This window comes from Sceloporus occidentalis, unplaced genomic scaffold (assembly GCF_023333645.1).
Source record: "Sceloporus occidentalis isolate IW3139 unplaced genomic scaffold, rSceOcc1.0.p SCAF_3, whole genome shotgun sequence".
NCBI lineage: Eukaryota > Metazoa > Chordata > Lepidosauria > Squamata > Phrynosomatidae > Sceloporus > Sceloporus occidentalis.
In genome coordinates this window covers 216,142,748-216,214,836 of record NW_028316983.1, presented here as the reverse complement: position 1 = coordinate 216,214,836, position 72,089 = coordinate 216,142,748, and the positions used below count along the sequence as shown (strand labels likewise).

The window sequence follows — 72,089 nt, the reverse complement described above, 5'->3', positions numbered from 1 at the left end:
CCCAAAGGCTTTAATAAATAGCCATGTTTTTACTTAGCACTTAAATCAGCACTTGCGCCAATTATGCCTCCAAGGGAAGAGCATGCCACACTTGGGGTGCCACAGCTGAAAAGGCCCTCTTTCACATCCTCACACAGTGTAGTGACATCTCACTGGTGGGACAAGTGGGACACAAAGGAGGCCTTTCTCATCCCAATAGACCTCAGTCTTCAGGTAGGCATGTATAGGATGCATAGTGAATCTTCATGTAGGATTCAACAAGCCACTGATATAGAAATCTCTTGCTTCGACAATGTGTGTGTGTGGTGTGTATTTAAGTAGAGAAATCTAATTTGACTACTTTTTCCTCCTACAGCTTGTCAGGTCATTAAGTTCCCATTTAGAAAAAAAATAAGAAAGAAAGAAGAGTGCACTTCCAAGATCTTCAGACTGTACAAATTATTTGAAACAAGAAGTAGGCAGCTAGCGTGTAATGATTTTGTGCTTCCAGCTGAAAAAATAAATCACTAGCATTGAACTGAACATGAAATTGGCTGTTTCATAACTAAAGTACCATCTATAGTTACCAGAGCTCTTTGAAAGACTCCCTTTCAGCTGAGCAAATTTAAACAATCTCCATCTCTAATGAGGCAACCAAATCATTTCTTAATGGGTAGTGGTTTGTATTCTTCTAAAATGATTGAAAAATGCACTGGATAATAGCCCCATCCAAAACACAGCCTGGGACACCATTAAGGACCATATCCCTTTTCTCGCCTTGGGCTGAATAGAAAAGCTGGCACTGAAAGATGGGAATAAAAGAGCATCCTGTTCATAGACTTAACTGCTTGATTGTATATTCTTGCACATACAAAATGGAAAGTGGAAGCTTGCAGCCATCACTTGATAGAGCATTCATGGGGGACTCTAAGTATAACCCACTCTTATCCTTAGCTATGGGGAATCCCATTGCACATGCATGGATATTACTTGAGCTTTGACTACTTACACTTCATGATACACAGGTCAAATGCATGAGTTCATTCCACTGAGGAATGAAGGCATATCAAACTTTAGCTTCCAATAGTTCTGTGCGTAGGCTACAGCTTTATTTTACAACCAACAGGCAAACATTCATGCCCTCCAACATTTCACAGATGAAATTTGAGACAAGTGTGGCCAAGCAACTTCAGAGTGTATCAACTTCGGCTGATACGCCAGTTGCATCCCTACCTGGACCGTAAGGACCTCGAATCTGTTGTACATGCTTTGGTAACCTCTCGATTGGATTTCTGCAATGCGCTCTACATGGGGCAACCCTTGTACCAAACCCGGAAGCTGCAATTGGTGCAGAACATGGCAGCCAGACTGGTCGCTGGTAGTTCCAGGTCGGACCATATAACACCTATTCTAAAAGACCTTCACTGGCTGCCTATTCACTTCCGAGCTCAATACAAGGTGTTGGTTTTGACCTATAAAGCCCTTAATGGCTTGGGCCCAGGGTACTTGGAGGACCACCTCTCCCCATATAATCCGCCCCGCACACTCAGAACATCCGGGACAAATCTGTTGGAGGTTCCTAGGTCAAACCTTGCACGGACCTCTCAGAGGGCTTTTGCCATCACTGCCCCTTCATTTTGGAACAAGCTCCCCGCAGAGCTTCACTCTGCCGCCTCACTAGCTATCTTCAAGAAAAATCTGAAGACGTATTTATTTCGGTTGGCCTTCCCACCTTAGTTAGATTGTTATTTTCCTGCCCCTTATTTTTCCCCTTTCCACTCCGGTTTGCTGTAAATTAATTCTTCCTTTTCTTTGCCCTTGACAAGTGTATTTTATTGACTTCCTGTTCCTGTTTTTTGTAGTAATGTTTTTAACTTTTATATTTGAATTTTCATTTTCTATTGTAATGTTTTTAAATTTTGTAAGCCGCCCTGATCATATCTATGGAAGGGCGGGGTAGAAATAAAACTTATTATTAAAACTTATTAGAGTGTGGTCAAGATGGCAAAAGTTATGAAGAACACACACGCTAGGAGATGCTGCTGCAGTTTGCTTTTGCCTGAGCCTACTGGGAAGGGCATCATTCTGCCCTCTCTTTTACCCCCCCCCTTGAGTTAATTGAACAAAAACTACTTTTGTACTTTGACCTCAGTTTATAGCAAATGAAGTAAGCTGATGACAAAAGGGGGAAAGTGAGAGGATGAGGCAGAAACCGGGATATTTTAAAAGCAGCTGAAAAACTGGGACAACAGAGAATTGACTGGGACTGTATCTGCCAAATCAAGACAGTCGGAGGATATGAATATACCTTTGAGAACAGGGTCTTGTTTATTAATTCAGGTTTTCTCTGCACTGCAGAAATAATCCAGTTTGACACCACCTTAACTGCCCTGGCTCAGTGTTATGGAATTCTGGGAATTGTAGTTTTGTGAGACATTTATCCTTCTCTGGGAGAGAGCTCTGGTGCCACAAGAAACTACAAATCCTAGAATTCCATAGCATTGAGCCAAGGCAGTTAAGGTGGTGTTAAACTGGATTATTTCTGCAGTGTGGATGCTGCCATAGAAATGGATGTCTCAGGGGCTCAGATCTTCAGACTGTTCAACTCACAGTCCATTCTTCAGTCTCAATTATTCCTGCTCCATGCTAAGTCTTCCCAGGCTGTAAACCAAAATTCACACCAACACAAAGTCTTGATAAGAGGCTATTTAAAGTGCTGTAAGACTTTGTGTTGGTGTGAATTTTGGTTTACAGCCTGGGAAGACTTAGCATGGAGCAGGAATTCTGGTCTGAAACCCAGGAAACTGTTGCATGGGTTTGTATTGGGGAAGCTGTCACTAAGGGGGGAGGGGTTTTTCCTCTGCAAAGATATGCACAGAATCAAGAAAGCTATGTGATTTACTGTGGGGTGATTTTGTGGTTTAGCGTGTAGTGGGCAGCAATGCTGGTGATGGTTTCTTCTTTCTAAAAGCCTATATGATTTGTGTCGGCTTTGGGAAGCAGTGGCAGAAAAAAAAATCCAAAGAAATGTGAACTTATTGGTTGGTGGCCTGGTCTGAACTGGCCTGAGTGTAGGCTTCACTTGGGTCAGCTCCTGGAGGTTTAAGGCTGCTCCCCAGGGTTCCAGCATCATTTGATTTTGGGGCTGCTCAAGGTTATTGTTGGTTGTGTGATTTTATGTCACACCTTTTGGGGGAGGGTTTAGCATGGTATGTGGATCCAGGAGGAAAGCAGATGAAGTCTGCATGTCCATCCAAAAGAGAAGTGCTCCCCTTGTGGGACTTTGGAAGCGTCAGCGAAAAAGACCACACCCAGCTTAGGGACAACTGTCTTTGCTACACTGTCAGGTGGCAGAGGAACTGCACAGTGGCATCTGCCCATGTGGAATCCCATATCTGTCATTCTGGCTGTATGCTCAACCAGCAGACTGTTCTGCCACAGATCCACAGTAGGTGGATTGGTCAATGCCTGGATCCAGATCCATGTGGAGACAGATGGAAATGAATCTCAAGTTACCCAGTCTCTTGACAGCTTCTCTGAGCTAAGCAAATTCCCCCAACAATTAAAAGAGAAGCTGACACAGCTGGTGCGGTCCAGGACTGAGGGTCCCCACCCAACTGTGTCAGCTTCTCTTTTAATGGGGATCCACAGTCCCTGCCCCAACCTTTTTAGGTAACATCAGGGATATCCGGAGTTCCTTTCAGTTATTTCTGTGGGTCATTGCCTTTCTTCTTGGACAAGCTGTATTTTACTGATTGGGAGTGATGGAAGGTCAGAGCAAAAGAAAACATAGAAGAATTCTGCAGTATATGATTACAGCAGTGAGACTCATGTAGGCTCAGAGATGGAAAGAAGTTGTTCTTCCAACACAAGAATGGTTGGTGAAGATATATGCACTCTCTGAAATGGACAGACTGATGGTGTTCATCAAAGAAAAGTCTTTGGTTAACTTTAAGACAGACTGATGTTTGTGTACAAGGGAATCTTGTAGCACATTTGAGAGTAACTATATGAAAGCATTTGTAGCATAAGCTTTTGTAGACCAGTTCAAAATACATTTCAGAAATAATCCAGTCTGAGATCACTTTTACTACCCTGGCTCAGTGCTAGGGAATCTGACAGAGAAGGCCAAATGTCTCACAAAACTACAGTTCCTAGAATTCTCTGGCATTGAGCCAGGACGGTTAAAGTGGTGTCAAACTGGATAGTTTCTGCAGTGGGTTTTGGACCTTCATCTACTTCTTCAGATGCATCTGAGGAAGTAGAGCAAGTCTACAAAAGCTTATGCTTAGCCTCAAAGGTGCTACATGATCCCTTTCCATACTGATATTCCAGACTAACACAGCTATGTCTCTGGGATATGTTTATTAATTTTTGAAACTATAATGTGTGAACATAGCAGTTTTGGGTTTTGTAAGATATTTGTGTGTTTAATAAAAATATTTCAAAAAAAGAAAAACTCATCCAAGTTGAGATATCACACTGAGATTTTTAAGAAGACTTCATGCAGACAGTTCTGCAGGTTTGGGAGTAAGTTCCACTAAAACCAGTAGAACTTACCTCTGAAGAATTGGTTTTGTTTGTTTGTTTTTTATTTTTCTTTCTTGGTTTCATGATGATGAGGTTTGCGCAAATTTAATCAATTCATCAACCCAATGATTAAAATGTAACCAAATGACCATGATGGCTCAGCTAAATGGAGTGACTAGTTAGTGACAGCTGAAGTCACGATCTGTTTTGCATTTTGGAGGATTTATAATTTTTCACTCTGCAGACAGCATGACTTTTCTACAATTTCTATTCTGTTCTTGCTCTCTATTTCCAGAAGCACTTGTGTAGAATACAATTGGTAAGATTTTAAAATTAGTAATATCAAGAAGCGATAATAAAATCTCTGTAACAAACATGCCCTCTTCTGGTTTGAAGAAAGAATTGTTGGAATTGTCCTAAAAGAACAAATTTAATCTGTGAATTTTCCCAATTTTTCTCACCATAATTTTCAAGAATCTTGTAGCACCTTAAGGATAGGAGAGCTTTATGACACAATAAATATGCAGAAGTTGCAAGGAATTTTTGAAACAGCAGAGGATTTTTCTAATAGACAAACATGGCTTGTTGCTTTTAGTGGTGGTGGTGGTTGTGTGCCTTCAAGCCGTTTCTGATTTATGGCAACTCTAAGGTAAACCTATCACAGGATTTTTATTTGGAAAGATTTCTTCAGAGGGTCTTGCCTTTGCTTTCCTCTGCAGCTGGAAGAGATTTGCTCAAGGTCACAGGGTTTCCATGGCTGAGCAGGGATTGAAACCCCAGTCTCGAGAGTTATAGGATGCATCTCCATTGTAGAAATAGTGCAGTTTGACACCACACTAAGTGCTCTAGCTCCTTAGAATCGTGGGATCTGTAGTTTTACAGGGCTTTTAGCCTTATCTGACAAAGATTGCTTGCAAAACTACACATCCCAAGATTCTGTAGGATGGTACCATGACAGTTAAAGTGGTGTCAAAGTGCATTATTTCTACAGTGTAGATGTACCCATTGTGCTCAAACCACTACACCTCACTTGCTTTCTGGAATCTGCATGACTAACCCTCTGGAATTTGTCGTAATTCTCATTTATGTTTATAGCTAGCGATTTTCACCCAGAGAAAATTAATTCAAAATACAGTTACACTGATAATCTAAAAGTAGCATTTAAAAATTAAATTATCTGACCTGTAATTCAGGAATTGATTCAATTTGGTCCACTAGTTGGGACTTACAACTGGATTTGGGCATAAGGCTGAAATCCTAATCATATTGCCCTGTGATTAAGCCCTGTTGGAAACTGTGGCACAGTGATTATAGTGGTTCTCTGGTATTATTGGCAAAATAATACCAAAAACATCCATAGGGCTGCATAATTACATCCTCTACCTTTAAAAAAATGCAGCATTGGAACTTGTTTTATACCAGCTCATACTCTTTATCCATCTAAAGCTAATTTTCTATAATCTGAGTCACGGCTGCTCCCCAGGATCTTGCACAGAGGTCTTTCACATCGCCTGCAACCTGTTCCTTGTAATGGGATATGTCAGGGATTGAACCTGAGACCTACTGCATGCAAAACATGTGCTTTCTGGAAGTACCATATATCTTCCCTCAAGTTTCATTGGTCCTCTTCCAAGATTTGTTTAATTTGCTTTTTCTCCTCATTTTAAAAGCATGCTTTATGTATGTAAATGAACATCCTCTGTTTCTCTCTTCCTGCTTTTAATCGCCTTGCTTAAAAACTTGACTCCTCTTGGAAGAAACTGTTTCCACCCACATCATTTGTAGAGAAATATACTAATCTGTTGTGTAATTTCACTAATACTTGTTCATCCTCTTCTCTAATTCCACACTACTTTAAAGACAACCAATTAATTCCTTCATTTCCTTGCTATGCTGCTGCTCAGAAGAGCTTTTTCTATTAATTGAACTGCAGTGTGGCATTTGGTTTTGCAACATACAGTTCTTTCTCACATCCCCCTTAGTTTGAATTAAGCTCCTTTTCCTAATCCACCCATTTCTCTGAGTTAAATGCTGGGAAAAAGAGCTCTTTCTGATCCTTAAAGGTAATCAAGACCACGGAAGTGACTCAGTCAAGCCCTAAGGATTCACATAGGCATTAAATCAAGGTGGGAAACTGTAGTTAGTGGGCCAGACAAGCCCTGCCCAGAACTTAGGGGACTGCACCCAAACCACACCTCAACCAGAAAACTAAAACAAAACCATTTTTGCTCCCAAACACTGCCTATGGGCAGTGGCATCATTAGTGTTGTCATCACCAGTGTGGTAACTCATGGTATTACCTACCAAATTGACTTCCTCTAGTACCACACTATACAAAATCCTTAGTAATGTTTTTTGTAGGAATGTTACTCACAAAGAATAATTCCCATATATCACTGAATGTAATGGTAATAGTTGTAACATAAACAACTAGCAAAATTAAAATTATACCTTTAAATTACAATATGATACACAAAGTTGAAATGTATTTACATATGCATAGTTTGTGTGCTTAAAGTGAAAATTTTGGTAAGGTGTTTTTTTAAAGAAATTTTTTGAAAAAATATTTTAATTAAAAATAATCTCCCAATGAGCCTCATTCCACTTGCACTATATCTTCAGCATTTCAAAGGAATGTTCTGCCCAAAGGTAGATGTTTGGGAAGCAGTGGTGTCAACCCCCCCCCCCTTTTAGGGTGCCACCTGCTGCGACCTGCATTTCTTGCACCCCCTAGTGATGCCCCTGTCTATGGGGTGTGAAGAGATGTCTTGCCATATTTTTGTCCCTCCTGGACCATTTTAGTCCTAGGAGAGGTCTGTTTTAGCAACAGAAAGTTTTAAGATAGTTAATATTGCTGTTTTGGGAAGCTCCCGGAAGATGTAATTCTCTTTTTTAAAAGGACAGAACAGGTGTGGCCTGAGGAGATTGGAGGGACTGAGGGCTGCAAAAACAGCCTTGGTGGTTGTATGCAATGTCAAGGTTGCATTTTGCCCACCCATTCAATAGGGAGCTACATATTCCTCCTGAATCCTCTGTCATTTCAGACATTGCTACATGAGCCCCATTCTCTCAGCAATTGTGTCAGTTAAAAAATATGGAAACATACCAGTTTCAGAGCAGCTAATATCACACATCTTTACAGCTGTGCAACTGAGACTCTTTCTGTCATCACACTCTCTTTCTGACTCCTCCTTAACCCTGCCTCCCTGCCCTATGCCCTAGCCAGCATGCCTTTTGATTTCCAATTTTTATTTTTATTTTAACTTCCCCATGCAATTCTGGAGCTCTGCTACTGTGAGATAATTTTTTAAAAAGATAAAAGAAATAAGAAACATAAATAAAGGGAATCAGATTGTTTTGGGAATACCTGGAGGAAGGGGGGCAAGGGGAGAGGAGGAGTCACTGGCACCACATGATTGTCAATATTGCAATTGCCCCAGCAGCATTTCATGCCTGGGGACTTGTGCAATTCGGAGGTTATTGACAGGTTTCCCCAGCCAATGAAAATGGACACCCTAACTGCTTGAGGGACACAGAGGTGGTGCCATGTGATAGGTACCACCAAAGCCACATTTTTCAGGCTCTAATCACAGTTCAAAAGTCACATATAATAATCTTCTTCACTTTTTCAGCTGTTTTAAAAATGTCCAATTCCCCCCCGCCCCCGGCCATCATTCTTGGCTTACTTTAGTTGCTGCAAACTGATTTCAGAGTGCATATCTAATTTGCATTCATCTCAGCAGAGGGAAAGGAAAGGAGGAGGTGAAATCTTGTCCTTCCTTCTAGACTTGAGCAAAAGTAAGGGTTGCAGTCTCTCCTACCTTGTGTGTTTTCCCCCATTAACCACTTTTGTGATATTGACCACTCTGATGTTGTTTGGCTACCATGTCCCAGTTTTTATCTTTAAAATGTTGGACAGAATGGTATTATACTATTCCCATGTTTTGACAGCAATGTCATGATCCTGCATGATTATCTGAAGCACAAAGGGAATAAGCATACAGTTGGATCTTCGTATCTGCAGGTGATCTGTTCTGCCCTCCCGATGCCTGTTGATAAGAAAAAATGCGGGACATTAAGTCCAGTGGTCACTAATGCTGGTGCAATGTGCAAGGCAAGTTGTTGCAAAATTAATCAATGGAAAATTTTATATATATATATATATATATATATATATATATATTTTAAAAAACCGCATTGTCTTCCCTTTCATCCTCCTCCTCCTCCGTCCCCCCGGTGCCTTCCTTCCTTCCCCGCTTGGCTTCCTCGTTTGCCTCCCCGGTGCCTTCCTTCTCTCCCGCTTGGCTTCCCCCAGCTTGGCTTTTCCATCACCGGCTTCCCGGCTTGAAGCAGTGCAAATGGGGACAAAAAAAAGAAAAAAAAGAAAACCAATTCAAGTGGCAAAAAAGATCCCTTTTTATAGTAAGAATGAGGGATCTTTTGAAATCGGTTCCAAGCATGCAGCAGATCCGAATCATAACCTGTGTTATTCTGCCGATGGGAATGAATCCTAACATGTATAAAGGTCTTAAAATTAATGTTGGAAATGTGGGATACATGAAAGTACTTTTTATCAAATGTGTTGTTGTTGTTGTAATAAAGCCAAACATTATTGGAGAAAAAAATGATGCAGTCCATTTTTAAATATAGAATTGATTTAAGACCAGTGTTGTTTTTATTGGGTATATCAAAAAGAAATGTAAAGGTATAAACTATAAAGGGATGCATTACATGGTTGTTGCAGCAAGATTATTGTACTGGAATTGGAAAACTGCGTCCCTACAGAAGAAGATTGGATTATTAATGTACTAGAGATGGCTGAGACAGACAAATTGGCAACACTGATTAAAGAAAAATCATTGGATACTTTTTCAAAAGATTGGAACCTATTTCCGAGTTATATGAAGAAGAAATTGGGGAAGATTTTTTGTTGTGGACTTTTGAGGCTTGAAGCTATTAAATGCTTTAGGTTAGAAGTGAAATAAAAATGAGTATTATTGAGAAATTTAAGCTACTGAGTGTTAATATTAGGCTTCGGAACCAAGAATTCAATTTTAATTTGTGTTAATTATGTTGATTTAAGCTTTTATGTTGATGTTGTGTTGATTACAATAGATATAGATTTATGGGGGGAGGGAGTTGGAGAGATTGGGGTGGGGTAGTTTAATTTTGTTTAATTTAGTTTAAGGTTTTTAAAATTTATTATTTTGTTAGTTTGGATAAGGATTTTGTCTGTATTTGCATTTGTATTTGCATTTTAGGAAAAAAGGGAAATGGCTTACATGACATTTCCAGCATTGGTTGTATCATTGTTAATTAACTTGCTACACCAACAAAGCAGTATATTCATAGTTATCAAGAAGCCCCACAGTGTTCACTGAGGTTGTAGCTTCTAGTGCAGTGGTTCTCAACCTTCCTAATCCCACAACACTTTAATACAGTTCGTCATGTTGTGGTGACCCCCAACCATAAAATTAGCGATGTCTTGGTTCCTAAAACCATTGGAAATATGTGTTTTCCAATAGTCTTAGGTGACCCCTGTGAAAGGGTCGTTTGACCCCCAAAGGGGTCGCAACCCACAGGTTGAGAACCGCTGCTCTAGTAAGTATTTTTAGGACTGTAGCCTGATCAAAATGGAATGAGGGCATATGCAATTTGTTGACAAATCCATTTTTGGCACATGGAGAACTAATCGGAATGTCCTATAAAAATAATTCAGTTTTGAATTGGCCAATATCAGAACAAGCTGCTCTGGAAGGATTCAGAGATGCCACATGCGATAGGAATTAATAAAAAGAAAAAGGACTCCCTAGAAGACTTTTTCTTTCTTCTTCTTAGTAGTCTTCCTATGACAATACTGAATGTGTTAAGCTAAAATATACACACAAAAACTCACAGAGCTAAAATGTCAAGATATTTTTACTGTATTGTATAAATATCAAAAAAGCTAGCTAACTTTATAAAAACGTTGTTACTGTCCTAGTTCCAGTTTTCTATTATTCTAGTAAATGCTAAAGCTCCAGTGGATAAATAAACCACTTACCACAAAACCCACTTAAGCTTCAGTTACCTCATTCCAAGAAAAATAAAGCTTGGCTAAGGAAAGATTTTGAAGCACCAATTGCTATAAGACCTTTACTATTTTTTGACATGCTATCCAGATTTTAATGGGACTTGTTCACTGGTTTCTGTTGTTGTTGTTGTTAAAATATTTGTGTCTTGCTTTTACAATGAGATTTATAGTTGATTGCAACAATGAGATTTATAGTTGATGCTAGTTTTCTAATAAGGATAAATGTGTGTGTGTTGTGTGCCTTCAAGTCATTTCTGACTTATGGCAAACCTATTATGGGGTTTTCTTGGCAAGATTTGTTCAGAGGAGGTTTGCCATTGTCTTCCCCTGAGGCTAAGAGAGAGTGACTTGCCTAAGGTCACCCCATGGGATTCATGGCCGGGTGGGAACTGAACCCTGGTTTCCAGAATTATAGTCCAATGCTCAAACCACTATGCCACACTAGGGAAGGTAAACATTAGAAAAGATAATGATCTGTGGGAATTCACCAACTGTTTAGCCTATGTTGCATTGTTGTTATGTCAGCTTTGACTTATGGTAACTCTATGAATGAAAGATCTCCAAGACCCTTGGTCATCAACTGCCCTGTTCTGGTCTTGTAGCCTCAGGGCCATGACTTCCTTGATCACATCAGTCCATCTGCAATGTGTCTTTCCTAATTTCCTAATACCTTCCACTCTGCCAAACATTTTCTCATTCTTTGGACACATCATGTGACAGCTTCAGTCAGTCATTTTGGCTTTTAGGGAAACTTCAGGCTTGATTTGCTCCAGTAGCTCTTCATTTTGCTTTTTGGATGCCCATAGTATCTGTAGAACTCTCCTCCATCACCACATTCAAATGAGTTAATTTTCTCCCTGACAGGTTTCTTCACTGTGCAGCTTTCTGATTTTGCATAGAAAATAGAAATACGATTGATATTTCACGATATATCTTCACACTTGACTTGAGGATCTTGTTTAGTTCCTTCATAGAGGCCTTTCCAAGTCCTACTCTTCTGATTTCTTGACTGCAGTCTTCATTTTAGTTAATGATGAGCCAAGGTAGAGAACATCTTTTCTATGCTTCCATCACTTACTTGAAATTTATTTAAATATTCTGCGCTGTTACTGCATTTTTGTTTTCTTATTATTCAGCTGTAGTCCTGCTTTTGTGCTTTCTTCCTTAATTTTCATTAGTAGACATGTCAAGTCATTTTTTTCTGCTAGCAGTATTGTGTATTATTGAAAGATTTCCATGAAGTCTTATTGCTATTGTTTGGTCAGACTTTGCTTTGTGTGCTCTGGCTACTGTTCCTACATCTTGCCTTGTTATCAGTGTCATCCCATTTCTTCTTTGTAATTTCCAGAGTAAAATTCTTTGTAATTATCTGACTAAAAATGTCCCATTCCTGTCCACTTTAGCTCACTCACACTAAGTAGGTCTGGGCTTTCCTTTCACCTCTGAGCATGCAAGCAGCTAAACATTCTTTTAGCTTGAGCCCAGTTGTGCCATTAGCACAGCAAAACTCTTACTTATCTTCTGTTCTTCTCTAATAGCTGGTTGAATACCTTCTGATCTGGGAGTCCAACCTATAGACTCATAAATTATAGTCTTATCTTCCAATGCTATGCTTCATCTTGCTTTATCACATCATCATAGGGCTTCTGAAGTACAAATGATTATCACTGTCTCTTTCTGCATGATACTAACAACAGTTAGCTAAAGTGCCCATACCCAATAGCTCTGAGAGATTCTCTGGCAGCATCACCCTCCACCACTGCTGCTGCCTAGTAGTAGTTTCACACATTTAGTCTGGCTTCTTAAATTGGGAGACCCTATCAGCCATAATGCTACTTTCAACATAAGTGATTACTCATGGGAGGATGCAATCCCAACACCATGGAAAAGCAGTGCCATCGTGGATATGTTGTGTACCCCTCTGAATATGTCCCTGTCCTGGGTCTTGAAAGCAACCCAATGGCAGCTGTTTTAGTTTCTCTTAGGGTTGTATAAGTTTGTGAAAGATTCAGGAATCCTTCTGGATAACAGAAGGTTTCTTGAATTTGGTTTTCTGGAATTTCAGCAAATTAATACATTTCCTGATAATGTTCTAAAGCAGGGGTAGGCAACCCTTTTGAGCCGGGGGCCGGGTTGCTGTCCCTCAGAGAACTGGGGGGCCGAAGCCAAAAAATAAATAATTAAATAATTTTTTTAAAATTAAATACATAAATAAACCGGGACAAATGTAGGACAAAATTTTCAAATGGAGGGCACTTTTTAAATAAAAAATGGAGGACACGCGAAAAAATTTGCTGATGTTTAAAAAAATGTTAAGATAAATGCATGTTTATGAGGCTTCTATAGACAATTGCCCCACCATGCCCCTCGCGCGAGACGCCAAAGGCCCCGGCGGCAATCGGCGGCAGGACCGGGCTGGGGCCGGTCCCAAGGCCTCGCTGGGCCGCATCCGGCCCGCGGGCCGCAGGTTGCCTACCCCTGTTCTAAAGCATCTGAATGTAAATCTGAATTTACAGAAACATTCAATCCTACAACCATTAGTGTACAGGATCCTGTTTTTTTCCCATAATCCTCTTTGATGGTTACTGGAGGAATGCTTTTCAATTAAGCTTCCTTTGGGAGACATGCTAGCTTCAAATTAATCTCAAATTAAGGTTAAGGTTAAGAGGTGATATGATAACCCTATTTAAATATTTGAAGGGATGTCATATTCAGGAGGGAGCAAGCTTGTTTTCTGCTGCTCCAGAGAACAGGACCTGGAACAATGGATGCAAGCTACAGCAAAAGAAATTCCACCTCAACATTAGGAAGAACTTCCTGACAGTAACGGCTGTTCGACAGTGGAACACACTCCCTCGGAGTGTAGTGGAGTCTTCTTCCCTGGAGGTCTTCAAACAGAGGCTGGATGGCCATCTGTCGGGGATGCTTTGATTTGGATTTCCTGCATGGCAGGGGGTTGGACTGGATGGCCCTTGTGGTCTCTTCCAACTCTACGATTCTACAATTCTATGATTCTATGAAATGAATTTCATCAACTCCATTAAACCTACCAGCTACAGTACCTCAGTACAAAGAATCTTAGGAAAGACTTTAGGAAATGCTTGATTTTTTTAATTTAGGAGCTCAGCCCAGAGGATAAAGTCCAAATGTGATCTAACACCAGCTGACATCAAATGGTGATTTTCCAGTAGGATATTTAAGCAGCTTCACAGCTTCTGGAATGGAACAGCCTCTTTCTTGGTCCCAGAGAAAAGACTGTTGCCCTGCTCCTCTGTTGACAGTAAAGTGATAGCAACAGCAACAGCTGCTAAGGAAAGGACACAGAATTAATAAGAGATCAGCTGGGCTAGAGATTATGACTGGAAATGATGGAAGTATACAAAGCAGGGACAACAGAATGATGTAAGCTTTCAATTCTCTGTGTAGATACACAACTGCCTGAAAATAAAAACAGGTTAGAAAAGAGAGGGAGATCTAAAGGACAAAATAACCTTTACTTTTTAAAGCTCAGAAATCAAATTTCATGTTACTCAGATGTACCATATGGTAGATGGCATTATCATCCTTCTCACCACACCATCATCATCTCCTCCCTTTTCTCTAATGCTGGGACTCAATGCAACTGACTAAAATTAAAACACATACAGCTAAAAACTGTCATCAGTAAAACATCAGATGGAAACTGATTTCATTGGGAGAGGGGCTCAAAGAAGTTATAATGTGATAAAATTAATATTACCTGTTTTAGGAAAAATTCTGTTGAAATAATGTTTGGGAATGGGAAATGCTGCGAAGTATGAGGTCTACTTTGAAGAGCTGACTCAAACTATCTGGCAGGAATTTTGAGATGTATACTTGGAAAGTCTGACATACAAATTTTTTATTACCTTTGCCCCTCTGGCAATACACTAAGTAAAATATGACTAGCATTTTTGTCATGGGGGTGGCCTTGTACTAATCACCTTTTCCTCTTGTCCATCTATAAAATACTGACTTCCACATCTTCTGTTGGAGTTATAATGAATGGAAAGCCACATGAAATCTTTTTCTTATCTATTTTACACATATCCTTTGCACTTTATCTCTTATATAATCTTTTCCCAACCTCTCTGTTATTTCTTTACAGTTTGTTGTATAGCCTTATATATAATTAAGGATATATTCAGAGAATTTTAGTTAATGAAAATGAAACTCTTCTTTCAGTTTGGTCCTATGTTGCTATAATCATGCTGTTTGGTTTTGAATTTGCTTTAAATCCCTCATTGATTCTATATGGTTAATTGGTTTGCACAGCTGCTTTTTACTGAATCATTTCCTGTACTGCTATGTATTTTATATGTATTATCCTACTAGAGAGGCAGGCTAGCTCCAACAGGCCTCCTTGGAAGAAGATTAACCATCCATTAAGAAGCCAGGCCCTCCCTCCAGTCCATCTCCCCTGATCCAGGCCTGGGAGGTAGAGAAGAACTGCTGGCCCTCATCCCCTTCCCCGCCACCACTCCCTTCTCCTTTTGTGTCATGTCTTTTTAGATTGTAAGCCTGAGGGCAGGGAACCGTCCAATTAAAAAGATTGTATGTACAGCGCTTGTAAATTTACAGCGCTTTATAAATAAAGGTTAATAATAATAATAATAATAATAATATATTTGCATTATTATACTATTTGGTTTTGAATGCTCTTTTTAAAAGCTACCCTAACATTGTTTCTAACAGATTCTTTACAAGAAAGATCTATTAGGCTATACTGGGACAGATGTACTATCAGACTGTACTGGGGCAGTCTAATAATTGGCAAAGTTTATTCTCATACATGGCAGAAATATGGTTTGAGTGGACCCACCTAAGTCCTGGACAATTCCAATAGGCACACAGTGATACAACATTTATTGTCTGGTGCTGGTAAGCATATTTACAGTACTTGCATATAGATTCTTAAAACTTCCCAGTGTTTTACAGACAAAAACAGGGACATGCTTATAAATGTTGCTAGCCTTGTCACTGTCTGAGTCCTCTCTTCTCTAACTGTTATACATTACTAAAGTCTTTATTCCACTGGTTGTAAATGAAAGTTGCTGGCTGGGGTCCTAGCATGTAGGCTGCAGTACCTTGTTGTTGTATGCATTCAAGTTGTTTCTGACTTGTAAGGAAACCTATCAGAGAGTTTTATTAGCATGATTTTGTTCAGAGAGCTTTGCCTTTGCCTTCCTCTGAGGCTAAGAGAGTGGTCAGTAGGTTTCCACTGCTAAGTAGGTATTCAAACGCTGTTCTCCACTGTCATAGTCCATTGCTTAAACCACTGCACAATGCTGGTCCTCTCTCCTGCAATATGAAACACTCAGTTTCTAGTACACCAAGCCCAAGTGATAGGCTTTCAGGATGCTTTTCTAGGGCCCAAAACAGATGATCAAAATGTGCCACCTTCAGGCTGATCTAGAGGTGTGGTGTGCAGATGACGCATGCCCCCGGATCAGCCAGAAGCCACGCCGAGGCCAGCTGATGCGGCCCAAAGCTGGCTGTAAAAGGAGTGGGGGAAAACCACTCCTTGCCGGTGGTCCATTCCAGACTGTGGCAGCAGTTGGCCTTGGGACCACAGTGTCTGGTCACTGAGGTCCTGCACCAATCAGAGGTCGATTGGTTGCTGGTCTGTTTGACCCCTAGGTTACTAGGCATAAGATAATTTGTGTTAGTAGCCTGGGCATTCAGAACTTTATCACATTACAAAAGTAAGATGAGAGGCAGTGACATAGAAGCAGCTTTGTTTACCTCTCTGCATGCCCTTAAAGCTCTTCTGTTCTATTCCTGAGGGAGATGGTCATAAAAGTGTGCCTTTTGTTGTGCTGGAAAAATCTGTTTGGCAAAAAGCACACTTATGTGGTCTCACCCTCTGGGAAGTTTGTAATGAGAAAGTCAACTGGGGTGCCAACCTCCAGGCCTTTTAAAGTAAACCACAGCAACCTGCCTCTGGCATAGAGATGCTGCTTAAACCCCTGCTGCCTTTTCTGATTGATGGTGCGGATATTAACCACCGTGCTTTCCAGTTCATTTCTTGCTGCCTTAGACTTGGTCTGCTTTTGATCATGAAATTGCCTCTAGCCCTATCCAATCACTTTGCTAACCAACCTCTTCCTGGTTCTGTTACATATTCTTTGTTTGCTTGACTGGAACTTGAATCTTGCTGGGTTTTGACCACACACTATTTCTGGCCTACTTAGAGTGACATCCAGCTGAGCTCCCACCAGATTCTGTTACCTGGTTACTCATAGCCTGATCCTAGCTGAAGCCTAAAAGTATGTTGCAATTAAGTCTTATCCTTATCACTGTATATTTAAAGGCTAAGATAGTGTATTTGCTTATTCGTTTAAACAAGTACGATAACAACTTTGCCCAACATGATGCTTCTCATATGATTTGGACTTTAGCTCCTATAACTCCATGTCATCAGCCGTCTTAGATGGGGCTGGCGGGGGGTGCAGAGCAGAACATCTGAAAGGCACCATGTTGGGGAGGGCTACACTAGGGAAAATGCAACTATCCTACAGTATGTCATCAGTCTTTCAAAACACACCTCAGCAGATACAATGTGCCAAAGTGCCTCTGCTACCCGGGCTTTGGAGTCCTTCATAGTATCATGGCCAAACATTTACAGTTTTCTAATGGCATGAGATAATTTGTATTAGTAGCCTTATTAGATACCTTCTGTACCAACTTTGCAATTTGAGGGTGCAAAAGGACATGATGGCTGGGAATGGACTAGGGAAGTGAATTTTCCTCTACTACTAACTTTGGTCCAGTTTGAAACCACTTTAACTGCCCTGGCTCAGTGCTTTGGAACCAATAAACTACAATTCCCAGGATTCCCTAGCACCGAGCCAGGGCAGTTAAAGTGGTCTCAAACTGGATTATTTCTGCCATATGTTTTGAACATTTCTCATAGCTGTTTGGGGGAGATCGACCAATCATGTGCTGTGTGGTTTTCTTTGCTTGTGTCTGCTCTGTATAATTCTTGGGAGCCCATCATCCATCAGCCTTGACTGGGTGGGTTCACCCCTACCCAGATGCTTCATATACTCAACGATGGGGAATTTGATTGCCTATCAGGTATAGTCTGGGTAGGAATTAGCTTGGGGGTCAACTCCTACCACTGGCTGTGAGGAGATGTTGGACCCCATCAGTGAAAGGACTGGAATGATTTTTTTTTTTGTACAGAGGTGTTGCAAGCGGGTGCAGGAAATGTGGACTGCACCAGGTGACACCTCAATGGGGGGGTGACATCCAGTTGGGCAGTCGCTCACTGACCACCCCAAGGCGCTCTCGGCTGCCCCCTCTGCTTGCCATCTGCCTACTAGTGGTAGCCTCCAGGCTAAACATAGCCAGATCCCTAAGACTCTCTTCATAGGGCCTGGAAGGGGCTACTGGTTGGCAGCAGCACCCCACTCCAGCAGCCTCAGTGATGTGTCAAGCAGCTTGGGCAGGACGGGTAGGGTGGCAAGTTGGTCAGGAGGGAGATGGTGGACAGTGAGCACTCCTTCCTTCCTGCCTGCTGCTCCCTCCCACTCCCTCTCCATGTTGTCTCCCTTTGGGTGGCTGCCTGCCTGGGAGTGACAACATGAGTTACCACACTGGGGTGACACCAATCCTAGTGATGCCACTGCATTACTGTGTAATATTTGCTTCATCATTTATCACCACTAAGCTTATCTTATAGCAACAATGTGTGTCAGTATTTAGCACTGAAAAGTGCTTGGAAATACATGTAATTCTGGAACAGCACTGCAGGCTATGCACTGAATAAAAACTGTGCAGCTGCAGGAAGCTCTCCTAAAATACATATGCAAAGAACTGCAGCCATAGAGTTCACCTGCACACATTTATTTGCTTGGGTACTAGAATTGTAATTAACCATCACTTTCCCCTCTCAGAGATTTAATTTATAGAGATTCTGATGAATAGCAACTCCAGAAATTCACATTAACAACATTTCAAGACGTTTCCAAAAGGCAAAAACACGGACAGTGATTTATCAGAGACACAGGTACCATAATATAAGGAATGTCTTCAATTAATCAGAGCATTTGGAGTTTGTGGCTCTGCTAAATTCAGAATGACTTACTTCCAAGTAACAATACCACTCTCCTCTTTATAAATCAGTTTTGAATTTTGATTCAGTGTTTCTGTGTGCAGTGTTGTGTGTGGATAGCATATTGTGCCATTTATTGTTACCAAGAGACATACTGTTGGCAGAATCTACTATATGCACTCTGATTTTCCCCATCCCCATATAAATTGAAGGGGGGATAGAACTGCCTACATCACAAAACACATTTCTCTGGTGGTGAAGTTTCCTCAAATAAAATATCTATCTATCTATCTATCTATCTATCTATCTATCTATCTTCCCACCTTTCTCTGGACGTGGGATCCCAAGTGGCTTTCAACAAGATAAAAACAAGAGGGGCCTAAAAAACTGATGATAAAAAAGTTAAAATCCAACAAGCTATTAGAAGATAGTCAGCCCTCAGTATCCACAGATTCTTTATCCACAGATGCAAGCTTTCATGGCTTTTAAATATATAAAAATTGCAAAAACTTTCATTTTTTCCATTTTATATAAGGGACACCATTTTACTACAGTATTGTATATGATGGGACTTGAGCATCCACAGAGGGTCCTGAACCAAACTCCAGCAGATACCAAGGGCCCACTGTGTAAGATAGGGCAGAGAATCAACTTGTTTAGTCATCTAGTTTAATTTCTTACCCTGAGACAGGCACAACACACCCAAATATTACAGTGATGCTAATCTAATATCAGCTTGCCTAGCAATGGCTATTAAGTTCCATCTCCAGACAATTTACTAATTCACCCTACAGTAAAAAGGAAATTACAGTGTACAGCAGACAGTATCATGGAATAGTGTGGGAGTGGAGGCAAATCCTTCTCCTCCATAAATGTACACTTCCTTTTTCCAAGGTCAGTAATAAACTGGAGTTTCAGTGAGAAGGACAGATTGTCATCCTGTCCTAGGACCAAACCATACAGGACAGGTGAGATCTGCCAAGATGTTCTTACTTTAAAAACAAACACAGTAAAAACAAAAATCAAAGAAAGCACAATTCCTCCAAAGCTGGTCACAACTGCACTACTGAGACCAGCTTTCTCCCCCCACCACGACCTTTCCTTTATACAACCAAACACAGAGGAATTTCAGGTGTAACGTGCACAACTGTTGCTGTATTTGTCTGTTACCCCACAAATACAACCTTAAATGATTAGGTAATATATTACAGCATGTAAGGTTTTGCAACATGACTGAAAATCCACTTCTTCAGATGCAGAAAGTGTTATCCTGTCTTGGCAGGCTTGCAAACCTGGAAGCACATGTGGGAGGAGCATGAGCAAAATAAGTAAACTGTGAGGTCAAATTCCACAAAGTAAAAAAGTACAATCAATGATAGTTCTATTGAAGTTTAAAATAGCAGCTTCTGAGATTGGACAGTCTGCAAAACACCAAAGAGGAAAAAGTTACATAGGTTATATCAAGGGTGAGGATCATGATGCTCTCCAGAGATTTTTAGATTACAAGTCTCCGTATACCTTACTATTACTATGCCAACTAGGGCTGCTGGGACTTGCAGTTGAATAACCTCCCTGGAGGGCTGCATGATTCCCACCTCTGGGTCACCTCCTTCTTCCATGTATCAATGTCCTGATGACCAAGGAGCCCATACAGTTGCTTTGGTCTTTAAGTAATCCCTAGAGAAGGCCACATCTAGTTTACTTTAGAGTGTCAGACTTAACTGAGGGTTGAGTGTCTTGCTTGTAAACCAGTCTTCAAATAAATGACTGTAATAGATCTCTCTGTTTAGTATCACAGCCTGATATTAAATTTCTATTATTACAATGTGTGAAGGAGCTCTTATATGCCTGTATTCAGTATATTCACAAATCACCCAAGAACATGAGAAGTGGCATATACACGCTGCAGGAGCTGTAATTGCCCCCAAATCCTCTTGGCACCTACAGACTGGTTGTGTATATATATAAACAATATCTGTGTATATAAACACTATCTGATACACACACAAACATATCCACACACATTTATACAGTTGGCACTCCACATTTGCGGATTTTACTTTTGTGGATTTGACTATTTGCGGTTTTGATTAATATGCTCTCTAGGAGTCTCTTGCCAGAGGTTGATCATAGAGTTGTTCTGGAGAACCTAAAGGCTCCTAGAGAAAACACTTCTCTAGGCGTTTGTAGGTCCTCCAGCATAATTCTTTGAAGACCACCAAAGAATGGGGAAAACCAGGTGATTAAAAAAGCATTTTCCTGGGAAAGTCGCAAGATCGCAGCAAAAAAAATTCAGATGACATCACGATCTAAGACAGGGGTAGGCAACCTTTTTGAGCCAGGGGCTGGGTTGCTGTCCCTCAGGCGACTGGGGGGCCGAAGCCAGGGGTCGGGAAAGGTCGCGCGAGACTTCGCCGCCATTTTGCTGCCCAAAATGGCGGCGCCCAGAGCGGCAAAAAGCTGTGACGGGCGGCTGTGGTGGCGGCGGCGGTGGCGGAAGCGGCAACAGCAGGCAGGGGCTGGTCGCCAGGCCTCCGCGGGCCGCATCCGGCCCGCGGGCCGGAGGTTGCCGACCCCTGATCTAAGAGGACTTATCCTGGGAAGAACCAGGAATGCTCCAGCAACAAGCCATTCATGGAATTTAATGGGATAAGTCCTCTCAGATCGAGATGTGTATGAAAATCTTCACCGTGATAATCACCTGTATTTCCCCCATGTGATAGTCTCCTATGATCAACTTCTGGCAGATGTTGGCCACAGAGTTGCACTGGAAGACCTGGAGATACCCATAATCTCCTTAATAGAGTCCATCCATCTAGTATGTGGCCTTCCTCTCTTTCTACTTCCCTCTACCTTTCCTAGCATTATTGTTTTTTCCAGTGAGTTGTGCCTCCTCATGATGTGGCCAAAGTATGGCAGGCTCAGGCTAGTCATCTTGGCTTCCAGAGAGATTTCTGGTTTGATTTGCTCTAGAATGCATTTGTTTGACTTCTTGGCTGTCCATGGTAACCTCAGCACTCTTCTCCAGCAACACATTTCAAATGAATTAATTCTCTTCCTATCTGCTTTAACTGTCCAGCTCTCACATCCATACATGGTAACAGAGAATACAATGGCTTGTATGATTCTAACTTTCATGCTCAGTTTATATGTCTTCACATTTTAGGATTATTCTAGTTCTCTCATAGCTGCCCTCCCCATTCTTAGGCGGGTTATAAACCGCCGCTTTGCGGCGATCTGCCGCCACCGCTGTTTGCTCCGTGAGGGAGCCGCTGCAGCCAAACCGCGCGGCTCCGTTACGGAACAAAAGAGAAGCTCCAAAATGGAGCTTCTTTCCGCGGTGCAGCTATGATGCCGCGAGGCACCGCTGGCGCACTCGCGACATCATAGGCGCCACAACATGTCTGGACGCTATGCGTCCAAGATGTAAACATGGCGGCGGCTGTCTAGAATGGCTGCCGCCAAAAAATACGTAGTGACTATGTATTAGGGTTAGGGGGGTGCGGAAGCACCGCACCTTCCTAACCCTAATACGTAGTCACTACGTATTTTTTGGCGGTCTGTAACCCGCCTAAGTCTTCTTATAATTTCTTGACTGCAGTCCCCATTCTGATCAATATTTGATCCCAGGTATGGAAATTCTTTTACTATTTCTATTTCCTCATTGTCTGGGTTGGATCTATGTAAATGTTCTGTGGTCATTATTTGTGTTTCCTTTATGTTCACCAATAAGCCTGCCTTTGCACTTTCCTCCTTGATCTCCCTTAGTAGTTGTTCCAAATCTGTGATGTTTTTGGCTAGTAGTATGGTGCTATTCGCGTATCTACCGTACCCTTTCCAAGGTGGAAAGGCACTTTTTGCACCTTGGAAAGGCCAGATTGGCTGTCAAAGCGGTGGCCTGTACAGCCCCTATAACACATATTTGCTATTTTTTCTATTTTATTAATTTTTCCCCTCCTCATAAACGTAGGCAAGCTTTTATCTGGTTTTTTTAAAATGTTATATATGTAGCAGAGAGGTGTTTTATTTATATTGTATGAATTTTTTAAGAGTGGTATCGTATTTTATTTGTGTATTGGATTTTATTGTTGTATTATTGTGTATTATTTATTGTACAGTGTTATGTATTATATAATTATAATTATTAGTACCTTTTATTAATTAATTATTAATGTCTTATTATTTATCAATAGTGTTATCTGTTGTGCTGTATATAATTTATTGTGCATCACTGCCTCGTTGTGTATTATTTGTGTACTGCGTTTTATTATTGTACTGCATTTACATGGCGACTCTATTGTATTTCCTGCCATCCGAGGGGAGAGGTGGGATATAAAGAGTAGTAATAATAATAATAATAATAATAATTTGTATTCCGCTTTTTCACAGAATAATACAGTAATTATTATTATTATTATTATTTTATTACAAACGTAATAACAATAACAACCACTTCTGGGGGAGTGGAAAGACCCGGCCGCCGTGAGGGCTGCGCGGGCGAGGAGGAGCGGGAAACCCCGTTTTCCTGTCAGAAGGATATAGACCTATTGAAAGAGAAGCAGCGACTGAGGAAGAGGAAAACCGTTAGCCTCCAGAGGGGCCGTCGCCCCGCCCCTTTCTAGCTCCTCCCCTTCGGCCTCTGCCAGGGGCGGCCCTGCTTAGCCAGCCTCCCACACACAAACCGGGGCCTTGGCGGGAGGGAGAGAGGGAGCTGAGCTGAGGAATGGGGCTGCTCTGCCGGGGCGGCGGTGTCTCCTTCTCCTTCTGCTGCTGCTGTTCTCCCGCCCTGAGGCCTGGGCCTGTCCTCCCACCGAGGTCTCCGCTCCTCAGCCTAATGTAGGAAGGCCACTAGCGCTGAGCCAGACAGGAGCCGCCGCCGCCGCCGCCATGGCCTCCTCCCACCGCCCTCCGCCTTAGAAGCAGCAGCCGCCGCCTCCTCCTCCTCCTGCTGCTGCTGCTGCTTCTGCTCGATGTGGAGCTCGGGGGCCGCCGCGGTGCAGCTGCTCTCCCGGGCCGCCAAGCACGCCGCCGCCGCCCTCGTGTCCCGGGGCTCCCGTCACAGCGGCGTGGGCGCCGAAGGGCCCGAAGCGGCGGGGTCCCCTGTGTGTCCCGGCGGCCGCCCCCAGGGCCCCGAGCGGGCGGTGGAGCTGCTCCTGTGGCAGCTGCCCGGCGCCGAAGGGCGGACGTGGCGGTGCTGCTGCTGCTGCTGGTGCAAGGGCTGCCTCTGCGCCTCCATGGCGGCCGCCCTCTGCTTCGGCTCCCTGGCCCTGGCGCGGCACTCCCTGCGGGGCTGGATGCTGTGGGCCGAGGGCCTGGACGGCGTGGCCGGCGCGGCGCTCTTCACGGTGGGCTTCATCGTGGTCTCCTTCCCCTGCGGCTGGGGCTACATCCTGCTCAACGTGGCCGCCGGCTACCTCTACGGCTTCGTCCTGGGCATGGGCCTGATGGTCCTCGGCGTCCTCGTCGGCACCTTCGTCTCGCACCTGGCCTGCAAGAGGCTGCTGGCCCGATGGGTCCTGGCCCGGTGGATCCAGGGCAGCCAGAAGCTGGGCGCCGTCATCCGGGTGGTGGAAGGGGGCGGCGGGCTCAAGGTGGTGGCCCTGGCCAGGCTCACCCCGATCCCCTTCGGCCTCCAGAACGCCCTCTTCTCCGTGAGTGGCGCCGGGGAAACAGGCAGGCAGGCGGGCGGGGAGGGTCCGGAGGGATGGATGGCCTTTGGGGAGCCTTTGGGCTTCAGTGCCCCTGCGTTCTGGTGCAGGAAGGAGGTAGGACGCTGCAAGATCAGGCTCAAAATACCCCCCCCCCCCCCCGAGACCGCTTTAACTGCCCTGGCTCAGTGCTGCTAGGAAATCTTGGGAATTGTAGTTCCTTGTGGCGCCAGAGCTCTCTCTGGCAGAGAAGGCTCAATCTCTCACAAAACTACAGTCCTCAGATTTCGCTAGCATTGAAACGGCAGTTAAAATAGTCTTGAACTGGGTTATTCCTGCAGTGTGTTTTGGACCCATCAGTTAAAACCAATAATGTAAACACAAATCCATGCTTCTTAGTTTCTTTGTCATTGGCCCACACACACATTCATGTGTCTCAGGACAGGGGCTTGTTGCAGCTTTACGGTGCCTCCTTAAGGTTTGTGCTAGAGGCTGTGTATTTTAGTGGCAGGCCTTTCTCAGAAGCCCCCCTCCTCTTCCCCTTCTGGGTGCCTCAGTTCTCCTCACAGTTTCCCTCAGTTGTACCAACTGAGCATTATGTTTCCTCTGCTCTCAACAGGGCCTTGGTGTTGAGAGGTAATGTTCCCCCAGCCTTTTGTGTGTCTGTGCCTTCAAGTCACCTGTTGACATATGGTGACCCCATGAATTTCATAGGGTTTTCTTAGGCTAGGAATACTTAGAGGTGGTTCTGCCGGTTCCTTCCTCTGAAATAGAGCCTACACCACCTGGTATTTATCATGGCCCCTTATCCAAGTACTAACAGCAGACCTTGCTTAGTTTCCAAGATCAGAAGGGAACTGGTGCCTTTAGGGTATCTAGGTCTTTTGAGAATTGTTCATTGGTAAGTGGCTTCCCCAGGGCTACTATGAGGCTGCCTAAGGAGTGCCAGCTCAAAATGGAGGGTGCTGTGAAATTCCTCCTAGACAGAAGGTTGTAATGTAGGACCGGTCCTGGAAAAGGAGGCTGCATGGTCACCCTGCACTCAAACCACTATGCCATACTGCCTCTCACTTTCAGGAATGCCACCAACCCACTGATACACCTTTCTCTTCCTCATGTGAAACATAGCCTTCTTCATATGCTATTAACTGCTTTTGTTGTTGTTGTTTTGTCCCTTCAAGCTGTTTCTGACTTATAGTGACTCTATCATGGTGTTTTCTTTCCAAGATTTCTTAAGAGGGCATTTGCCATTGCCATCCTGAGGCTGAGAGAGTGTGGCTTGCTCAAGGTCACCCAGTGGGTTTCCGTGGCCGAGTCGGAATTCGAAACCTGGTCTCCCAGTCCAGCCACACTGGCTCTCAATTATAGACCCAGGCAATGTGAATGATTGGAAATTGTGGCATGAAGAGCCAGAGCAGGGCGATCGGATGTCCTAACCACCAAAATGTAGGATATTCAAGAAAAAAATGGATGACAGTTACAAAATGTACGCTCAAAACAATCCTCTGAATGCCAATTCATGCTTCCTTGTCATGCTCAAAATGGAGGACATTTTGGAATTCCTCCTGGACAAAAGGCTGAAATATAGGACATGTCCTAGAAAAGGAGGATGTCTGCTCACTTGGCAGTGGTGCCAGGGCAGTCCAGAGTGCGAAGCAGTGCTTAATTGGTCCTGTATTCATCCTGGTGCAGTTCAATTGTATTAGTATTTATACACTGTTCTTCAGCCACACATGCTTTCAAGAGCGGCTTTGTTGTTGCTGTGTGCCTTTAAGTGCTTTCTGACTTATGGCAATCCTAAAGCGGTCCTATCTGGATTTTCTTGGCAAGATTTCTTCAGAGGGGCTTTGCCATTGTCACCATCCTCTGAGGCTGAGAAAGTGTGACTTGACCAAAGTTTCACAGTGAGTTTACATGACTGAGCTGGGTCTAACCCTGATCTCCAGTCATAGTCCAGTGCTCAAGTCACTACACCATACTGGCTCTCAGAGCAGTTTACAGATTGTTAATTTGACAACTATTGATTATAGAGAGCCAGTCTGGTGTAGTGGTTTGAGCCTTGGACTAGGACACCGGGGGACCAGAATTTGAATGCCAACTCAGTCATGGAAACCCACTGAGTGACTTTGGGCAAATCACACTCTCTCATCCTTAGAGGAAGGCAATGGCAAACCCCCCTCTGAAGAAAACATGCCAAGAGAACTCCAGGATAGGCTTGCCTTAGAGTCCCCATAAGATGGGAATGACTTTAAGGCACACAACCACAAAATTAGAGACCCAGTCAATGTAAATAATTGAAGCCCATGGCATGCAGAGTGAGAGCCACCCAAGGACTGGTTCAGAATGGGTTTCCCCCTCCCGTCTCCCCTCCAGGGGAGTGGTTTTAAAGTTTACCATGGAAATGTGGGTTATGAAGCATATGTCACATGAGAACTAGTTAAAAAGGAAAGATCAATAGGGACCAGATGCTACATAAAAATGCATGTAATGGTTGCCTAGTATTTAAATTGCGGAAAGGTTTTCAAAATGGAGACACAGGTGGAAAGGAGGATACTTTTTCCATTGCCCAGATCTCTGCTTCAGCAGCACACACACACACACACACACACCCCACCTCGGGGGAAATGTTTCTTTTAAAACTGCATGCAAGGGGAAAGTTGTTGTTGTGTGCCTTCAAGTTGTTTCTGAGTTATGGCACCCCTAAAGCTTTTATGGGTTTTTCTTGGCAAGACTTGTTCAGAGGGGGGTTGCTATTGAGGATGAGAGAGTATGACTTGCCCAAGGTCACCTGGTGGGTTTCCATTGCTGAGCCGGGATTTGAACCCTCCCAGTGTCCTAATCCAGCACTCAAACTATTACACCACGCTGTTACTTGGGCATACTTTTTTAGGCTGCAGTCCTAAATGCCTTTACTAGAGAGTAAGCAATACTCAATAGAAGCTTGCTTCTAGGACAAATGGTGTATAGGACTGCTATTCATGTGGGGAAATAGGCAGGGAAAAGGTTAAGTAATTGTGCCCTCGTTCTGGCTTTCTGCTTCTGAAGACCATCACAGGCTTTATGTTGTCTTCAGATAAGCTGTTGAGGTGGACTTACACAGTGAGTGCCACATACTTGAAAGGTTATTCCTGCTGGCTCTCTCCCACAGCTTTTCCAAAAGGTGGTTTTTAAAATCCCACATAACTTTGAATTCCTTACAGGGAGCTTTCAAAGTATAGTTCTTATTCAGGAGACTCTTGCATCAGATTCTATCCCAAGTTTGTTTCTGCTTATTAAAAAGAAATGAAGATTCAGGGAAGCAGGAATAATTTCCTCCTTTGGATTTATGTGACCTTGGATTTCTGTGTCTCTTTGAAGGGAAGCATTAATTAATTCTGAAATAAGAAAGATGCAGGTAGTGCTGTGTTGGTTTTGGCTCTTGGCAGACTATTTCTCCATCTGTGTTTTGCTTTCAGATCACAGGAGTGATCCTACAGTTAACTCTGTCTGGCCCTTTGATATTCAAATTCTGATTGTATGAATTAATTGAAAACCTGTGTCTGCATGTAAATGACTGGTGGTTATGCAGAGTTATAATTTTGCTGGGAAACCATAGTGGTATCTTCTCAAATTTTTGTCTTGTGAACATTCAGAAATTAAGGGAGCTTCTTGAGGAACTGTGGTGTTTTCCTTTCCCCATTGTCCAAAGAATTTGAGGAGGGGAAATTCAGTTTCATGAAATCTTAATGAAACCATAACCATTAGTAAATAAAGAAGAAACTATGGGGAGGGGATTTCATATGTTTTAAAACGCTGATTCATTTTTGATGCATTTTTGGTATGTTGAAAAGCTGTAAAAGTGCCATCCTACACATATCTAGTTTGTGCACATTAGTGACATAAAATTAGTTGGAACTGAAAATTGGGCAACTTATTTTAAGTGCTCCTGAGGGCTTTTCTAGATGGGACAAATGTGTCAGGAATCTGGAATGTTGGTTTGCAGCTTTGACACTCACAGTTTCGATTATTCGCGAGGTCAGGGCCACTGTACACACACTCCTCATCCTTCCTGGGCCCAGGGAGGGAAAAAGCCCAGGAGGGAGGAAGGATGCAAGCGCCAATCCTGCCCCTTTCCAGGATGGAGAGTTTCCTCTTTCCGCAAGCAGCTCTCTGCCTTGGGAAGGGATTTGGGGAAAATAATCCCTCACCCTTTTCCAGGAAGGAAAGCTGCCTCTTTCCTCAAGCTGCTCTCTGCCTTGGGAAAGGGTTTGGGGAAAGTGAACACGCCCTCTTTCTGCCATTGCAAGGCTTTAGAGAACTTTCTGGAGCTCCCTGAAGCCAAGTTGGAAGGGAAGGAGCCGCAAATGCATGCTCTCCTGCCCTTCCAGGGCCTCAGAGAGCTTGTTAGAGCTGTTTGAGGCTTCAGAAGGGTGCTCACTGCTCTTGCCCCCCCTTATTTGTGAATTTTGATTTTTGAGGGGGTCTTGTGCCCCTAACTCCCGTGAATGTCAAGGGTCAACTGTATAGTACATCAGTGAAATAATACTCTTGCTTTGTAACTGAAGATTTATTTAGAGAAATCAAGGGCTTTTCCAAATTGGTTTATAGAAGGGTGAGTTCTCAAGATATAGCACATTGTGTTTTGCTTGGTTTTGTTGTTTGTTATTGCCTCTGTCTACAGGTTCCATTGTTTTGTGGTGCTGTTTGTAGTTATTTATTGGGTCTACACTTGGGTTCTTCCAACTTTTTTTAAAACTGGGATGTTGTTTATCTAGGTGGTGCAGTAGTTTGAAGGTCAGTTTTTCTCCTCTCTGATATTAATTCTGCCTTCGCATTGGGGTTATAGTATTAACACTGCAAAAGTGTCCATTTAATGGATGTACTGTAGCACTACAATTATATGTAAATCAAAGAGAAGGAAATTTGTCTTTCAGACTATAGGATCATCTCAGCAAACTATGATGCAGTTTTTAATTTTTTTTAAAGAGTCCTAAAGCAAATCCATGAAATAGATACAAACTACCTCTCCCCCAAAAAAATAGTGGAATGAAAGGACAACAAGTGTCAAAACCCAAAGAAATGTGTCTTGAGAATTCGCTGTTCTTTGGATCAGTTTTGAAGAACACTGGATTCAGTGGGATTTACTTAATGGTAAAGATGTAGAAGTACACCCTGAGTTCATAAGTTGGGCATTAATAATGGTGTTGCTGAAGTTACACAGTTTTCAGTCTGCATTGATCTTGATTCTGTGGTGCCCTCTAAGATTGTCATCCTATAGCAGCAGCTTCTTAAATGGCTTCTGTGGAGCTGGAAGAACATTTAAATTGTCCAACTATGTAGAAAGAAAGGCAATCTTCTAGGAATCGGCTTATACACCTATGCTTATCAGGACAAGGTCCTGTTGCGGCATTATGGTTGTGAAACTTTAAGGTTTGTGCTAGAGTTATGTATTTTAGTGGCGTGCATAAGGAGCTGTCAGAAATCATCTTAGGCAAATTTCTCCAGAGGTCTGTAACACCCCAACCCATTACATGCCCATCCCCCAGTCTGGCTACTTCAGTTTTTTTCAGTTTCTGCACTTATACCAGCTGAGTATTTTGTTGTCTCTGATCTCAACAGGATCTTGGTGTTGACAGATAATGTTCTCCCAGACTTTTGTGTGCATGTGCCTTCAAGTGGCCTGTCGACGTATGGCAACTTCATTAATTTTACATAAATAATCAGAGATGACTTTGCTAGGTCCTTCCTCTGAAATATTGCCTACAGCACCTGATATTTGTGGTGGTCCCCCATCCAAGCACCACCAGAATGGACCCTGCTTATCTTCTAGATCAGAGGGGATCTGGTGCCTTTAGAATATTTACATCCTTGAGAACTGTTTATTGGTAAACGGCTTTCTCAGGGCTATGAGACTGTTATTGTTTAAGCCATACAGTGTGTTTAGTACAACTGCAGCTTTTATCTTCTTGGCAATTGGCATTTTTAAGCACTCACAAAAAGGTTAATGAAGTTATAAAAAATAATTTGAAAGTTAATGTGTGTATCTGGGTGCATGTGCAGCAGAGTGCAGAACTCAGAGGATAAAAATATAATAGAGTTACTTCTAAGGGATAATAATCAATTCTAGTACTGTAATGCCAATATTTTCCAAGATATAAAAGGATGAACATCTTGGAAATTATTAAATCACATCTTTAGCAAAATTATGGAAAAGCAGTTTGAAGACATTTGCTTGAGAATAGGAATGTTTGCATTATATACTTCAATTAGACCTCTGTAGTTCAATCTTTTGCATTTTTACCTTTTGAGTATCAATGTGATAATGTTACTTTTGGCATGTGTAGTAATTCATATATTTTTAAAACCTATCTTTCTCTTTATTTTTTGTTTTGGAGTACACATTCTTTGTAAAATACTTTGAAACCGCTTCAAAAAGAATATAACAATTGCAGAAAATACATGGAATACCTACCCTCAAGTCGACCCCAACTCATTGTGACCCTGTGGATGAGACATCTCCACTTCTCCTGTGTTCTGCTGTTCTGTTTAGATCCTGTGAATTCAGGCCTGTGACATCCCTGAGTGAATCTAGTGGTCTTTCTTTTTTTCTGTTATTTTCTACATTCCCTAGCACTGCTGTAATGAATCCTGCCTTTTCAAGATGCGGCCAGAATGTGACAGTCTCACTTTCATCATCTTGTCTTCTGGGGAGAGTTTAGGCTTGATCTATTCTAGGATCCATTTGTTTGTCTTTTTGGCCACACAAAATAGTTTTTGGCCAAACTGATGCTCCAAAATCGACTTGGGATTTTATTGTTTTATATGCTGGTGTCAGTTAACTTGAAAACACGGGGAAAAATTAAAGAGTGACCCATTACTTCTTATACTGCTAGTATTAAATAAAAGAAAGGTTTTCTTTCAGAATTAATTAACAGTGATTTACTGAAATAAAGATACTTGGGAGGTTTTGGTTTTGGGGAAAGATATTGGATATTCATGCCACGGAATGTTAAACTAGTTTACTTGGACATAAAGTTCACTGGGCCATAATCCCTGGTAACTGTGTTTAGAATTGCAGCCATAAACTAGTGTCATAGCTGTGAGAGGCAGACCTGTTAAGCACTTAGAATTTAGACCTTTGCTTTGTTGCCTTTAGACTATTTCTAAAGCATTATTCTGCAGTGCAGTGTGCTAGTCTCCATGTAGAATGCTGCTGAAGATTTTTTTTCTTTCTTTCACAGAGAGAAATCTCAGTATAGGAGAAAACATTGTGTACGCTGCTACGTTTATATCCACAAGAGCCAGAATGAATTGTCTTAAATCACCATAAAAAAGGCATGTTCACACCATTATGAAGTCAATGTTCCTTTAAAAAATAATTTACAACCTCCCTGAAAAAGTATTCATACAATTTAAAATGTTGGTTTGCAACTAATTGTAGCATTTACATTAGTTACAGCTATGTTTTGCTTTTATTTATCATGCAGCTTGTAAGAGTAATGCCGAACTATATCTGCTGGAGGGGAAATGTGCAATTATGAAACTAATTGATTTTTATTGTTCTTTCTCTGTACAGACGTAGAAAATGCTAAGTGAGATTACACAGGAAGCCTAGCAGTATAACTCCTTGCTTTAAGAATTAAATCCCACTGTATTCAGTTGGTCTAATTCTCAAATACAAGTACGTTTCAGGGCAAGGCTGCAGTCATATGCACATGTACAAGGGAATAAATCTCAGCAAAAGCAGCGAGACTTGCTTCAGAACAAACATATAAAAGATTACTTTGCACATACGAAGAACACTGCAGAATGTGGTGGCAGTAACTGAACATAATTAACAGTGTTCAGTTAATCCCTCTTCATTTCTGGCTTTGATTATTTGCAGATTTGATTAGTATGTTCTCTTTAGGAATTTCTAGGTTCTCCTGTGCAACTCTGCCAGATGTTGACCACAAAGATGCACTGGAGGACTTAGAAATTCCTAGAGAAAGCACTTCTCAAGGGATTTGTAGGTCCTCCAGCATGATTCTTTGGTCAACTTCTTCTGTCAAATGTTGACCATAGATTTACATTGGAGGACCTACAGATTCCTAGAGCAGTGTTTCCTTAGGTAAACAAAATAATGATATTTTATTTGCAGTTTTTCCACTTTCATGGGAGTGCTTTGCCCCTAACGCCAGTAAGTACGGATGGCTCACTGTACCTGCATACAGTCAAACACAGATTGATTTGGAATGTAGAGTTACAGATTTCCAGTACTTGAAAGCTGCATCACTTACAGAAGCCATGTGGTTAGATAGCATAAAAAGCAGTGGATGTTTCTGGTAAGATCAAGGATGGTGTTTCCTGTAGACTAGTATCTGTAATGACAGTTCTGGATGCAGTAGGAGGTGACTTACTGGGTTTTATTGTAATGCTTGATCTCAAAAGTTAGAAGTGTCTCATTGCTTCTTTTTACCAAAAAAACAAACAAAATACAGGGATTCAGTCTGTGGTAAAAGGGACAAAGATGCAGTTTGAGACTATTATACCTGTTCATTGGTGTATAATCATCATTGAAATCATAGAATTGGAAGAGAACGCACAGGTCATCCAGTCCAACCCCCTGCCATGCAGGAAATCCAATCAAAGCATCCCCAATAGATGGCCATCTAGCCTCTGCTTAAAGACCTCCAAGGAAGGAGACTCCACTACACTCTGAGAGAGTGTGTTCCACTGTCGAACAGCCCTTACTGTCAGGAAGTTCTTCCTAATGTTGAGGTGGAATCTCTTTTCTTGTAGCTTGTATCCATTGTTCCGGGTCCTGTTCTCTGGAGCAGCAGAAAACAAGCTTGCTCCCTCCTCAATATGACATCCTTTCAAATATTTAAACAGGGCTATCATATCACCTCTTAACCTTCTCTTGTCCAGGCTAAACATCCCCAGCTCCCTGAGTCGTTCCTCATAGGGCAAGGTTTCCAGATCAATTGGGCATCCTTCTGAATATACCTGAACAGGATTGGGTTTTATCAATTTCCATTAAATGTAGATTCCATGGTAAGCAATGCTGTTTTTTGAGACATAATTGAAACACAACTTAATTTTTTAAAAATTAAAACTCCTTTTCTTTTTTCGTTTTAAAAAGCCATTGATGTTTTTCAACTGTGCTAAGTACATGGCCCAGGAGAAGACAAAAAGTCCGGAAAGTAACTAACTGTACTGTTGTGTCCTTGAGCATTTTTATTTATTTACTTACTTAATTTTGCGCTTCATACTGAGAAGCAATGAATTTGAAGCATTTTTGGAAGCTACTGTTCCTAGCTGCAAACATTTCACTAGAAACCAGTAAAAATAACTCCAGTGGGAAAGACATTCTTTGACTCTTCCACTGTCTAACACATTTGTGACACAGATAGTATGAGACATTGTGATTTGGCTGAAAGCTCACATGCCAAGTCAGATAAGGCAGCTTGAAAAATATTTTCTGTCTTTGAGATACAATAGTACATTCCTTTTTTCTTCCCCTTATTTTTTGTGCACACAAACTACGAATACCAAAGAATGTTTTTTTCCGGTTTACCAATAAGAGTGACCTTGAGCAAGTCACACTCTTTCAGCCACAGAAAAAGGCAAAGGCAAACCCTCTCTCTTGCCAAGCAAACTCTGGGGTAGGCTCGCCTTAGTATTGCCATAAGATGAAAACGACTTGAAAGCACATGGTAAAAACAGCAGCATAATAGCAAGTACATTTCTATACTGCTTATCAGTGCACTTAAGCACATATGCATTCTCAAGCCCCATTATAGTTGATGGGGCAGGGCAAACACTCATATTTGCAGAAAATTCTAGCCTGCTGTTACAGCAGACCCACTATATATTGTAAGTCAGTAGTAACTTTATAAGATCCTAAAGTATAAAGATATACAACTGAGCACTGAAGTTAGAATCGTCCAACCCATTGTATTTCCCACAACTGCATATGGATGTGAAGGCTAGACAGTGAGAAAAACCAATGAAAAGAAAATCAACTCAGTTCAGATACAATGCTAGAGAAGAGTACTGTGGATACTGTGGACAGCCGAAAAGACAAACAGATGGTCCTTGAACAGATTAATCGGGAACTCTCCCTGGTAGCCAAGATGACAAACTGAGGCCATCTTATTTTGCCACATCATGAGAAGGCATGACTCATTAGAAAAGACAATGATACTAGAGAAGGTAGAAGGCAGTAGAAAGAGAGGAAGACTGTATGCAAAATGGATAGACTCAGTCAGGAAGGCCATGGGCCTGAATCTACAGGACCTGAGCAGTGGAGGACATGGGAGCTTGGAGATGTCTCATCCACAGGGTCACCATGAGTAAGGGCTGACTTGAGGGCTGTTAACAACAACAAACTTCTTCAATTTCTGTCCAAGGGCCCATTTACACTATACAGTTATTACACTATGTTGTTGTTGTGTGCCTTCAAACTTTTTCTGACTTATGGCTACCCTAAGGCAAATCTGTAATGCGAGTCCTTTTTGGCAAGATTTATTTGGAGTGGGTTTACTACACCCCTCCTTGAAGGCTCAGAGAGTGTGATTCATCCAAAATGGATTTCTTTGGCTGAATGAGGATTTGAATCTTGTTTTCCCATAGTGCTAGTCTAACACTCAGACCATTATACCATACCTGCTATATTCTAGGTCAGTTACTACAGTAATTTATAAAATCCAGAGATTAGCTGTTTAGGAGAGGATATTTAGAATTTTCAGTCAGAGGGATCTAGTGCATATCCAAACTGCAAGCCCTGGGATTTCATATGATACTGCCGTGGCTGTTTTAGTGATATAGAGTCATCCTTCTCTGTTCGCGGGGGATCTGTTCTGGACCCCCTGCGAAATAGAAAAAATGTGGATATTCAAGCCCCATTGAGTATAATAGTGGTGTGCAGCCTTGCACACGCACCATTTTATCCTTCCTGGCTTGCTGTCCGTGGAAATGTAAAACCGTGAATGGGAAGTCCGCAAATGGGGAGGGATGACTGTATAGTGCTATATTTGTATAGTGGGAGGTCCCAGGTCCTTTGTTCTGAAAAGTAGGGAAAAGAGGTAAAATTCCTTTTTTCCAACTCCAAGATGTGTAATCTAAACTTAATAAAGGAGACAAGATGGAGGGAGATAAAAGTCTTTTTAAAAAAATGCTTTTTCAAAAATCAGAGTGAGATACAGTGCCTTATAGAGGTAGTGACACCCCCCCCCCCCTTTGACTTTTCAACATTTTGTTGTACTACAGTGTGGAATTCAAAAGGATTTACCTGGTAAGTGTAACAACCTGACGCATGCAAGATGGTCAATACTGTGAGGGTACCAAATATTGTTGCAGCAGATAAAGAATCAAAAATAATCTGGTGCTTCTTGGCTGCCACAATATTTATTCCCTTTGCTGTGACATGCCTAAACCAATCCTGGTGCAGCCATTGCCTCCAAAAGTGGTTGAATAGAGTGTTGTTGTTGTTGTTGCTGTTGTGTGCCTTCAAGTAATTTCTGACTTAGATAACCATAAGGTGAACATATAATTGGGTCTTCTTGGCAAGATTTGTTCAGAGGAGGTTTGCTATTGCCTTCCCCTGAGGCTGTGAGAGTGTGACCTGCCCTGTGTCAACCAATGGGTTTCCATGATCAAGCTGGGAATCGAACCTTGGTCTCCAGAGTCATAGTCCAGCACTCAAACCACTATGTTACATTACAGCCATATGAGCTCACATTAATCATACTGTATACACTCATGTATAAGTCTAGAAATCCTCCAGAGCACTGTTAAATGTGTTACTATACAATTTAAATGAAGAGGAATCTTTCAGCACCTTTGAGACTAACTGAAAGATGGAAGTTGGGATCAAGCTTTCATTGACTTGAGCCTACTTCCTCAGATGCATGCATTATAAAATTTAAAGTGTACAGTCATCCCTCCATATTTGCGGATTTGATATTTGCGGATTTGATTATTCACGGATTTCATTAATATGATCTCTTTAGGACTGTCTAGGTCCTCCAGTGCAACTCTGTGGTCAACTTTAACTAAAAGTTGCACTGAAAGACCATTTGTAGCTACTCCAGTGCCATTCTATGGTCAGTGTATGTTGGACATTGACCACAGAGTTGCACTGGAAGACCTAGAGATTCCTAGAGAGGTGTCCTCTCAGAGAAAAACATGGTGTTTTTGTTATTTGCGGTTTTTCCATATTCACAGGGATCTTGTTCCCTTAACCCTAGCGAATATGTAGGGACAACTGTATGTGCACAGCACTGCCTAGAGAAGGATCTGGATTGATCTGCAGTGAGCTGGGAAAAGCTTTCCAACTAGATGTTCCACAAAGCAGGCTTTACGGAAGAGTCACAAGAGCAAAGCCATTGTAGAAACAAAACCACAGCAAAGTCCTTTTGAAGTTGCCAAAATAGATATGGGACACACTGACAATATATGGGCAAATGTGTCTGGTCTGATGAGACCAAAATTGAATTTTATTGGCCTTGCATCAAAATGCCACATGTAGTTCAAAGGTAATACTTTAATACTTATTGCCCTGAGAGCACCTGCTCCACATGAAGCATGGTGGGGGCAGTATCATCTTGTGGAAATATTGTTTGTTCTGCAGGCACTGGGGAACTGGTTAGGATTGAGGACAAGGTGGATTTAACCAAATACAGGAGGAATAGTTGTTTCCATCTGCAAAGGACTGGAACTGGAGTAGAGGTTCATCTTCCAGCAAGACAAGCCATAACTCACAACCAAGTAACACTTGTAATCTAACTTGAATGTCTTACAATGGCCCAGTTAAAGCAGTCAGAGTGAGGCTTTGTGGCAAGACTTTAAGGATGCTTTTTGCCAGCAATCTTCATCCAACCTTGCAGAGTCAGAATTTTGCCACAAAGAATGGGTGAAATCACAGAATCCAGATGCACAAACCTGATAGATAGTTTTAATTCTACACAGTAAGCCATCTAAATAAAATAAAATAGAGGCCCAAGAAAACTTGAAGCTGAAATTGTTGCCAAAGGTTTTCTACCAAATATTGACTCAGAGAAGCAAATACTTGTACAACCAGCAGTTGTTTACTTAACTTCTCTGCTACAATAAAAATACTTTGTATCTTTAGCCAAAAACCCCGAAGGCACCACATCCTGTCTGATCCTGGAAGCTAAGCAGGGTCAGCTCTGTTTAGTATTTGGATGAGAGAGAGGCTGCCAGCAAAACCAGGTGCTGTAGTCTGTATTTCAGAGGAAGGAACTGGAAAAACCACCTCTGAGTATTCCTAACCTAAGAAAACACTTTGAAATTGATGGAGTCACCATATGGACAGGTGACTTGAAGGCATGCATGTACGTACGCACACGCACACGCACACACAGAGTGTGAAGTATCTTGTGTCCACTGAGTGTCAACAATGCCAATGAAATCCATTCTGTTCCCGGTCTCTAACTCAACAAGATATTGAAAAGGCACTGTAAACTTTTCTGTTTAAAACATTTTTGTACCCATTAAAGTTTAAAACAAATATCCTGAAGCCTGTAATTGGGTGTAGTCCCAGGGATCTTAACTTCACTTTCTTAAGCTTTTGATTTCTGATAAATGTGAATATCTATGATGCTACCCAGCAGACTCTGGGAATTTATTTTTCATAGAGAAGAGAAACTAGTGTCTCTTGTTTCTAGCAAATTTTCAAAATTGTTATGTTGTTACAGCTTGTCACAGCTTTGATCCTATGCATTTTTACACAGAAGTATGATTATATTTCTCATGAGTTTGCTTCTAAATAGAAATGCTTAGGTTTGTAGCCTAAGCCATCAAGTAGTGATATCCTTGCTTTATATCCTTGGGCCTGTCTAAACAATGACAATACTCCTTGTTCGAATCAAATAGACTGCAGTAGACTACATGCGATTCAGAGAAATTAGCATAATGCACTTATGTGTAGACTAGCCGGCAGACTCATGTTTCATAATTCTGTAGTGATAAAGGCATGGATAAAGATGTCTGATTATGTTCTTTCTGAGGAATGCTCTGGTTAGTGGCCAATAATGTTTTAATTCTTAATGTAACGAGTTAAGACATTTCCTTGTTCAGAAAGGTTATATATATTTAAAAACACTAAAAAGATTCAAAACAAATGTTTCAGTCAGTCAGCCCAGATTACAAAGCAGAGTGTGAAGTAAAGAAAAAGGTAACTATTAATAGAAAGACCACTGTCCTCTTGCTCTTAGCCAAAGATGTTTTCTTCCTCCATGCAGAATCTGTAGTTTTCTGCTTAGTGAGTCACTCTTTTGCTTGTTGTCTCCAGATATAGTTGAAATTACCAGTTGTTTTCACATAAAACTATTAGCTAGCATGCAGATATTGATTATTTTCCGTGTCTTTTGAACTGCTGAGGTTAGAATTGGGTGTCTTCTAGGCTAAGAAGAAGTCCTCAGCTCTTAGAGATTGGAGGCTGGTGTTCCAATTAGATTTCTCCCCAGCATTGTCTTCATTACCTTCTAAAATCCCTATTTCAATTTAAAATGTGCTTTCTTCAATAAAATTCCCACCAATAAATGCAGTATAATCCTAAAAGAAGTCAAGGAGATATGAAAGAAATAGTATTGGAAAATTAATCCCTTCATACGTATTATAACCATGTACACCATGAATATAAAAGGAGGCTGCGTTGTGGCTGTAGGCGCTGCCCTCATTTTGCACATACTTGTTTGAATGTCTAAAGACTCATAATGTTTGTGTGCCTGGGGCAGATTTTACAACTACAGTGATACTCCCTACATAATTAGAATGTGGCCTTCTAGAAATCTTCCCCATTGTGTGAGCATTTGTTGCTTGTTTTCTTTTTGATCTTTGTATTCTGATATAAAATTAATCATGCTATGTAAAACTGACTTTTAAATTTGGTTGACAAGTGCAATATATGTCTACAGTATTTAAAAATATTGTTTAATTTTAGAGTTTACAAAACTTTGGCAACATGGTATTAAATCTCACTACATTTTGCTAATGCGTTTGCTATATATATATCTCTTCCCTGCCTTGTATTATTTATTTCTGAGCCATTTCTGGATTAAAGCTGAAATAAAGACCGTGATCTGTGCAGATAGCATCTTGCCGTTAGCTTGGGAACATTTCAAACTGAACAGTTTACCATTAAGAAGTGTTCATCTAATCCTTGTGATTGTTTCCAAGTATGATCAAGTGTAATGAATGGCTTACTTAGCATATCTAGTTTCTGATTTAATATTTAAAAGGTAGAGCGTTGTATCCTTGTAGACCTACTCAGTAAATTAGGTCTGCCATGTGTAAACCTCCACAGTGTCCCAGATTTCAATAGAATTACAAAAGTTATTAGATAGTGAGTGCCTTTTGGGTGTGCAGCTCTAGTATGCTCAATGACATGCTTGTCAATAAAATATTTCATTCAGGTTGAATTCCTGGTTCTCATATCCTCATGTTCTTATTCCTGCCATCTCAGTTTGAAGTTACTGTAATTAATAAACTTCTTTAAGTTGTATAAAAACTTATCCCTGCTACTTGGAGAAGTCCCTTATTTATCTACATGCCATGTTTCAGTGCTTCTTACTTGGGTACAAATTAAGTTGAAGTGACTGTAGGTGTTGTAGTAAAATAACTCACACAGTTTTGAGCTGTTGTCCTTCACAGATTATGTTCAATTCCTTTGTAATATTATATTAAAATACTTAATTCCTTTGGTTGTATATACGTTTCGAAGCTTTCTGAAGGGAAATACACTGAATTCGACTTTTGGAAACAGTTTTTTGTGTGTTCAGTTGGCTGGCTTAGGAACATATTTTTGAAATGACAGAGTTCTCATTTCCATTGGAGAGGTAAATTGGAAAATAAAAGACCACTTGCAATCTAGTCATTAAGCTTGCATTGCTAGGTTCTTTTCAGAGACAAACAGCAGTGGTAGCAAACTGTAATGTTCCAGGCCTATGGTATGATTAGTATTTTATTTTGCCCTAATGAGTAAAATCTTATCTTCAGTAACTCCATGTAACTTATAAAGTTCAAATAGTGAATGCTCACTGTTATATTTACATATACAGTAGCCCTTGCTATCCATTGGGGTTTGGTTCCAGGCACACACACCCTCCTATGGATATCAAAATCCATGGGTGCTCAAGTCCCATTATATGCAAGGATGTAGCAAAATGGTGTGCCTTATAGAAAATGGCAAAATTAAGGTTTGCTTTTTGGAATTTAAAAAATACATATTTGCAAGGAGTCAGTGGTACAATCTGTGGATGCAGAATCCATGGATAGGAGGGCTTGACTGTACCTGGCTTTTCTTTTTTGTCCCACAAATCTGTTTTGTGTACTAAGGATGTTTGGAAAAAACTATTCCGTTTTTATCTTAATTATTCCACAACTGCTCCAAGTTTGCACACTGACTTTTTATGATTATGAATACTTTGAATTTAGGTTTTCCTAATCACTTTCCAACACTACTGCACTTGCTCAAGAGTCTGTAGTTGCTTTCATGAATTCTGCTCAACTGCTGTCCTTTATTATGAAACAGTATAATTTTATTCATATAGAAATTAGGACAGAAAGCCAGAGCATGATGTTGGGGAAGGTACTTTAAAAGAAAGTTGGAAGAGGGTATATGACTTTGGACTGTATGAGGTTGGCAAACAGTAATGACTAATGTGGAGGGTTTTTTCTTATGAATAAAACTCAGACAACTTGAAGACAGACATTTCTTAACTTATTTATAGGCTCATGAAGAGACTGTTCTGTTTAGAAACAAAATACAACACTGGGGAGTCTGAGGGATTCCACACTAAACTGTACATACTGTAAATGGAATTGAAATTATAACCCCTTCTTGAACTGTACAGTTAACAAAAATGTTTTTAGCTAATGCTATATACAGTTATAGTGCTATGATTCCACTTTAACAGCCATTATTTTATTATGTGAAATCTTGGGATTTGCAATTTATTATTCAGAATTCTCAGCCTGATTGCTCTAGTGCCTCACCAAAATATAAACCCCTTGATTCCACAGGCTGTTCAGGGCCAATTAAAGAATAAGGCAAAAGGAACGTAATAGAAGAAAAAGCGATATTGACGTATCTTATATCATATGTTTTTCTTGTGTTCCCTCAGATCATTTCCAACTTATGGCTGGCCTAAGGTAAACATATTGTGGGGTTTTCTTGGCAGTCCTTATTCAGAGAGGATTGGCTGTTGCCTTCTTCTGAGACAGAGAGTATGACTTGCCAAGGACCACCTACTGAGTTTCCATGGTTGAGCAGGGATTTGAATCCTTGTCTCGCTGGACCCTAGCCCAGCATTCAAACCATTACACCAGACTGGCTCTCCAAAGAGGAATCATAGTACTTTAGCTGTGTAATGTGAAAAGGCTCTAGAAGAGCTAACTGTTCAATTGTCATAAATGCATTGGGTGGAAATGCATTTTTCATGAAGGCAACATCCTGCCCAGAATGCAAAAAGCATTTGACACACATTTTGGCTGGTTGGTTTTACATAGGAGCACTAATGGTTATTTCAGGGTGTTTGCAGTTGGCAGTTCTGACACAGAGGGGAAGTTGAATGATCCTAGGTCTCATTCATATTGAAATCATATTCAGCTGAGAGCCTACTGTCATTGTTGAATCCCTTAGAATCCCATCTTTTGCTGCCTTTGGCAATATTCCTTAATCATTCCTGTTCAGCTGCTGCTTGTTTACTTGGCACTCTGCACTTTTCTATGTATATTGTATAGTAAACCCAGATGCTTGTAGAACTCATTAAACTTTCTCAGTGTGGATTTTAATATTTATAAACCATTTTTGAAATATTTAAGCCAATTAAAATATGCAAAAATATCTTCTCAAGGGATTTCCCTGGTTTCATAGATATTGTCAAGGATTTCATATTTCAAAATAAAATTTAACTAACAGATGTTCAAATATGAACACTGTTTTTATCATCTTAGGGCCTACTGAAACAAAAGATTGTTTGCTTGTCTTTGATTGCTTGTCTTACTCTTGTTGTCTTTGACATATTGTTGGAATTAAAATGCATTTCTTAAGTAGATATTGTAATGATATGCATGTACATAACTTTATCAGTTATTTATTTACTTTCCACTGAGATCTCATGAAGACCATTTATGTTCCGTGCCTTTGTAGACAGTCCACTTGGCTGACTGATGAGAAACCCGTGGAACTACTCTCCCTTAGAATTCACAACTGTCTTAACCTGTACATTTTCAGAAAATACCATTAAGGTTTTGTTTTGGCCAGGTTAGGCCTTTACAGGAAATTTTACTTAAATGTGTACTGACAGTATTTTACTATCTACTCTGAGCTCTTGGAATGTAGTATATTGGAAAATCTAACATATGTCAACTGCATTTATGAGCTGGATCTTGACATACATTAAGCCAGTGTAACTGTTTCAGTAGGATTTGTTCATTTCAACAGCAATTAAGACTGCTAGATGAAGGCACAGTTATTAGAGTTTAAAATTTAAATTAGCTAAGCACAGTATGTTTTCTGAATAAATAAGTTTAGTTGTAAAATAATTGGGACACAGAAAACTTTATATATGTCAGCTGAATTTCAGTTTAGACATAATCCAAGCCACATACAAGAAATGTACTTTTTGAATAAAAATAAAATCCTAATTAGGTCAATCTCAAAGAGAGTCTTCACAAATTCCTGTTCCATTAACTTCTCCCTGTAGGTGGTTCAAATTTTTTACTATAGCCAGAACTTGAAATAATGGTGAATATATATTGTGAATATAGATATGCTGTTGTGTAGGGAGATATATAGGGAACCATAGGTTATTTTTGATGCACCATTCACTGATTTTGGCATGCCTTCTCGTATTTTTCATATGTATGTTATGCTGCTTACCTCCTTTGAGATTTCTTTAGGACAAGAAACAAATCAGCATATGTCATTATTGGTCACTTTTAATGCATTCTTTTTTATTTCTTTTTTTAGATCACAGATCTTTCTCTACCAAATTACCTGATGGCTTCTTCCATTGGATTGCTTCCAACTCAGCTCTTAAACTCCTACTTGGGCACCACCTTGCGCACTATGGAGGATGTTATTGCAGAACAAAGTGTTAGTGGGTACTTCATTTTTAGTTTACAGGTAACGTTTTTGGCTAGGCCTCATTGAGTGATTTACTTTGATAGACTTCTAGAACATTACTGTGTTTAAATGGAAAATCCAACCGTTTGCTCAACATATCAGTAAACATATTATTTTGGATTTTTAAGTGATAAAAACAGAAGGGTTTCGCTCCAGGGGAGCAGTAATGCATAACCTGTGATGAGATTGTTATTGGATTTCAACTCACACAATGTATTCACCACACATAGGCCTAACAGAAATTGTTGTCCAGCAATGTCTGGAAGGCACAAGTTGCCTGCCTCTCTACTAGAAGATGGTAGTGGCTGAAGGAGTGAGAAGCATTTTTTGGCTAATTCTCCCTTTTCTTTTACTGAGGGTAGAAGGTCCCCCAAAACTGTAGACCAGATTTTCAAGGAGTACAGGTGTTGCATATGGAGGAGGGAGTTGGTTAGAGTCATACCTGTTCTATTCATGAGACTGTTCCAATAGCAAAAGGGATTTCAATGCTATTTTTTATTGTTGGAAGCAGTTCTCTAGGCCAGGGGTTCCCAAACTTTGTGACTCGTGGAGCCCTTTTTAGAATCAGTTTCTATGGTGAAACCCCTAAAAGGCCTACCCTATATCTTACAAGTTAATGATGTTTAGGAGTGGTGTTACTTTTTGTTTCTTGACTTTCATTCCATTTTTATTTCTTTCATTTTCCTGGAGCACCCACAGAACATCTGGGAAGTACATGCGGAGCCCTAAGGGTTCCTCGGAGTACAGGTTGGGAACAACTACTCTAAGCTAAGTGTGGTTGGCTAAAGAGTAGGGAGCTTTTCAGTAGGCTGGACAATAACGAGAGGAAATTTCTGCTTTAAGAAAGTTCTGAGATATTCACATATTTGCACTGGAAACAAATGGTGGTATATCATAAACAATTTCCCTTTTGTAAAAACTAGTTAGTTTTGTAAGAACTAGTTAGTCTTGCGCCACCAGGAGCCCCTGGTGGCGCAGTGGTTAAATGCCTGTACTACAGCTATTCCCTCACAAACCAGAAGGTTGCGAGTTCAATACTAGCCAAAGGCTCAGGCTCGACTCAGGCTTGCATCCTTCCAAGGTTGCTAAAATGAGTACCCGGCTTGTTGGGGGGGGGGGGGGGGCAGTTAGCTTACCACTTAGAGACTGCTTAGGTGTTATTAAGCGGTATATAAATGAAGCTGCTATTTATACTGACTAATCTGATGAAATGGTAACATCACTAGAAGTAAGTTAGAAATCATTATGAGCATTGTCATTTATGTCCCAATAAGAGACAGAAGATGAAAATCAAGAAAACATTGCGCCATTGTAAGCCCACTGCAATCAATTCCTAAATGACTTCCAGAATAAAATAGTTTTCACTTGCTAGCTTCCCTGGGGAGGGGCGTTCTAAAGCCTGGAAGCAACTGATGAGAAGACCCTCCTTCTTGTTTCCATCAAACACAAAGAAATTATGTCATCTGAGTCACTGTCATCTCTGAATAATGAACTTGTTTAGATACTTGCACTGCTGATGGAGAAGACTTGACAGTCCTTTTAATATAGAGTGTGTACATTATGCCAAAGTTTGAGACTGTCCATTTTCAGTTAGTGTTAACAGTGTTAAATTATTTCTCTTTGGGAAGGGTCTTCAGAACCAATTTAAACCAACATATGTATATTTGTGTGTGTTTTAAAATTGCATTGTTGTGTTAATCCTGCTACACTTCACCATTTTGGTGTTTTCCTGGGAGCAGTTGCTTTTTGTATAAATCTTGACTGTACTCAGGTGAAGAGTTAAATGAAAGAGTGTTAAATTTGGTATCAGGACCAATTTTCTCTTTGAAGAAGCAAGCAATATTGAATAATTTTTGGTGGGATTTTAGAGGACAATTAGTTTCACAGTTGTACTTCATTTGCTACATCCTTTCAGAGGCACTCACAAGCAATGGTATTCTATTGGTGAACAATTAGAAACAAAGTACTGTACATAGTAATTTGTTGCATTATTATGTGCTTTTCTCTCTGCTCAAAGTTGTAGCAATTTTATAGTCTTTATAGTCACGAAAAAAAGTTTTATTTTTGGTATGAAATAAGCCTGTTGAAAACAGCATTACAACTTACTGTCTACTTACTTATCATAAGACTTATACAAACCTGTGAGATAAGCCTGTATTTTTTATCTCTGCTTACATCCATTGTGAGTTTATTTGTGTATCTCCATGTGCATTGTTTTGCATGAGACTACTTAGTTCATGGCAGCGGTTTTAAAGAGATAGCTGCATTAGTCCATATCAGTATTTTATAAAAAAAAAAAAGGAGAGAAAAAGGGAGTTTGGGCCTCTTATATTTTAACATGAGCTTTCTTGTATTAGTTTTACTTTCTTAGTGCATATTATTTCATTGGAAGTGGATTGTAAACCAGAAAGGCACATTCTAAAGTAAGTCAGTTAGGGCTTTTTCACATTCAGGTTTACAGTGAAATAATGATTGGATGTCATCAATCTGAGGGGTGCATTACACATGACATCATTGTACTTCCATTTTAAAAATATTTTCTTGGGGTTTCCCCTCCCCAAAATAATCCATTAATAATTGCAGTCATGGAACTGCTCTGTTGTTTGGGGGTACACTGTCCATGAAAACACACATCTGACACTAACCTTTCCCTACTCCCAGTAATGCTTCCCTTGAAAGCAGCACAAATGGCTAAGGTACCAAAAGAGCATTATATTTGAACAACGTTCAAAAGCTGGCTGGCAATTATGCATACCCTGAAATTTTGCAGGCTCTGTTTTTCTTTTAGAATTATAGCATAATTGTACCCTCCCAATAGAATGCCTGAACTGTATCTTCTTGACATTACAGTGGAAAAGGAGGGAAATGGAGGGTAGCAGAGATCCACTGTACCTGGCAGTATTGAAGAAGCCAAGTGGAAAATTTACCTACATTTCATGTATTCTGTTCCAAATTGAGGGGAGAGTGTACTGGCAGAAATGTACTTTCCTAGCATTAACTGTAAAAAAGAGGCCACTGAAATGGGAGCAAGGATTCTGGTAATTGAAATGGGCATTACTGAAGTGTGCGCGTCTAGCAATATATATCTATATATAGATAAAGATATAAAATTACTGTGGCACCACACTTCAGTGGACTGCAACCAAATATGGCAAAGGGTTTGAAAACCACCAGGGCCCTGATCACTGTTCTACCAATATCAAAGGGAGAATATGAAATGTAGGATTTTAATCTCTGTAGTGTAACAGGAATGAAAGAACTGCTTCTAAAGTAAAGTTAGGGTGCAGTGTGAAAACGACCTTGCTATTAAAGTTGCTACAAGACCTCTCCCTTTTCTTCATTTCTTTTTTTTTTAATTGTGTGACAGAGGTGTGATTTAAAACAATATTGTTAGGAATGCCCGCTCATTTTCTTAACTGGGTGCAGTTTCACACGTTTTTATTAGGACGTGCAGAACCTAGAGTCATTCAGACTGTGTTTAAAAAAGCTGGTTCGTTTTTCGGAACATTATATATCTTCTTTGCCGTTATTACTCTTGAAAATGTTAACAAGCACTATGTCTTCTGTTTTGTTCACAGGTTCTAATAAGCATAGGCCTCATGTTTTATGTTGTCCACCGGGCTCAAGTGGAACTCAGTGCAGCCATAGTTGCATGTGAAATGGAGATGAAGACATCGCTTGTTAAAAGCAGTCATCCAAGTAACAGCAATTCAACATTTTGCAACAAAAGGACGTTTGCCTTTTCTGGAAGCGGAATCAACATTGTATGACTTCCTGCCTCTTCTGAAGTATTACTTTAAGGTTTCATGAATCTGGAAGCCTAACCTATTGCCTAGACATTTTTTTCTTGACTTCTCAGCAAGACTTAATCACAAACAGCTGGAGGATATGCTGTGGCACCTACCACACTTGCAGTTTTTAAATTGCAAAATGGATGACTTTTTGTAAGGATCAGTAAGTGGCTAAGTAACTTTAAATGTAGATCCAAGTCTGGCTGCACCTTTTGTCATTATTATACTTGTCATGGCCTGTAGTTTGCACTTTAGGGGTTTTTTTAAAGGTTTTTTTTGGTGTTTGTTTCTACAGACAGATAAAAATACCTTCAAAGCAATTTCTTTTTTGCTTAGTATTATTTATAAGGCTGACTAATAATATACAGTAGAACTTAAAAAACAAATGAGCAAGTGTAAAGTATGCAAATTCACGTGCATTACTGTTGAATGTGCTTAGCTTTCAATATATTTCCAGAAAAGGAATATGTTCTCTCATTAACATCGGGGACATCTAGCATAGAAAATGCCCCACCTCTTTAGGCTGGGAAGGCAAAATAATGAGCACTTCCTGTGCAGGAGGGATCTCTCCCTATATAAACAGTTTCCTGTCTGTGACAGGTTGCAGGATTTCCTCATGGCACTTGGGAAAGGGGACCTGTTTAAAAAAGGTGGGAGGGGATTTTTTTTTGCTCTTTTGGGAAACATTTGAGTTTGCCCTCATTTTTTAATTTGGGGTTGGAGTGTGAAAGAAAATATGGTATATAAATCTTTGGTTGAATGTATATTTGTAAGCCACTGAAACATTGTGGAGCCATTCATAATTTTTCACATACGTTTAAATCCTACATTGTGGGACTGAAGTGCTCTTATATAACATTTTAAGTTACACTGTGTAATATGCAAAGTAAAAGGGAAATTACTGGGTACTTAATAGATTGTGGCAGACAGTGGTTTGAGGGAGAACTTGCAGGTGAAACTTGCACCTGTCTTTACCATCCTTGTGAATAACAAAGGGCTCTTCTGTTTCAAGCCTAGTTCTAGTTAGTTACAGAAAGAGTTTTGAAGGGTGTAGATCAGCTTCACTTTGTTCAGTACACTGTAAGAATTAGAAAAAAAGAGGAACTAAATTTCTGAAAATATGACGGTACTAATAATTCACGTGGCCTTTATTTTATAGGGAAGACCTTATGGTTTTTCTTTTGATAAAAGCTTTAAAAATCAACACAATTCCTCCCTAATACATATTCCTCTGATCATGAAGCGATGCTCTTCATGTATAAGTTTTGCGTGGTACACTGAGGCTTGTACCAATGAAATGCTGTGAAGATTGCATGTGTCCCTTTCTTCTTTGCAAGTTTGTTAAGCGTTTGCAAAAATTAGGAAAAGACAGGCTTTCCATCTTTAAGTAAATGACAAGAAAAGGGCAGAAATATTTTTAAGGCTCAGGAATCTGTGAACAATTTTAAAAGAAGACATTTCATATTACATTTTGGGACTTTGCAGAAGGATCACCCAAGTTATTTCTTCGTGGGTTTGAATGGACTAGAATAAGCCTAACTGTGCTTTTGAGTGTCGGCGCCATTCTTTACAAATGCATATTTATATACCTGAGTTATGTATTCCCCAAAAAGCTTCATAGCAGTTGGAACCAGCACAAAAATATTTTGAATTTATGTAATCTTATTTTGTCTGCAATCTTAAATAGTTTGTTTTGAACAATAAAATATACTTCTGGCTCTATGATTTTGTGTTACTTATTCTTCTCTTTCTCTCCTCTCTAGCTTTCTTGAAGGTTTTATCAGCAGCGAATGGCTATTTGCCTCCCCCCCCCCCCCCAATTAATTTGCAAATTGCCAAATCTAGAAAGGAAGGGCTATAATCCTGTGCTTGGTTGGCACAGTTAAATCTATTGTGTCTGATTTTCCAAGCTTATTTTTACTTAACTTTTTGTTAGTTGGTGGAAAATTGCTTTCAGGGTTATGGTTAATCCAGCATGGTCTAGAGCATACTTTTGTTTTGTTTCTATAGCTACATAGCTTTAATATGTGTCTGGTTATGTTTATAATACTTCATTTAATGTACTGATGTCTGTGAAACTGATTGCAAATCATTGTTTTATATTTGTGGGAGGGGGATGTTAAACTATTCTTTTATACATGTATTACTTTGAACCTCTTTGACACCTGAGAGTTTTATTACTATTTAAGGACGCTGACAGCGAATGATTGCTGAGCCCTTTATTAACTAGTTTTTTATTTGAAAAATAATTCCCAAAAGAAATTTGTTTGATGTCCCAATTAAGGCTTTATCAGTACATGAGTTTTGTGGGTTCCTTTTTTGGACTCCTTTTTTCTTTTTGTGGAGAACACTTTGCAGAGGTATATTTTAAGCAGTTTTATTCCATCATGTTTTGTAACCAGAATAATTTCACTCTGTGAACATTTTTGGATAAAACCATTTCCTTGAAGTTTCTACATTTTGCATAAATAACTTGTGTACCAGTTTATGGAAAATATGCATAAAGCTTTCCTGTATCTTGTCAGTTTTTTATATAATAAATTCATTATGTTTATTTAAAAAGGTACCTGGATATGTATGGAATATACTAGAGATATTTTTGCTCCTGGAAAATTGTTGTGGTAAATAATGATGCCTGGGGACTAAATGAGATTGCAGTGGCTCCATTTTTGCTTGAAATTTCTTTTGCATCAGTAAACGAAGCTGTAAAATCAAGGTATCCATAAATTATAAGAAAATTCTGTTAGCAATAATGTTTTATTGGGTTGATCTATACACAAGGTGTGTTTTTCATTTTGTTTTGTTTTGCTTTCCAAGAAATGACACTCAAATGATAAAATACACATAGCTGCACAGGAAGAGGTGTTACCTGTGTTAACCCATTAGCCCATCAATTTCAATCTGAGACACACTGACTAGCAATGAACTGTTCCTCGCTGGATTCTGTGGAAGAATCTTTCTCAGCCCTACCTAGAGATGCTGAAGAGTTAGCCTGGGGGTATTCTGCCTTGAAAACACAGGTTATAAACAAAGAGCTGTGGCCCTTCCTACAGCGTGTTTGAATATGGAATATGTAGTTAGGAGGCTGATCGAGCCACACAGTGAACTTGATTTAGTATTTCCCTGTACAATATATCCATTGAGTATCTGTCTGAGCAAAGACTATCGATGTGGGTGGCTATAACAGGAATATCAAAACAATCATGCAGTTTTGAGCTCTTAAGCAAATTTGATCAATGTAATAGCTGTCACAGCAGTTTTTCTGTGCCCCTTAATGCTTGGATTTTGGCTTTAAGGATAGGCCACAATTTCCTATTTGGATTGGGTCCATCTGTTAGACTTTAGCACATGGGAAAAATCAGGCTTTTAAACGGTGATTATCCCGTGAAAATCACACAATCACGATTAAGATTTTCACACAATGTTGTGATTAAAGAGCCATTATCCTGGGAATAAGCAGGCAATAAACTGCAACAAATCAATCATGGGGAAATCCAGTGAATGATTTGTTGCTGTTTATTGCCTGTTTATTCCTGGGATAATGGCTCTTTAATCGTGACATTGTGTGAAAATTCTAATCGCGATTGTGTGATTTTCACAGGATAATCACTGTTTAAAGCCCTGATTTTCCCCATGTGATAAAGTCCATAGATGTATCTTTGGTATGTACACAATGCTCTTAATAGGTGTAAGAATTTAGCCATTTGGTTCTAGCATTCAAAATAACTGCCTTCCCTGGATATGCTTGTAGGAAGGAAAACTGCATGGATTGCATAAGCACCTCCTCAGGTGTATATTGGTTTACTTCAAACATCTGTAGCGATGAGGCCTTCATATATGGAGCTGTATGTGCAAAGGCTTACATATGAGCAGGATCCATGACAGCTGGGGAAGCTTCCATAGATTAAGCTCTAAAGACGTTTGCGCCAAATGAACATACACCTGAAGAGCAATGCCTGTGACATTGGGGTCAGAGCTACATAGTGCAGCCCCACTTACGTGTTCAGCTGAGAATTGGTTTGAACACCCAATAGGGCTTCTTTCTACATGGTTTCACATGTGACTTGTACTTGCATACCAGAATCCTACTTAATCCTATGTACAGATAATAGATACAGCTATCAATATGCATATGATTGTGTGACCATATATACAACCATGTAGATACAATGGGGTGCCTGGAACTTAACACTTTTTGTTCTCGAGAAGCTGCCATAGAAGATCCTGGAGAAGATTCTTTGTGAGGCAATTCTGAGTGAGAATGAAATAGCTGAGAGAAAAATGTCTCCCAGGGCAGTGAATAAAAAGTACCAGTTACAGAAGACAGCAGCAGGCAGAACTGCAACTATGCTCCAAAACACACTGCAGAAATAATCTGGTTGGAGACTGCTTTAAGAGCCCTGGTGGCGCAGTGGTTAAATGCTTGTACTTCAGCCACTCACTCAAAACCATAAGGTTGCAAGTTCAAGACCAGCAAAAGGGCTCAAGCTCTACTCAGGCTTGCATCCTTCCGAGGTTGCTAAAATGAGTACCCAGATTGTTGGGGGCAAATTAGCTTACAGTTGTAAACTGCTTAGACACTGCTTAGGTGGTATGAAGCAGTATGCAGTATATACATGAAGCTTGTTTGTTTGTAACTGCCCTGGCTCATTGCTAAGGAATTCTGGGAGCTGTAGTTTATTGTGGTAGCAAAGCTCCGACAGAAGGCTCAATGTCTCACAAAACTTCAGTTTCCAGGATTCTTTAGCATTCAGCCAGGGGAATTAAAGGGGTCTCAAACTGGATTATTTCTACAGTGTGTTTTGGACCTTTATCTTCTAAAATAGCATTGGACTGAACCAATTGTTGTTATTGCTCACTATACATCATTCATCATGCCTATCCATTTCTGGCATTTTCTTTGGATACCTTATCAGCATATTCACCAAAGCAGGGCAGTAAATCATTTTTGTAAGTCAGTCCTGCTGTCTGTATTATGTAGTATCTGCTGTTGCCAGTTGCTTTTCTGTAATTTTTAAACAAAATATTGACAAATCCTGCCAAATCTTTACTTTCTGAAAGGAATGGAGTGTGCAGGTTGATGGCACAATTTCTGCCAAGGTTGTAATCATGTAGAGGCTGCCCTGTAAAATGCAATAGTATGATACTGGTGCAAAGTACCATCCCATGTGATTCGGCCTGTTTTTAAAATCCCAAATGAATTTTATCAAGGCAAAATAATACCAATACAGCTTATATACTTAATGGCAATCATGCCACAGATACACATATGAGATTGACCAAAATCTTAGGATCTCAAGGTATGACATGATACAAAATATGCATGAGTGAGAATGACGAACACTGCATATTCATTCCATATTTGGTAGCTAGGAAGTAGTTATGTGACTTCAAGTTGGCCCTGACATATGTCAACCCTCTCTGCGGTTTTGTGGCAATAATTATGCGGAAGAAATTTGTCATTGCCTTTCTTTCAGGCTGAGACAGTGTGTCTTCTCCACAGTCACCCAGTGGGTTTGCATGTCTGAGTAGAGATTCAAACTCTAGTTTTGCACAGTCCTAGTTGAGCACGCAAATGTCTCTCTGGTCCAAATCACTGCAGAAATAATCCAGTTTGAGACTACTTTAACTGCCCTGGCTCAGTGCTAGGGAAGTCTGGGAACTGTAGTTTATTGTGGCACCAGAGCTCTCTGACAGAGAAGGCTGAACATCTCCCAAAAGTACGCTTCCAAAACTAGAGGACATATCTATCTTATCTCCTTGAGAGTAGGCCCCACTGAATTCAAAGGAAGACTGCTTGCTCTACATGCATAAAGATAAACAATGTGGAAATCATCTGTTCACCCAAAGGTTTTCTGATGCACATCATAGTGTTTATGGTATCCACATGATGCAGGGCCAAACACCCAAGTTGACTGCAGCGTTTCATCACAAGGGAAGGCCAATTCTGCACAGAGCCCAAGCCTTCCCTTCCCTTCACCTGTATTTTCAAAACTTACTTTTTTGCTCCAGATCTTCTCAGAAAATCCAGACAACTCCAGTGTGATGCTGGGTAGCTGTTTACGCAGCATTCCACTGTGCTGTCCTCCACCACCTGAGGTCTGAACAAGGCCCAACCATATGATTGACATTGAGTGCCTCATTTCTGGCATTAGAGGGAGCAACTCGCACCTGTGGCAGTGGCACACAACACAACAGGACACTGTGTAAACAGCTGCCCAACATTGCTCCAGGACAGCTTGGGGGCCAGAATACTCTGACCTGCTCCCAGAGTATGCTGGCTAGTGTAGACCCACCCTTAGTTAAAGATGGAGAATTCCACTAGTTATTGCTTGTAAGAATAGTCAACGACATTAAGAAAAGCTATTCTCAATAAGACCAATATTCTGTTTAAGACAGTGGCCAATCAGCTGTCTACAGTATACCCATGGTATAGAAGTATGACAGTTACAGACCATCCCAGCACCTGACACACAGAGGAATACTGCCTCTGATACGGAAGGGAATACATAGACATCCTCCTGAACAGTAAATATTGGTGACCCTTGCCTCCACACAGTTTGTTTCCCACTTTATTCCATGAAATATAGATGATTAAAAACGGGTGGAAGATGTATGAAAAATCATATCTACCTATTTTATTTTTAAAAACCCACTAGTTGAATCTGAGTTGGGGAGGGTGACCCAATTCAAATAGGTTTATAAGCAGCAGCCCAACAATTCTCGCTGTGTCTAGGGGAATATTTTGTGGCCACTCATTATGGGTGCTATACCAAATAGATCAAAAGAGCATAGGGGCACACCACTTCATCATTTTCTCCACCTATCTCCTATTATGTACATACAAAGCCTAAAACATCAATAAGCAGCATCTGATACAAGCTTTCCAACCCAATCTCTCACCATTGCCAAATCCATCCATCCATCCATGAGTACAGCCTTAGTTTCATTTACTTTAAGCTAAAAAAAGCTCCGGTTCATTAATTTCCAACATATTTTTTGAAAAGGAAGGAAAACATCTTGATACACCTTGTAAGATAAACAAAATTAAAATGAAGCAATTGTATATGGAACATAACCTTGTTTTCTTTCTTCAATAAACTCTTTCAGCGCAAAGTAGAATTCCCAAGCTAATGAGAGGTTCAATGCCATTTTCTTGGCCTACAATCTGTGCTATTTTAATAGCACATTAAGTTGGCAGAACCAAGTTGTACATATCTTTTTTTAACTTTGCGAACCTTTGAAGTTGTATGAGACAGCATAAGCTGTAAATGATAAACCATTTAAAGGACATGCTATGTAACTATAACCAGGATTATTTAATGTAATTTAATCTTATAATAATAATAATAAAATTTATTTATATACCGCCCTTCTTAGATCAGGGCGGTGTACAACAAAAGGCATACAACAATATAATAATACAAACATAATTTAAAAACAGTACAGTACAATAAAAACAATAAAATTTGTGCCAGCTTGACAATGCTGACGGATGGGGGGGGGGGAGGGGAGAGCATTCCTGGGGCGAAATAGGGGTAGGCCTGCTCGAAGAAGTAGGTTTTCAGCCCCTTCTTAAATTGGGCTAGGGAGGTGGCTAAGCGGAGCTCAAGGGGCAGTGAGTTCCAGAGGTTGGGGGCCAAGATGGTGAAGGCCCTCCTAGAGGTGGAAGCTAGTCTAGCCTTTGGAACTCTTAGAAGTTGCTGCCCAGATGATCTGAGTGTGCGGGGCGGATTATATGGAGAGAGGCGGTCCTCCAGATACCCTGGGCCCAAGCCATTCCAGCAATTATTACATGGTCAGCCTTTCCCAAAGGTAGAAGGCACCTTGTTGGCTGGCTGGAAAGAGACCTAAAAGCTGTCATTTTGACTAACTCATCAAAATGCTAGCTGAGGTTTTGCATTGGGAGATGTATGTGTATTGCCTCACTACATCGCCACAGCTACATCTCTGATGCTATCCTCCCAAACTCATCTTGTAAGGGCTGCAGACCCCTCTGGGCAGTTATTTCCACATTGTCAGGAAATCAGGGGAAGAACTGGGGTAGGTGTGCAAGACTGAAAATTAGAGAGGGCTTCTGTGCTTCTAATGTTGTGTAAATGAGAGAATTTTGGCAAATTTTGCTTGTCATACAATCGAGTAACAAGCAATACCTGCTGAAATTCCCTCTTCTGCACAACCATTAAAGGTACAGGAGCCCTCTCCAGTTTTCACTCTGGCAATCCTTAGCAAGAATGTACCCAGCTATTTTCTGTATCACAACAGGTATCCACAGAGACCTCAAGGTGTGTGTGTGTGTGTGTATGTGTGTGTATCCTTGTGAGCTCTCTGCAAGTGACATTATTGCAGCACGTTCAGCTACAAGAAAATAACTGCATGCGTTCATTCATCTGCCTTCTGACACCATGGAAATGACTATGTTAGGAGGCCTGCACTGCTTAATGAATCTGAAGGCAGGGTTTTGTTTGCTGCATGTCAGAACACAATTGAAATGTACATAACAACCATAAAAGTTAGCTGTGATAGCATACGTCCAACTAATGACAGTGTAATCCACTAACAAGATGCCAGCTGAGGTTTTTAGATGCTTCACCACAGCCCCACAATTTCTAAAGGTGCAGAAATTCTCCGATGGGAACCTCAGTGTTCTTGATTGATTGTTTTAGGCTTAATGACCTTATGGTGCCCTTTCCTCTAGATGATAACATATATTATTTCATCAACTTCAAAATGTGGTGACTCAGCCCTGATATGTTTGGGGATTCCTTTCAGTTATTCAGTCTGTTCCAAAGCACTGACCTAATTGCTCAAGTGGCAGAGCTACCCCTATGATAAGCTAGATCTTACTAGTTTCAATGAAGTACAATAACACCCCAAATCCACAAAACAGTGATATCTTTTTTGGGCCAAAGTGCACAAAATACATACTGCAGGTTCTCAAAATTCCACTGGCTTCTTCATCAGGAAAAGATGTTAAAAATCCTACAGGACAAATTTATATGTACGATTTTTTAAAAATGATTTTAAACATCTTTGCCGTATGAAGAAACCATTAGCGCTTTAAAAGCCTGCAACATGTATTTTGTGCATTTTGGTTGGCTCCAAAAAGGTATCACTGTTTTGTGGATTTTGGATGTTATTGTGCTTTGCTGTATGGTCAACACGGTTACCCCTGGATATAGTTTTGATGAAAGAACTGAATAATGTCCATGCTGCTCTTTGTACACAGGATTTCACTGTGAGCCAGAAAATGCTGATTTGCCAGCGTTCTGATTTCTCCATGGATAGAAGAGGCTCTCCTCTTCAGAAGGTCACCCTCCATGCATAAAAGGAGACAGAATGTGTCTACAGACTGCTATCTGCTTCTATAATGCTTGAAACAGGAGGATGAGAAATCTATATTTATGTTCCACATTAGCAGTAAACTCAAGGGATATGTTCAGCCAGAAATGGTACCAAAAAGGGGACATTAAGTAACAAGAGAATGCTGAGATTAAGACTTGTTTTCATCTTTTGGTTTTTTGATATTTTGGACTTCAGTTTCCAGAACCCCAAGTGAGCACAGGGCACATTCAGGACAAACGCAAGTACAGTACTTTCAGAACTATGTACATTTCATTCTTTGGTCTTCCTGATGTTTTGGACTTCAGCTCCCAGAATGCCACTATAAGGAATGGCTAAGGATTCTAGGAATTAGTCTAGACCCACTATTTTAAGGATAACAATAACAACATCATTAATCTACAAATCCCATGACTGCTAAATTATCAAATCTCTTATGCAAGTAATTCTGAAATATCTTCCAGTCTTTTATAAATTGCCTGTTGCCTTTCCCTTCAAGTATGCATTTCAATTTATCAATTTATCCAGTATCTGTAATTTTCTCTATCTACTCCTCTTCTGTGGGAGTGTTAGGCAATTTCCAGTACTTAGCCAAGAGTATTCTGGCTGCAATTATCCTATGCCAGGAAATTCTACCAATTTCCTTCTCACTGCAAAGTTGAAGGCTTTCATGGCCGGCATCCATAGTTTTTTGTGGGTTTTTCGGGCTATGTGGCCATGTTCTAGAAGAGTTTCTTCCAGACATTTCGCCTGCATCTGTGGCTGGCATCATCAGAGAATGCTTGCCTGGAAAGGAGCTGGGTATATATATATACAAGCTGCCTTGCAGACCCTGGGAGAGACTTCTGATAGGGATACACACACACTTCCCTCGGCCCATTCTCTCCTCCTCTAATGGAGCCTCTCATTAAGGGCATAGCTGATGGGAGAAGGCAGAGGGGGGCATTTTGGAAATCCTCCAGGACAGGAGGGAGAAAGGGAGGACATGCCCTGGAAAAGGAGGGCATCAGGGAGTATCAGCCCTCGCTGGAACCAAGCAGGTTTATGGAACCAGCCCCCTCTTTTCTCTCTCTCTCTCTCTTTCTCTCTCTTTTGTGTGTGTGTGTAGTTTTAGGAGTTTGCAAAGGGCAGCCTCATTCTGCCTTTCTCTGAAACACCTTTTGGGGCTTCTGTGGCAAAGAGGAATCCCCTCCCCTCTCCCATACTTGTAACATGTGTGCGCGTGCACTTGTGGAAATTACACTTTGGAGCATGCCCAGAAAATGTGTTTATAAGCTTGCAATGGGGATTTCTTTGTCTCCTTTTGATAGACAAATTCAAATTGGGCCCACTTTAATGTGCTTTTAACCCCTTGTTGTGCTCTCTGTGTGATAACCAATAGCAAATAGGCTTGCTTTTCTCAGATACCACCACTTTAACCATTTTTGGGATGGAAGTACATAGGACCTACATGTTCATTGATGCATCAGTTGAACTAGGCAAGGTATGTATTATCTTGGCTTCCCATGAATCTGGAGTTGCACAAGGTATCTAAGCCACTGAAGCCTTTTGATGCTGGGTTGTGCTTTCCAACTGCAACATCAATGGGTGCTTTGAATGACAGAAGCTAAGAATATATTTGCTAGCCAAGGAAGACTCCAATGTCAGGAAGGATTGAATTAGGGGAATTTTAATTACCTCAAATATTGCCAAGAGGTGGCCCTAACAATACCATGTGCCAGGATCGTGTCCCAAAGTGTATACCAGAGGTTGCCAGTACACTGCAAGAGAAAAAGACTCTGATACCGATTAGGTGCAATTAAAATGGTATCGTTTATTATAGCACAGATAAAACCACACAGCAAAAGGGGAACACACACACACACACACAATGCGACAGCAGGGGAGGGGTACGTTCGGGAGATAGGTTGAGAAGTCTTCTCCGGGAAGTACAGATGAAGTGTGGATGGACAGTGGATCGCGGGCGCGGAAAGAAGGCTGCGGAGGCTTGAGAGCTGGGTTCAAGTTGGTGACAGTGAGAGCTCAGTGTAGCTCAGTGATTTCAGCAGAACTTAATGCTCAAAAAACCCAGGCTCAGAAAAACCTAAAGAGGGTCTGAAAACTCAGGGTTTATATAGTGCCAAACGTATCCCGACGCTATGGGACTTGTTAGACAAAGGCGTTGATTGCCTGGGCTTTGTTAAGCCGAGAGCAAGCAATGGGTTGCACAATGCGCTAGGTCAGGACACAATTCGGAAGGGCAGCCAACTTGATTGCTGAGCTGTTAAGCTGATCACTGGCCCATTAAGTGAGAAGACAAGTCCATTGTCTAATCTTGGGCAGCAGAGATGATTCTGGTTTGGCAACTCCCAAGACTTCCTATGGAATTTCCCCATTTTAGCTTTTTCTAGGGTTCTGCCTGGGTCAGGTGAGCTGCCTACGTGGTCTCTCCACTTTTAGGTTAATGGCTGGTCCTCTATGGGGTCAGTCAGGGGTCATAGCACAGACTGCATGTGCCCAAAATTTTATATAAATCCAAACTTGATAACACCAAAACACCAAAATAAATATCCTAATTGTGTCTAGGTAAATATTCAGGTTACAGTACTTACATTACTGCAATTTTTAACTCTTCTACCTTATAGAAATAGAAATAGTACTGAATTGCTCTGAGCCAAATGCTCTGTGACCATGACCTTTTTTCACCCACTCAGTGGCCAAAAACAGAATGGGAAGAAAAGGAAGTTCTTTATTTTATTTTATTTTATTTTTTCCCCTTGGAAACATGTAGTCACTTCCATATCTGTAGAGATATGGTCTTTGGGTCACATCTTGTTCATTCACTAGATTATGTTTATGGCCTTCACTCCTTGCAGGCAGTAAACATAGACTGCAATGGTTAAACAAATGGTGCAGTAATAGCTGTGTTGACCATTAAACAAAATCTAAATCTAAAATACACATTGGCAATCCCAGTCAGAAGGTACAAAAAATAGCTTTTAGAGTTGGATAAAGATGGGAGGAAAAAAATGCAGGGCAAACAAAAGTGCTATACTTGAAGTCATAAGCCTGCTGGCCTGCACTTTGTCAGTTTGGATGTTATAGTGAGAGTGCAGGCAGAAGCTCAATCCCTAATATGGTTGCCAGGCTAGGACTATTCTAGGTGCTGAGATTTCGGAGCCAAAATCCGAGACCAATTCCAGTTCTGGCGACCACAATTCAAAAATGATGTTAACAAACTGGAATGTGTCCAGAGAAGTGCAACCAAAATGGAGAAGAGTCTGGAAACCATGCTCGATGAGGAGCAACTTTGGGAGCTGGGTATGTTTAGACAAGGTTAAGAGGTGATATGAGATCCCTGTCTAAATATTTGAAGGGATGTCATACTGAAGATGGAGCAAGCTTGTTTTCTGTTGCTCCAATGGATGCAAGATACAGGAAAAGAGATTCCACCTCAATTTTAGGAAGAACTTCATGACAGTAAGAGCTGTTCAACAGTGGAACACACTCCTTCGGAGAATGGTGGAGTCTCCTTCTTTGGTGGTTTTTAAACAGAGGCTGAATGGCCATCTGTCAGGGGTGCTCTGACTGTGTATTCCTGCATGGCAGGGGGTTGGAATGGATGGCCGTTGAGATCTCTTTGAACTCTGTGATTCTATGGTTCTATGACCTAAGGATTACCCCATGTGATGTCACAAGTGGTGGAGGACCTGGTGAAGTCATTAAGCATAATAACTTAATTGTCAATCACAGGGGCAGTACAGACCACCCCTTTCAGGGTGGTCTGTAAGCACCCATTTTTGGTCTGCAGCATTGCCATAGCAACCAAACCGCCTAGTAACGCTGCGGACCAAAAAAGTAGCTGCCTAGAGTGGCTCCTTTTTGGGATGCAGTAAGGGCTGCGTCACAGCCCTTACAACGTCTCTTCCTTTGCATGACGTGTGGGTGCTGCGATGCCCACACATCATGCACACACACCCCCAGCGTGGGCAGGACGTCTCTGTAATGGAACTGCCAGGACATCGCGTCCTGGTAGTGTGTACTGGGCCACAGTTTCACAGAGTGTGTTATTTAAAATCAATAACACTAAGGGCTTACCACACTTGCCCAGTTCTCACAGCAATCACACCTGAAAAAAGGCACCATGATGTGTTCAGAGCCCCAATATCACACATCTTTGGAATTGTGCAATTGGGGCTGCTACTGCCATTGTGTTCTCTTTGTAAGTCCCCTTTAACCCCATCTCGCCTCTCAAGACCCTACTCAATATGCCTTTCGATGTCTTTATTTTTAAAATTCTATTTAAAATTTATTTTTCTTTTAACTCATGCAATTCTTGACCTCTGCAACAGAGATGTCAGTAAAAAGTTTTTTTAAAAAAAAAAAGAAAAGAAAAGAAATGGAGAGGAAAAGGTAATCAAACTGTTTGGGAATGGCAAGGGGGAGGATGGACATTGGGAGACATAGACACCACATGAATGTCTATCTTACAACTGCCCTGGGAGCAACATTTCACACCTGGGGACCTGTGCTATTGAAAGTTTATTGATGGCTTTCCTCTATCATTGAAAAGGGATGCCCGGGATGTCATTAGGAGATGCAGCAGATATGGGTCGTGGGTGTTGGCATCCAATAAATAATGACAAAGCAGTTTCCCTCCCAGTTGTAATCATAGGCCTGTAATAGTTGGGCCAAATAGAGTTACTTCTGGCTGCTTTGGGTACATGGAATGCAGGTGCTGCATGCCCCCGACATGGCTGGAAGCTGCTCTGAAGCTGCCTAAAGTGGCCTGAAACTGCCAGCAGAAGATGCAGTAAAAACATTCTCCTTACCAGTAGCTTGTTTGGGACCATGGTAGTGGCCCACTTTGGAAGCAGGTTATCTGGTCACTACAGTCCCAGGCCAATTGTGGTTGGAGTTGCCAGAGGCTGCTTCAAGCCACCCGTCCATTTCATCCCATAGTTTAAAAACCACATGTAGAAATCTCCAAACATTGAAAATACAAACACATAGCCATGTTAGCCTGGAAATTGTTAGTCTGGAAAATCACTGTGCAAAGGTCTCAAAGGTGCTGCAAGAACCTTTTGCCTGAAGAAAATAATGGTTGTGAATCTTTTAACTTCTAAACATTCAGTTTTTGAAAAGATAGGAGACTAATCTTCATATTTGTTCCCATTAATGATGCAACAGTGCCCTATTTGTCTCACCGCTTTGGAGCTCAGAAAATATATTTCTGAAATGCAGGTGTTTCTTAATAGCTGGCTCATATGCAGAAAAGAATATGGGAACACAGCTGAAGGAAGGGGACTACAAATCAGACATATTAATACTTCTTCCTGTAAAGTCTTGGTGTGAGTCATTGTCTGCAGCTGTTGACAACCCAAAACCACAGTAGTTTGGCTGCTATTCAGGAGTCCCTTAATGAGGAGAACTAACAAGATGTAAACAGAAGTGCTGCTACTTTCAGTAATTCAGCCTGGCCAGGGAAAACATCTTGCATAATATGCATGTCACATGAAAAGGGTGTAAACTGTAGTTATTATTATACATTAAGCATCTATTTAGCTCTTGCCCTTCTGCTTTAGTATGAGAATAATGAATGATAATAATAATAATAATAATAATAATAATAATATTTTTAATTCATTCACACCCCACCTTTCATTCAATAATAGGATGCAAGGCAGTTACCAACATATTTAAAATAATGTTGATTAAAAACTCTACAAATTTTTGATAAAAATATAAATGTTATTTTAAAAGCAATTAAACAGTTTATAAAGTTAAAACATTAAACATTGAAAACATTAAAAATAAAAGACTATACAAACCATAAAATAGCACAGCACATCATCAAAAGCCAATCCCATTTTTTAAAAAAAAGGCCTGGTGGCACAATAATGTTTTCAGTTGCCACTGGAAAGAGAGCAAGGAGGGGGCCATCCTGGCTTTTCTAGGGAAGGAGTTCCAAAGCCTGGGAGCAGCCACTGAGAAGGCCCTCTCCCTTGTTCCCACTAAATGAGCATGAGAAGTTGGTGGGACAGAGAGAAGGGCATCTTCAGATGATCTTAGAACCCTAATGGGCTCACAGTGAGAGATATGGTCCTTCAGATATCCTGAGCCCAAGCCATATAGGGCTTTATAGGTCATCATTAGCACTTTGAGTTGGGTAAGATAATGCAAGCCAGCATGGTGTAGTGGTTTCAGAATTGGACTCTGGAGACCAGGATTCAAATCCCTACTCAGCTATGGAAACCCACTGGGTGACCTTGGGCAAATCACACTCTCCCAACCTCTGAGGAAAGCAAAGGCAACCCTCTATGAATAAATCTTGCTAAGAAAACCCCATGATAGGGTCACCATAAGTCGGAAACAACTCGAAGGCACACAACAACAAATGCAAGATAGCGCACAGTAGCTCGCAAAAGGATGAATTAAATGCATGTTTTAAAAATGCTGAATTTATATGCATGATTTAAGGAACCTTGAGAGTTTCCAATACACACACACACACACACACACACACACACACACACACCTTTGAAAAACCTTTGATTTTCTCTCTCACCTATCCCATGCTAAATCCTAGCTATATGAGAAGTGAGAATACTTGGGCCCTATTCTCATTGGCACTTTTGCCCTGGAAGGAACTGGGCATGTTGGGGGCACCCCCTCCCTAATCTCTTTGTAAGCAAGTGCCCACTACAAATCAGGGGCATTTTAAACTGAATGCCCTCTTAGAGAAATCGGGTTTAACATGAAGGTGCCTGGCTGTCAATCAAATTTAGTTCTGCGATGGTCATAGGTGACATTTCCAGCACACATTGGGGCATTGGACGTGTGCTTCCCCCTCCTTTTTTTTTAAAGAGCCAGGTGACAGAATGCGCAGATTCTGTCAAATTAAAAACCTCGTGTGTGTGTGTGTGTGTGTGTGTGTGTGTGTGTGTGTTTTGTGGGCATTTGGGTCAGTGCAGGTTATTATCTGCCCTTGGCCCCATTTTCAACCCCAAAATGCAAGCTAATGCCATCTCTGCATCCTGTATCCCCCCTCCTTGCCACCCCAGAATGCCTCATACACATGTAATAATAATAATAATAATAATAATAATAATAATAATAATAATAAATTCCTCACCTCGGAATGCCAGAAAAGGATGCCATGCCATGCATTCTTTAGGCTACTCCTGAATTCCTTAGAGACAGTAGCAAAAGCATGTATCAATTTGCCAATTTGCCAAATTGGAAAGAGAAACATTGTAACATTTGAACTGTAGCATTTATTCTCAAAGGAAAAAAAGTTTTTTGTAAAGTACTCTTTGCAACATTTCCCCTGGAAAGCGAGGAAATGAAAGGGAAAGTGAACAAGCAGCTAGCCATGTTCTATCTATCTATCTATCTATCTATCTATCTATCTATCTATCTATCTATCTAATATATATCGACTACCTGAAGCAAAAAAATGTGCATTTTTGTCAAAAATATTTTTTAAAAAAGTGGGGGAAGGGGAAGGTGCCTGGTGCGAGCTCTGTTCATGCCCTGTCTCTGACCTGAACTGACCCTTTTCCTCCTGCTTACATTCTCTTCAGAGGAGGTTTGCCTTTGCCTTCCACTGAGGCTGAGAGAGAGTGACCTTTCAGTTCCAACTAAAGTAGACCCATGGAATCAATTGGACATAAAAGGGAAATGCAGCGCAGGCATTCTGACTGTAGCATCCACATATAACACTAATAATAATAATAATAATAATAAAGGCTCTTAAGTTCCAGGAGCAAGAGGAAATGAAAGTAGCACAAGCACACACACATTCTAAGTCACCCAAAAAATCATGTGCATAGATTGTCAAAAATAAAAAAATAAAAAATAAAAAGTGAGAGGTGCTCCTTCCTCAGCCTGATTTCCCTACATCCTTCCTCTGGCTTGACTCCGCAGCCCAGTTTCCCTTGGCAATCCTCCTCCTTCCTTACAACCCTCCCCTCCCTCTGAGCTGCCCTGAATTGACCCTTCCCCTCAGCTCCTTCATCCTCCTCCTCCTGCTCCATTATAGAATGCCCTCCATGGCCCCCTTCTTCCATGGCTCCCTCCTCCTCCTCCTCCTCCTCCTCCTCCTCCTCCTCCTCCTCCTCCTCCATCATCACTTACTCCAGTCCCCCCTGCCTTCCCTCTGACTGCCCTCTGCAGCCCTTGTCACCCCGATTTCCCCTTTTTTGCCTCCTGTCACTCCGCCTCCTGTCAGATTCCCCTTTTTCCTTTGGCTCTTTCCTCCTCCTCCTCCTCCTCCTCCTCCGATGAGGGGAGGGAATGCTCTGCCCTCTGCCTGCCCTCTGACCTAAATCCCTCCCCTGAACTTGTCCCGATCATGATCAAGGGCAAGTTCATATTCAGCAGAACCTGTTTTCCCCCCAAAAGGAATGGCTTTTAACCCGATTCTGAATGTCCTGAGCTAAGGGGCCTTTGCCACGGAACTCTGGTGCATGCCTTGAAATGGATTGTGACAGATTCGCGGTGAATATGAACTTCACGTGGAAGAATCGATTCCTGATCTGGGGTAAAGTGTAGTCTGAATGGGCCCTTAGTAACCATTATGTTCTCCAAACTGGCACAAAACATGTAGGGTCCTAGATGTATTCCTTCCCATTGTTCTGATTTGGCAGGGAGAGTCCTCATTAATCCTCTGCCACCCTACATTTCCAGCTGCTTTTAAAATGTCCCAGTTTCTCTCTCCTCCCATTTTCCCTCTGTTCTGAATTTCTGTTCTCTGTACTTCAATTTCTGCAGACTGAATTCAAAGTCCAAATGTAGGAGCTTATCCCGCAGCATTTTAAACTGGCTCCAGCCTCCTGGGCTGAGGCTGGGACAGGGGATGGAGGCAGGGATTATTGCACAGTAAATCACCGCCAATCTGCTGGCCGCTATCAGCCCATGTCCCAGCCATGCTCCACCAGCACTTTTTCGAAGCCAGAAAGCTTTCCGACTTTAAAAAAGTGCTGACAGAGCATGGCTGGGACCTGGACTGATGGTGGCTGGTGATTTAATGTGCGATAATCCCCACCTCCATCCCACATCCCAGTTCCAGCCTGGGAGGTTGGAGCCAGTTTAAAATGCTGAGTGATAAGCCCCTACATTTGGACTTTGAATTTAGTCTGCAGAAATTGAAGTACAGAGAACAGCCCGGGAGGCTGGAGCTGCTTTAAAATGCTGAGTGATAAGCTCCAAAGTTTGCAGTGCACCCTTAATATCCACTGAGGTTTCGTTCCAGGAACCCCCATGGATACCAAAATCCATGGATGCCTAAGTACCATTATATACAATGGAGTAGTAAAATCAAGTCCTTTAATGGAAAAATCAAGGTTTTATTTTAGGATTTTTTGGGGGAGGATATTTTCAAGGCTTCAAGTGCTCAGAGGATATTTTTTTAAAAATTAATTTTTTTTAAAGCCCTCAACACGTTTTGGCCCATGTTTATATTTCAATGACCTTCTTCAGGGGCAACATAAAACAAATATAAATGTAAAATTAAACAATCAAAAGGACAAGCAGTTAATGTGTAAGCAGGGAGGATTCTTAGTGGAGTGTGTGTGTTTTACTTATTTTTGTATGTTTTAAAAATAAATTTATACTGTTTGATGTGGTGAATTTTAACTTTTTAAAAATGTTATTAAGTATTTGATTGATTTCCTTTCTTCTTGCCTTGGGCCCCACTCTGGCAGAAAGGAGGCATACAAATGAACCAGACAAACAAATAAATATTGCATCTAGCATTCTGTAACAAAAACCCACCAGGCTTTCTTCATTTTGTCAGAATAATACATGATGATGGAGAAAGGAGAGGAGGAATTCATTTTGTTAAGGAGCCCTGGTGGCACATTGGTTAAATGCTGGTACTGCAGCCACTCACTCACAGACACAAGGTTGTGAGTTTGGGGGGGATACAGATGGACAGAAAGGGGTTGTGAGCTGCCCCTTTCTGCCCTGGATGGAGGCCACAGCAGACAAACGCTGTGGCCTCAGCAAGGCCTAAAAAGAACCTACTGCCACAATGACGTCCATGTGTCGTGGTGCTGTTTGAACACTGTGCCACATGTACATCATCATGGCGGCCCCCGTGTGGATGGGGGCAAGCCATGATGGCACCTGGACAGCACAGTAGGGCTTGGGAGCACATCCGCTCTCCCAAGCCCTAAAATTGGCCCCAGGCCAGCGCTTTGCGCCAGTCTGTACTGGGCCTTTGATACCAGCCAGAGGCTCCAGGGCTGACTCAGCCTGGCAACCTTCCAAGGTCAGCTTGTTGGGGGCAATTAGCTTACACATTGTAAACTGCTTAGGGAGTGCTTAAGTGCACTGATAAGCGGTATAGAAATGCACTTGCACTTGCTATTGCTATTATTGCTATTAGTAACAATATGGAATCCAAAACACTAGATAGAAATCACTCAGATATCTAACAGTCTACCCAGCTCTACTTTCTTCCCTATTGCCTATCTTTTTGACTGGCTGCTCCTCATCCCTTTCACCAATATGCTTCTCTTTCCCTTTCAGTATTCTGCCTCTTTCATCAGCATCTCTGAGAAGCAGCTGCAAGGCTGTTTTGATTGTTGCTTGACTGTAGCATCTCATAATTAGAGTTTCACGACTTCCAAACCACACTTTGGAAGAGTTACTTTTGGGGGGCTACAGTTTGTAGAATCTCCAAGCAGCATTGTTATTGGCTATGCTGAATGGAGGAGTTTGGGAGCTATGATCCCCGCAGACTGTTTTCCCTGAAGCTAGAACATTGGGATTCAGTTTGGCTAGTGCAAAGTATTGATAGATGTATCCAGAATTAATTGATTTCATCTTTCCAATCAAAGTCATTTAAGCTAACATTCATGATCCTCAGCTTACAGCAATGAATTGCATACTTTGATTTCCATGCAACTAAATGCTTCGCTTTGTTTGTTTTGAGCTAACTAGGCCTGAATTTCATGCGAGGACCCAGTTATTGTGTTTCAAGAGTCAGAGGTGAGAAAAATTACTTCTCTCCAATGTGTTCTCCTTTTTCTACTGCATTTGGTTTTCCTTTACTGTTCTTTGTGGGAACAATCCTCAGCTTTGTTTCCTCAACAGGAAGGTTTTTAAAATAAGCAGCAAATTGGGACCGAAAGGAGGCTGCCTGCAAGAATTACTTTGTCATTTTACTATCCTTTGCACCTGACACATCACTGCTTGATCAGAAAGCTCAGATGCCATTCCCAGGCAAAAGAACAGTCATTTAGATTTGTCACCATCTCTGAGCTTGAAGGCATATGTGGGTGGGTAAGCATGATTTCAAGGCCCGCTTTTTTCAAGGCTTGTTTTCTATTCTGGGGCCTGGAGAGCAGGATTTATAGCAAGGCTAGAAAACTGCTAAAGACAACCCTAAGCACACCAATGTCAGGGATAGTTAATTGACTTTGATGAGAATGATACACTTGTTTGTTACTGGTAATGAAATTCAGGAAGGAAACTATGGCACAGAGAATCCAAAACTGTCCACTAGCTTTGTCCTCAGGTCTGTCTGCACCTTAGGGAATAGAGATGACTTAAGAGAATATCACACGGGAGACTTACCATGTGTAAATCACCATTAAATCATCAGAAATCTTGTAAAACCCTCGAGCGGCATTCACACTGCCATGCTTATCCTGTCATTAAATTGTCATGGAGGTGTCATCACTTGCTCGTCCCATCAGTAAAGCATCCTTGGAGGTGACATTTGTCAATTACAGTATCTTCCATTATTGCCAAAATGGTGGCTCCAAGGACACTTTACTGACGGGAAAAGTGGACGACCATGCCTTCATGATGATTTAATGATGGGAGAAGTGCACAACGGTGTGAGCGCCAATTGTGGGGTTTTCATGATTTCTGATGATATAATGACGATTTATACACGGTAAGCCTCCCATGTGATATTCTCTTTAGTATCACATGTGTGTTGATGGCCTTCCCCAAACAGATGGCCTCCAATTGCACTGTACTACAACTCCCACCACCCCCAGCTTACCACAGAGCTGGTGATGATTGAACTTGTGGTTTAATACATTGGAAAGGTGCTAAGTTGAATCTACATAATAGCACCTATTGGAGCCACCTGTCACTATTTAATGGGTGACTGTGCATGTTCCTTCTCATCACCTGTTCATTTATGATGAGCCCATTAATCTCATAGGGTTTTCTTAGGCAAGGAACACTCAGAGAGGTTGCTTTTGCCAATATCTTCCTCTGAAATATAGCCTACAGCACCTAGTATTTCTTGGGAGTCCTCCATCCAAGTATTAACTTCATCCACATCTTCATCGGGTCTGACCCTGCTTAGCTTTTGAGATCAGATGGGATCTCAAGCTTTCAAGGTGCTTAGGTGTTTCAGGTTCCTGAATTATTTTATATTAACATTGTACAAGAACAATAATGAACATAGAAAACAAATGTGCTCATTAGGTAGTCATAAGAATGGAAACTGCAAATTTGAGGGAAAAGAAAAAGAAAGACAGACAGACTCTTATAGCCAAATTTGTAAACATGTAAAATTTCAGAGTGTTGTTCTACAATTGTCATCTGAAATAGGACATCCACCACCAGCTACATATGGCAGTATTATTATTGTTGTTGTTGCTGTTATTTTATATAGCGCTGTAGATTTGCACAGCGCTGTACATAAAAACAATAAATATATAAGAGTAAACCTGCCTATGGCGTACAATCTAAGAAATAATAGGATAATACATATAAAATACATAGCAATACAGGAAAAGATTCAATAAAACAGGCAACAAAAGAACATCAAATAGCAAGTGACAATCACACAATGCCTGGGAATGCTTCTCTGAACAGGATGGTCTTCGACTCCATTTTGAAGCTGGTTCAAGAAGTGATGGCTCTTGCTTGTGGGAGAAGAAGGTTCCAAGAGTGAGGGGAAGCAAGTGAAAAGGGGCGAATCCTAGATGGGGCAGAGGAAATCCTGGGCTGAGACATCAGACCTTGACTACCAGAACGGAGGGCCCTGGTGGGAAGGTGAGGAGAAAGAAGGTCTGATAAGTAAGGAGGGGCCAGCCCATGGAGGGCTTTAAACGTCGACAGCAGGAGATTATACTGAATATGGAAAGGGAAGGGGAGCCAGTGAAGGGATGCCAACAAAGGAGAGATATGGTCAGAGCGGTGGGCGAATGTGATAATGCGTGCAGCTGAATGCTGGACAGAAATTAAAGCATGGAGGTGAGAAAGAGGAAGCCCAGCCAGGAGGATGTTACAGTAATCAAGTCGTGAGACCACTAGGGCATCGACCCGGATCTTGGCAGTAGAGGCGGAGAGATATGGTCAGATTTTGGCAATATTGTAGAAAAAGAATCTACAAGCCTTGGCTGTGGTCTGGATCTGAGGGATACATGACAGAGAAGAATCAAAGATAAAACCAAGACTGTGGGCTTGCTGGACTGGTTGAATAGAGATGTTGTCCACAGTGACAGAAAAGGAGTGTTGAAGGGTGTGCTTAGGAGGAAAGACAAGAAGCTCCGTCTTGGACATGTTGAGCTTCAAACGCCGATGGCGCATCCACTGCGAGGCAGCTGTGAGGCAAGATGAAACTTGCTGTTCAAGCCTTGGAGAAAGGTCAGGGGTGGAAAGATACAACTGGGTGTCATCGGCATACAGATGGTAGGAAAAACCAAAAGAGCTAATGAGTTTTCCTAAGGACAGTGTGTAGAGAGAAAACAGAAGGGGACCCAGAACAGAGCCCTGGGGAACTCCAACAGATATGGGAACAGAGGACGAAGTCTGACCACCTGTGACCACTTCAAAAGATCTGTCAGACGAATAAGATCTAAACCAGTCGAGAACAGAGTCTGAGAATCCAAGGTTAGAAAGTATATCAGCTAGAAGACAGTGATCAACAGTGTCAAAGGCTGCAGACATATCAAGAAGGATGAGAACAGAGTAAAGGCCATTAGCCTTGGCCCGTAAAAAGTCATTTGAGATCTTAGCGAGAGCTGTCTCTGTAGAATGCCATGGGCGGAAACCAGACTGAGAGGGATCAAGGGTGGAGTTGGCTTCAAGAAACTCAAGAGAGCGAGAATAAACAACCCATTCCAAAACCTTCGAAAGAAAAGGAAGAAGAAAAACCGGACGATAGCTGGACAAAGAGGAGGGGTCAAGAGAAGGTTTTTTTTCAGAATTGGGGAAATGAGAGCATGTTTGAAGTCCGACGGGAAGGAGCCTGTAGAGAGAGAGAGACTGAAGATATGGAGAAATGAGGGCAGAAAGGAGGGAGCTATAGAGATTAGAAGAGGAGTAGGAATTGGATCAAGAGGACAGGTTGCAGGTTTGGAAGAGTTCAGAAGTGTAGAGAGTTCATCCAAAGAGGCAGGAGGAAAGACAGAAAATTTGTTAGGTGAAGGTGATAGAAGATTAAGAGCAGAAGAAGAATCAGGAGGGACTATCTCAGAGCGAATAGTGGTAATCTTAGAGATGAAATAGTTAGCAAAGTCATTAGGAGAGAATGATGAAGAGACAGGAGGAGAGGGAGGTTTAAGCAACGAGTTGAAGATGGAGAACAAACGCTGCGGGCGCCTCCATTACTGTTGATATGGAGGGGGGAAAAAGAAAATCAATTGTATATGACAGAATAATCTTCTTTCTGAAAGAAAGGAAAATCCTTAAGTGTATTCAGTGCAGAAATGAGAATACCCTTGCTGTGGCTATAATGCCTCACCACAGCGAGCTGCTAAAATCACTTTGAAGAAAGAGATGTTTGTCAAGGAAATGCTTTCACTGGGATGAAGCTGCAACCTCAGAGATAGCTACTCAGCTTTCTCAGTTATAAAGCACATTATTACTAACATTAAATGTGCTGGCAAAGGAAATGAAATTATCAACATATTGTGGAAAGTCAAAGGCCTATGTCAGAAAACCTCCCATCTTGTAAGCCATATACATATCGTGATGCATAGAGGACAAAATAAGAAGATGCCAGCCACAGATGCTGGCAAAACATCAGGAATAAAATCTTCTAGAACATAGCCGAAAAACCTAAAAATAAAATAAAATAATTTTCTGCTTCAAGTGAAATTCTGTTTAACTAGGATAGCTATAACTATTTCTCTCAGAATCTGACCAAATCTGGCTGAGCATCTCAGGATCTGTTCTAGAAGCTGTGGGGGGAAAACCTGTAAAGTGAGTGATATCATTTTGTCATGTTTAAGACAACACTTAATTTAACCAAATCCCAGCTCAAAGTCCTGAGATTCCGTTAACTTGAAAGAATTGTTCTTTACTCCCAGAATATGGTACCTTGATGCTAAGGCTTCTAGGTGTCACTCTAGATGATTGTAGTTGTTACTGAGTAATTTCCAAACTTCTTTTTTCAATCCATATTTTCTCTACTGGGGAAATTGTAGTTACTCAGCACTTAATAGAAAATGACCAGTATGTTGTTAATGGAAACTGTAACTATAAAAGTCCACTACAAATGTGAGAGTTCTGCAATCTTCCTCTCTGTCTACTGCCCTCCACTTCTCCTAGCATTACTACTTTTTCTAGTGAG

General features: G+C 41.1%; 1 protein-coding gene across 3 annotated transcripts; it reads left to right on the top strand.

Moving 5' to 3' along the window:
- The first annotated feature begins 23,335 nt into the window (after window positions 1-23,335).
- On the top strand, window positions 23,336-49,693 carry TMEM64 (transmembrane protein 64). Of its 3 annotated transcripts, XM_089517595.1 has the most exons (4): window positions 23,336-24,310; window positions 43,269-43,424; window positions 45,782-45,847; window positions 47,003-47,089. In XM_089517595.1, exons 1-3 carry the CDS (start codon window positions 23,630-23,632, stop codon window positions 45,824-45,826), a joined length of 882 nt encoding a protein of 293 aa, XP_089373721.1. In that variant the 5' UTR covers window positions 23,336-23,629; the 3' UTR covers window positions 45,827-45,847; window positions 47,003-47,089. The 3 variants fall into 3 exon arrangements, with proteins under 3 accessions (XP_089373721.1, XP_089373719.1, XP_089373720.1); XM_089517593.1 differs by lacking the exon at window positions 45,782-45,847 and having other exon boundaries at window positions 47,003-49,693; XM_089517594.1 differs by lacking the exon at window positions 45,782-45,847 and having other exon boundaries at window positions 43,269-43,398; window positions 47,003-47,169.
- Window positions 49,694-72,089: the final 22,396 nt, after the last annotated feature.

Excerpts from the sequence above, each read along its gene's own strand:
- TMEM64 (XM_089517593.1), top strand. The coding sequence starts at position 23,630 with ATGTGGAGCTCGGGGGCCGCCGCGGTGCAGCTGCTCTCCCGGGCCGCC. Across the intron at positions 24,311-43,268 it reads TCCAGAACGCCCTCTTCTCC|ATCACAGATCTTTCTCTACC; the intron begins GTGAGTGGCGCC and ends TTCTTTTTTTAG. Across the intron at positions 43,425-47,002 it reads ACTTCATTTTTAGTTTACAG|GTTCTAATAAGCATAGGCCT; the intron begins GTAACGTTTTTG and ends TTTTGTTCACAG.